This window comes from Hordeum vulgare, chromosome 4H (genome assembly GCF_904849725.1).
Source record: "Hordeum vulgare subsp. vulgare chromosome 4H, MorexV3_pseudomolecules_assembly, whole genome shotgun sequence".
NCBI lineage: Eukaryota > Viridiplantae > Streptophyta > Magnoliopsida > Poales > Poaceae > Hordeum > Hordeum vulgare.
Window position 1 is genome coordinate 549593358 of NC_058521.1, and position 72089 is coordinate 549665446.

Here is a 72089-nt window from a genome sequence, read left to right on the forward strand (position 1 = left end):
ACTTGGATGACTAGAGGGATGTCGATTTGAGTGGGAGTTCATTAAATAATTTGATTAGATGAACTTAATTATCATGAACATAGTTAAAAGGTCTTTGCAAATTATGTTATAACTTACGGTATAGCTCCATGGGTTTTTGATATGTTCTTAGAGAAAACTTAGTTGAAAAATAGTAGTAGCAATTGTGCGGACTGGGTCCGTTAACTCAGGATTGTCCTCATTGCTAAGCAGAAGGCTTATGTCCTTAATGCACCGCTCAGTGTACTGAACCCCAAGCGTGGTCTGTAGATGTTGCGAACATCTGACATACACGTCTTTGATAACTACATGATAGTTCAATGCATATTGCTTAAACGGCTTAGAATTGAGGCGCTAAAGACGTTTCGAACGTCGTGGGACATACACGATGTTCCAAGAGATGAAATTGGGATTTCATGCTCGTGCCCTTGTTGAGAGGTATGAGACCTCCGACAAGACTCTTTGTCTATGAAGTAAAGGAGAAAAGCTCAATCGTTGAGCATGTGCTCAGATTGTCTGAGTACTACAAGTCACTTGAATCAAGTGGGAGTTAGTCTTCCAGATGAGATAGTGATGGTTCTCCAAAGTCACTGCCACCAAGCTACTAGAGCTTTGTGATGAACTATAACATATCAGGGATGGATATGATAATCCTTGAGCTATTCGCGATGTTTGACACCGCGAAAGTAGAAATTAAAAAGGAGCATCAATTGTTAATGGTTTGTAAAACCGCTAGTTTCAAGAAGGGAAAGGGCATGAAGGGATACTTCATTAAACAGAAAACCAGTTGCTGCTCTATGAAGAGATCCAAGGATGAACCCAAACCCGAGAATAAGTGCTTTAGTAATAAGGGGAACAGTCACTGAAGAGGAACTACCCTAGATAAAGATGAGAAGGCTGGCAAAGTCGACAAAAGTACATTGGATATACATGATATTGATGTGTACTTTACTAGTACTCCTAGTAGCACCAGGGTATTAGATACCGGTTCAGTTGCTATGTGTTAGTAACTCGAAATGAAAGCTACGGAATAAACGGAGACTAGCTAAAGGTGAGGTGACGATGTGTGTTGGAAGTGTTTCCAAGGTTGATATGATCAAACATCGCACACTCCCTCTACCATCGAGATTAGTGTTAAACCTAAATAATTTTTATTTGGTGTTTGCGTTGAGCATAGACATGATTGGATCATGTTAATGGCAATACGATTATTCATCTAAAGAGAATAGTGGTTATTCTATTTACTTGAATGATACCTTCAATGGTCCTGCACCTATAATGAATGGTTTATTGAATCTCGATCGTAGCGATACACATGTTCATAATATTGTTGTCAAAAGATACAAAGTAGTAATGATAGTACCACTTACTTGTGGCGCTGCTGCTTGAGTCATATTGGTATAAAATGCATGAAGAAGCTCCATGCTGATGAATCTTTGTACTCACTCATTTTTGAAACGTTTGAGACATGCAAACCATGCATGTTGGTATAAACGCATGAAGAAACTCCATGTGGATGGATCGTTTGGACTCACTTGATTTTTGAATCACTCGAGAGATGCAAATCATACTACGTGGGCAAGATGGCTGAAGACCTCGTTTTCCTGTGAGATGGAACAAGAAGGTAACTTGTTGGAAGTAATACATTTTGATGTATACAGTCCAATGAGTATCGAGGCACGCAGTGGTTATCATTATGTTCTCACTTCACATATGATTTGAGTAGATACTAGTGTATTTACTTGATGATACACAAATCTGAATTATTGAAAGGTTCAAGTAATTTCAGAGTGAAATTGAAGATCATCGTGACAAGAGGATAATATGTCTACTATATAATCGTGGAGGTAAACATATGTATCTGAGTTACGAGTTTGGTAAACATTTAAGACAATGTGAAAATTGTTTCATGTGAAAAATGTTTCACAACTCATGCTGCCTGGAACACCATAGTCTGATGGTGTGTTCGTATGTCATAGTTGTGCCATATTAGATATAGTGCATACTATGATATTTCTTTTCAAATTACCACTATCATTTATGGTTAGGCATTAGAGACAACCGCATTCACTTTAAATAGGGCACCATGTAATTCCGTTGATATGACTCCGTATGAACTATGGTTTAGAGAAACCTAAGCTGTCATTTCTTAAAAGTTTGGGGCTGCGATGCATATGTGAAAGAGTTTCAACCTGATAAGCTCGAACCCAAAGCGGATAAATGCATCTTCATAGGACACCAAAAACAGTTGGGTATACCTCCTATCTCAGATCCAGAAGCAAATGTGTTTGTTTCTAGAAACGGGTCCTTTCTCGAGGAAAAGTTTCGCTCGAAAGAATTGAGTGGGAGTTTTGGTGGAAACTTGATGAGGTTATGTGAACCATCACTTCAACAAGTGTGTGTGTAGCAGGGCACAGGAAGTTGTTCCTGTGGTGCCTACACCAATTGAAGTGGAAGCTTATGATAGTGACCATGAAGTTTTGGATCAAGTCACTGCCAAAACCTCGTAGGTGGACAAGGAGGCATACTACTACAGAGTGGTACGGTAATCCTGTCTTAGAGGTCATGTTGTTGGACAACAATGAACCTACGAGATATGAAGAAGCGATGGTGGGCCCGGATTCAGACAAATGGTCGGACGCCATGAAATCCGAGAGAGGATCCATGTATGAAAACAAAGTATAGACTTTGGAAGAACCACTTGATGGTCATAAGGCTATTAACTGTGAATGGATCTTTAAAAGGAAGACACACGATGATGGTGAAAAGTCACCATTAATAAAGCTCGACTTGTCGCAAAGGTGTTTCCGACAAAGTTCAAAGAGTTGACTATGATGAGACTTTCTCAATCATAGTGATGCTGAAAGTCTGTTGGAATTATATTATCAGTTGTTGCATCACTTATGAAATCTTGCAGATAGGATGTCAAAATATTGTTTCCTCGACGGTTTCCTCGAGGAAAGGTTGTATGTGATACAACCAAAAGATTTTGTCAATCCTAAAGGGTGCTAACAAGTATGCAAAGCTCCAGCGATCCCTCTATGGACTGGAGCAAGCATCTCGGAGTTGAAATATACACTTTGATGAGATGATCAAAGTTTTTGGTTTTACACAAAGTTTATGAGAAACTTGTATTTCCAAAGAAGTGAGTGGGAGCACTATAGAATTTCCGATGAATATGTGTGGTTGACATATTGTTGATCAGAAATAATGTAGAAATTTTGGAAAGCATAAAGGGTTGTTTGAAAGGAGTTTTTTAAAGGAAAACTTGGATGAGCTACTTGAACATTGAGCATCAAGATCTATGGAGATAGATCAAAGTTCTTAATAGAACTTCCAACAAAATGCATACCTTGACAAGTTTTTGAAAGTGTTCAAAATAGATCGGCAAAAGAAGGAGTTCTTGGCTGTGTTATAAGGTGTGAATTTGGAGTAAGGCTCAAAAGCCTGGCCACGGCAGACGAAAGAGAAAGGACGAATGTCGTCCCCTATGCATCAGCCGTAGGCTCTATAAGTATGCTATGGTGTATATCGCACCTAAAATGTGCCTTGACATGAGTCAGTCAAGGGGTACAAGAGTGATCCAGGAATGGATCACTGGACATTGGTCAATGTTATCCTTAGTAACTAATGGATTAAGGATTTTTTCTCGATTATGGAGGTGATTAAAGAGTTCGTATTAAAGGGGTTACGTTGATGCTAGCTTTGTCACTAATCCGGATGGCTATGAGTAGTAAACCGTATTCGGATAGTGGAGCAGTCATTTGGAATAGTTCCAAATGGTGCATGGTAGCAGTATCTATATGAAGACATAGAGATTTGTAAAGCGCACACGGATCTGAAAGGTTTAGACCCGTTGACTAATAAACCTCTCTCACAAACAAGACATGATCAAACCCCAAAACTGTATGGGTGTTGGATTCATTGCAATCACATAGTGATGTGAACTAGATTATTGACTCTAGTGCAAGTGGGAGACTGTTGAAAATATGCCCTAGAGGCAATAATAAATTAGTTATTATTATATTTCATAGTTCATGATAATTGTCTATTATTCATGCTAAAATTGTATTAACCAGAAACCGTAATACATGTGTGAATATATAGATCACAATGTGTCCCTAGTAAGCCTCTAGTTGGCTAGCTCGTTGACCAATAGATGATCATGGTTTCTTGATCATGGACATTGGATGTCATTGATAACGGGATCACATCATTGGGGAATGATGTGATGGACAAGACCCAATCCTGAGCATATCACTAGATTGTGTTGTTCGTGTGCTAAAGGTTTTCTAATGTCAAGTATCATTTCCTTAGACCGTAACTGGGTGATTATAAAGGTGCACTATGGGTATCTCCGAAAGTGTTTGTTGAGTTGTACGAATCGAGACCGGGATTTGTCACTCCGTGTGACGGAGAGGTATCTCTGGGCCCACTAGGTAACCCATCATCATATTGAGCTCAGTGTGACTAAGGGGTTTGCCACGGGATGATGTGTTACGAAACGAGTAAAGAGACTTGTCGGTAACCAGATTGAACAAGGTATAGGGATACCGACGATCGAATCTCGGGCAAGTATCATACCGATGGACAAAGGGAATTGCATACGGGATTGATTGAATCCTTGACATCGTGGTTCATCCGATGAGATCATCGTGGAACGTGTGGGAACCAACATGGATATCTAGACCCCGCTGTTGGTTATTGGCTGGAGAGATGTCTTAGTCATGTCTGCACGTCTCCCGAACCTGTAGGGTCTACACACTTAAGGTTTGATGACGCTAGGGTTATAGGGAAATAGTGTACATGGTTACGAAAGGTTGTTCGGAGTCCCATATGAGATCACGGACGTCACGAGGAGCTCCGAAATGGTCCAGAGGTAAAAATTTATATATGAGAAGTGAGATTTTGGACACCGGAAATGTTTCGGGCATCACCGGTAACGTACCGGGACCACCGAAAGGGTTCCGGGGGTCCACCGGGAGGGACCACCAGCCTCGGGAGGCTACATGGGCCAAGTGTGGGAGCAAACCAGCCACTTGGTGGGCTGGTGCGCCTCCCACCTAGCCCAAGGTGTGGCAAAGGGAGGAAGGGGGGCAACCCTAGCACAGGAGGGGGCCCAGGCCCACCTGACGCGCCACCCCTCCCCTTCCTGCCCTGGCCGCCACTTCGTGGCGCCAAATGGGGCTGCCGCCACCCCTAGGGTGGGAACCATAGAGGTGGCGCACCCTCCTCCCTCTCCTCCTATATATACCCATGAGTTGGGGCTGTTTTGAGACGAAGAACTCTCTCTCTCTTGGTGCAGCCCTACCTCTCTTCTTCCTCGTCCTTCGCGGTGCTCGGCAAGCCCTGTCGGAGTCCCATGTAGCTCCACCGCCACCACGTCGTCGTGCTGCCGGAGCTCTCCCGGAACCTCTCCTTCCTCCTTGCTGGTTCAAGGGGTTGGAGACGTCATCGGGCTGCACGTGTGTTGAACGCGAAGGTGTCGTGATTCGGCACGTAGATTGGAATCACACCGTGATGTGAATCGCTGCGAGTACGACTGCATCAACCTCATTCTAGTAATGCTTCCGCTTATCGATCTTCAAAGGTATGAAGATGCTCTTCTCTCTTGCTCGTTGCTGGTCTCTGCATGGTTAGATCCTTGTATGGCGTAGGAAAATTTTGAATTTACTACGTTCCCCAACAATTACCACATGAAATATCATCACTTCTTTTAACATAACGGTAATGTTTCCTTCATCACAACAACCACACACAACAATAATATATTCAAGTTCAGAATTCTTGCCTTCCATGTGTAGAGATGTAGGGTGCAATCCAAAACTTTTGAAAGTTTTTTACTTCTCTCTCCATTTCCTATTTACGAAAATATTCTAAGTAACACATAATTTAAAAAACAGTACAAAAAGTTGTCTTAGAAGATTTTGATATCTATCCCTACTAATAAAGCACATAGTGCTTCTGTCGTCCGTCGTGGCAATTTTGCGAAAAATCCCCCACGGTCTTGGATATTCAACCCGCACTCCTCGCTGAGGGAGAAAGAAAATGATTCAAGATATTTTTGTGGTTGCAGATCGAGCGGCGGCGCTCGCGATCTGATCGGGAGCAGGACGAGGCGGTAGGGCTCCAGACGCGGGGATGTAAGGAAGAGACGGAGGTTCGCGCGACACGGATCAGGCTGGGATCCAGCGTGGCGCTGCGTAGTGGAGGTCGGCGGCAAAGCAGAACGGCGGCAACAGGGCTCCGGGAGGCAGGGAACAGTAGAGGTCAGCGCGACGCGGATTAGGTTGGGATCCAGTCGCGGCGGTGCGTAGTGGAGGTCGGCACCCGACAAGCTCCTCATAGAAAAAGCCCGATTTGTGGTCTCTCTTGGTCCTCTATCAATCTATTGGCAGGACGTCTTCTTCCTCCCCAATTCAAGCAGACCCTGGTGTTTCTCATGTTTTTGCAGTTCTGCTGGCTCAGGCTACTCTCTACGATGCTGCCTCAGTTCTAATATTGGAGAAACTCAGGCTAACCTTTGCTCCAACATCAAGGTTTGCTTATTTTCTTTCTTCAAATTGCATTTATAGATAGTTGGATGATTCATCTGCAGGATTGATTGATTTTTTATGTTACTCGTGAATAAGCTCAGCAATGGAACTAGCCAAGGCATTGTATTTCCAGATTGGGATTAGAACGTGTAAGTGTATGAATGTATATAACCTATGATGAGTACCTTCTGTGATGTACTTTTGCCTCTCTCATAGCACAGTAGACCAATTATTGTCTGCACACGCTACCAAAGATTGTGACTTAGTAGAGCCAAATTGATTAATATATATATATATATATATATATATATATATATATATATATATATATATATATATATATATAAAAATAGAAAAATAACCAAAAAGGCTACTTCTCCATATCTCTAGAATCTAAGTTGCATTTACCCTTTTATAGTCCTAAACTTATAAATTCAGCGCTCCATGGCCATGGTGACTTGGTCCTCTGGGAAGAAGAGATGAGGGAGGGAGACGAGATGAGATGGAGAGAAGAGAAGGGGAGTAGGGACTGCATGTCTACCTGCTGCTGGTCCAACGACAGCTCTGGTCATCGGATCGAGGTCTGTGTCTGGATTCCTCTCCTCCCTGCTGCACAATGGGGGTTTGTCCTCGCCGTATGCCACAACATTGCTAACCGCTAGAGATGCACTTCATCAGTTCATGTACATTTTACAGACTGAGCTCATTGGACTGAAAGGTAGAATTGACAAGAAAAGAGTGTATTTGAAGGAAGTGTGCCTGTTATGTTTTTTTTGTAGATTAGCATTGCTATAAATGCTTTCTATGTGGTGGATATGAATTACGATGCGACTTTTTGGCATATCGGTATATTATGTTACTGGCATCACTCAATAGTTTTGTTGTTGGTGCAGATGTCATACATGGGTCGAGAACAATGATCTTTTGGGGAAGTCTGTTAACATTTTGGAGCTACCAGGTAAATTTTGGTATGAACTTGTGTTAGTACTACTTCTCCATGATGTTTAATTGCTCGGTTCTTGAGGGTATGGAAGCGGAGATGGATTTTGGACTACTCTATTTTTGATACCAGTAACGCGGATCTGCAAATGAGAATAAAAGAGTGTGTGTGGTGTTTTTTCTTATATAATATGTCCTATTCTTTTCTGCTTTAGGTTTAGAACTATTTGGTGTGCTACATAATCCATGTTTTCAACTGCAAAATTTTAGTTTTATTACTATCGTATTTACTATTCCTACTGGTATTAATTAGTCAATATTGTTGTCTTAAGAACATCAGTTTTAGGCTCACGTACAGTATGGACAGTGTAAAAAATGAAAAGTTGTAAGCAGGCTTTCTATGTTCACCATTGTTGACATCTGTTCCTATTTGCTGGCTTTTCCTACGGCAGTTTGGAGTAATTGATTGGCCTAAAATCTAATTAATACTCAGGCTTGTTGGGAATTGTTTTACCAGGAGATAAGTAGATAACCATTAAACTCACATAAAAGATAATGTAAATTATCATGACCGAACTGAGCATAAGCTGACTTAGTGCTTCAACCTTTCATGTTTATGATTCACTAATTCTGGTCCTTCCATTACTGTAGAACTAAATTCAAAGGTGTTGCTATGTCAACGTGGTTGCGTGCTTGCCATGGTTTTTGTCCCTATTTTGTGCCCTGTTGATTAGCTAATTGGCATGATGAAGAAACATTATGTATGTACATGTATTCTTATATCTCTGAAGTCATAAAATTGCAGTGAGATGTAGTGCCCAAGAAATTGTCATGTTTAAATATAAAATTATTTACTTTTAACGATAGATGAGACCTTTTTTGCTTAGCTGACATGTTTCAAACGGACTCACAATGCTTTGTGTTTTTGGGCCTAGAGTTATACGTGAGCGTTCATTTTGCATCCAGCAATAGATAGCATTGTTAGATCGAAACAGACTTTCTAAACAGAGCAGCTATGGTCCGTCAAAGATCTCCTTATTTGTTTCTAAATTCAGTTTGTCGTTCAGCATTGCACATATAAGTTATTTTCTAATATGGTTATCCTTTCTAGCTTTGATAATATATTAAATAACTAAATAAGCTTGAAAGATTTTTCTACTATTTCAGAAAAAATAACGATTTAGTTGGCGTGTAGGTGCACCGAAGATTTTTTGTAATTTGCTACACCTCATTATTCATACTTTGACTTTAAATGTTATCATTTTTAGTGTTAATTTTTCTTACTTTAAGAAACAACAAGGTCCCTACTTGATTATACAAAATGAACAAATAGGGTAATATTACATGGCCACACTTAACCTTGTTTCTGGCAATATTGTGTCTTTTGGCAAGGACAAAATTATGGTTTGGAGGAGAAAAGAGTGATGAAACCCCACGTTGATGCATATGCAAAATACATTTCCTAGATGACCATATATTGCTCTTATAAATCACTGTGAACTTTTTTTGCTTACCCTGTTTGCAACGAGCATCAACCTTCATTGTTGCTAATGTCCATTTTTGAGATAAATAATGTGTAAATGTCTGAGGAGAAAGACTCCTTGGGGATTATGCGTATTGGTGTGATGCTTCTTTTGTTTGGAAGGGATTGGCCTTTATTATGGATCTTTCACGGCAGTGTCATACATGAACAGCTTGCCATATCTTATTTGCATGAATAAATACATGTTTTGGTAAGCTGTATATGTTGTTCTTACTCATGCATCCATACAGATTTTTGGTCTTTAAGTTAACATAGATATGCAAATTTTGGTTCTGTACATGGATGCTATTATTTTGGTTTCATTCAGATTCAGCATCTTGCACTAATATTGTTGTTTACAAATTTTGTGTCTTTGTTTCAGCTTGCTACAACTTTCCATTACGCGTCATGTTTACCTGAATTATATAGTTATTATAGTTAGAAGATTGCATTCTGCTTGTCTTCCATGTTTTTTTCTTTTTCATACAACATTATTTGGTACAAAGATCCTGATGAGAGTGATGCTTTCAGTTATTTGGAAGATATACTCAAAACTGGCCATATATCACCATGATGTGTTCCAGAAAAAACTTACATAATGCAGCAAACAGACAACTTTGACAACTCTTAAGGTTGAGAAGAAGAACTAGAGGAAGTACTTCACAGGGAGGATAGCTTTTGGCAACTCTTAATGTTGAGAAGGAAGAACTAGAGGAAGTACTTCGTACGGAAGACAAAAACTATTACATCTTAAAGAAGGCAAAACTGAAGTAGAGGGAAGAAATGTTGAGCCGACAAAGATGTGTCTTCTTTGCTATATTCCTGTTGCTTGCCCCTAAAGATTTGTAGTTTTCGGTGTACTTCTATCATGCATAGTATTTTAATCTGACTGTTACTTTTGAATAACATCCTATAGTAAGTTGTGGTTTCAATTCAAAGGCAACGGAAGTCTTGCCAGTTTAGACATCGTGAGATAGTTTTTTTGTTTCTCCCGTTGCAACGCACGGGCCATTTTTGCTAGTAAATCCTAAAATAAACTAGGTGAAATTTGAAAAAGGTAGGAAAAATAATCAAATCATTTGGAGTCTTATTTTAGAAATTATAGCGAGTCAAAGTTCTGTTTTAAAAAAAATCAGAAAAGAAAACATTTTGGAAGGGGATACACATCCCAACGGAGGAAACGTACTCTGGGCTTTACGCTTCCACTTAAATGTTTCGCCGGGACCTGGGGGTCGCTGACGGTGGGCCTGTGGGTCCACCAACCAGGTATGACTGGTTCTCCCGTGTCTCCTTCCTCCTATGACCGAGCGGAGGCGAGGCTTCGGCAATCCTCACCGTTGGACGACTGCTCCCACGGGGTCTCCGAGGGCAGGAATGGGTTCATGGCGAGCCGGTGGTCCTCCCGGTGGTCACCACCACCGGAGAGGAGTGCAGGGCCGTCGGCGGCGAGCTTCGACGCAGACGGCGGTTGTGGGAGCAATGGGGATTCGGCCTTCGGCTGGCTTTTGAGTCCTACGAGGGGAGGGAAGGGATTTGCAGGAGCTATGCAAGGCCGACGGCGTTGCGAGCCAGGGTAGCTAGGCCGGGGCTCTGAAATTTTTTGCTCAACGGCAGCTAAACACGCCTAAGACGAAGAAAGGGCTACCTCCGACTAAATTCGGTGCTCTAGAGGTTCCACGGGAGTGAAGTGGTTAGTCCAGGCAGCAAGGGATCGAGGTGGAGGGGGTTGTATAGGCTGGCTAGGTCGGTTCCATGGTGACCCTGGATAATACCGGTGAACTGTAGCTAGTGTGCAAGTGGCGGCAGTTGGCGGGGCCAGGTACTAGCGGACGAGCTAGCGGATGAGCTCGAGGTGTTCCAGGGGACATCTAGCATGCGGGGGTGGCTTGGACGACGCTGCCATGGCCAGGGCCGGCTGCAGCCATCGGCTATTCCCATGGCAGCCCCAACAGTGGCACTGCGGGGCTCCAGGGGACGACTTAGCGGCTCTGGCGAGAGGGAAGAGAGAGGGGCGTGTCCCTATGAGCGAGCAAGGGCCGGGGTGCGGGGTAGGTGGGATGCGGTGGTTCGGGTGTGCGACTGCAATAAGCGTCCTCCCGGCGCACTCTGGGCAGGCACGACATGCCTTTGACAGAATGCCAACGCATTCCACACGGCTAGGATGAAGCTGGAAATTCACATGGCCCTTCGTGTGGTTGCCAGGGGTCTAATGGACATGGTTGTTTGGCAAGTGAAATAAGTCTACAATGCAATCTCATGTTCATGCCAATTCTGGCCAGGCACACAAGGTGCTCGATAGAATGTCAAGGGCATCTAGCTGGCTTTGCTGGTCACCAAAATTTCTAATACATGGTCTCCTTGGATGCTAAGAATTATGGCAAGGTTAGTTTTTGAAAAGCAGAAACTTGTTAGTGCATTTTTTTAATGAAAAGTCAATTCTGGGTAGAAACTAAGTAGGGTTATTGCATGGGCACAAACTATGTCATTAGAGTTAATCTATTGGACTTAAGAGTTTGGTAGGGCCTACTACAAGGTGTAAAAATCTCAATGGGGGCAAAATAAAATATGGTTGCAGTTCAAAACACCAAACTGGACCAGAATAGGAAAGTGGATGGTATGCTCGAATTTTTCAAAGGATCAAAGTGGATTTTTGCATAAAAGTGATCTACAAGCATCCCCTGATATCTTCCAATTTTTGTAGAATTTATGAATGAGTAGATCGAGTGGTTGTAGTTCAAAACATCAACTCGACCATAATAGAAAAGGAGTTGTTTTTTTTCAAAACACATAGTTGGTTTTTTCAAAAACAAATGATCCAGGGGCCTCACGTGACATCTACAATTTTTTGTGGAATTTTAGAAAGAGTAATTCAAATGGCTGTAGTGCAAATGAGGTCCTTAAAAGAGTTATAAAGCAATTTTCAAAGGAGGTAAACTTGGCAAAACTTATAGAAATGCCCCCCTTGAATTTGTCAATTGAAACAAAATATTTTGGAACCAAGCACTCAGTTCCCACAGTATTTTCCAAAAACTTCTACTTGGAGGCATTTTTTTAAGGAATAGAGGTTAGGATAGGTTCTGAAATCAACAAAACAATCCAGAAGTTAAAAAATAAACAAACAGGGAAAAAATAATTCATAAAAACCAGATTAAATATATTTTGGGTGTTACAAACTCTACCCCCCTAAAAAAATCTCTTCATCGAGATTCGCTATGGACGTTGCAAAATATTTGCTCCTACCACATTAGGATATTAGCACGAAAATAAATACTCTTTATATGCGATATGACGAGGTTAGAGTGAAACAACGATAATTGGTGCAACCGTGGTGTGGTACTAGTGTTACTAATAAAAATCTATGGTTGGGCAAACGAGATGTTGCTACTTATGGCTATGACAATTTTAGGAAAAGGAAAGATTTCAAATTCCTAATTGTGCTTGTCGTACCCTAGTGCAGAGTGCTTTCTCTGGCTGACAGGTGGACCCAGGGCCCACTGTCAGTCTCTTCTTCTTCCTCCGTCTGTCTTCTTCCTTCTCCTACCATGCTCTCTTCGCGTTTTCTCCACTTGTGGTGTTTAGCGCGTAGGCGTTTAGGGCCGTACCATGGTAGTGCGCGGCATGCTAGCTACCGACGCATCGTGCACTCACCTCGCGGGCCAGTGTCTTGTCGGCACTGCTCACGGATTTGCCTCCGAACACCGGCGATCGAGCAACGAGCGGTATTGGTGGACCTCACCCATCGTACACCGAACTCGAGCTATAAAAACGATCGCGTCACTCCTCTCTTCTACCTCACACCTGGCCTCACTCCTCCTTCTTGCTCCTTCTTCATTTATGTTAGCAGGAGCTCGAGGCGAGGCTCTAATGGCGGATGAGCTTTCGGGTGGCTTACGATCCTGCTGGCTGGGGGGATGGTAGCATTGATCGGGCTCTCAGTGCTCCTATGCACGATGATCCAAGATGATCGTCGCGATGCTGCTGCTCGAGTGGTGGCTCTCCGTGGCGGTGGCGAACACGAGGACTAGGCGTGTGCAATGCGCATGAGTGGGTGCTAGTGTGTTGACAGCAACTTTGCGAAAATAAAATATCCACAAATGTTTCCTCTTGGGGAAAACTGTGGTGTACTTGCGAGGCAGTCAGCTAAGTGCTAAATATGTGTGTGAGTCTGCCCTTGTTGCATGTGGCACAGTGAGTGTGGTTGTGAGCCGGTTGGCATGCAAATAAAATTCATGGTGGAAAAGTTTTGCCGTAGTGGTGTATTTAGAAAAATCCCCTCAAGGATTGTAGTAGGAAAACAATTTATTTATAAATCACAGCAAGAAAAACAACTGAAATCACAACATAAGCATACAATAAAAATTATAGAACAAGGCACAACTATCACATCAGACAAGCAAACACTAGGCTAGCGGATACAAACATGGCGCTCACGCAAAATTATAGGTCATGAGGAAATATTTCCGATAGTGGAATATATCCTTCATCCTTAGGGGCGAGTGGTTGGAGGACTCGTAGAATGTGTCTCGCTGTGTCTAGCCTCAGTGGTTCGGCGATGGCGATCTGAGGGTTTTGGACGGCGAGGGTCTGGAGAGAATCCATCACTTGCTGGGTCAAATGCTCTTGAGCGATGACATACTGCACGAGCCTGATCAACACGGGGTCTTTCTCGGCGCGGGTGCATGGAAAAGACGTTGCTTCTCCGAGTGCTGCACAGCTTAGAAAATAACAATACCCCCTTTCACTAGCATATGGTACTGCAAATCAATGACGAGTGATTGCTTCATAGGAAGCAACCTCTATGGCCATTTTCAGGGCAGTCATAGATTTCGCACTGAAACAGACTTTTGTGGGATCTTGATTAGGGTTTACTCAGAAATTGTGCACGACTGCCCAATATTTTGAGGTGGTGGAAGTGATCCTTGATTTGAACAGCTCATACTTGGGTGGGTGGGGAGAACCCATGGTACTACGGGTAAAATCCCACAATATCCTAATAAAACTTCCCTGAATTGCATACGGGGTTCTCAGGTAACTAGTTTGGTTGGCATGGCAAAAGGCTAAGAAGGCTGTGCACAAGGCGAGGAATACTGGAAAAAAGTCAGTGAGTGACTCTTATATAGGACTGGGTTAGGGCACATGCTTTGGGTTGGGTTGGTCATGGTGGTTGGCTTTGCTCTAACGTGGTTCGGTTGAGGCCACATATAAAGTCCACGAAATGCGACATATTAGTGTAGTGTTCGGTTGGGACTAGGTCCCTACGGTTATGCTCAATTATAAACTACGTGGAAATGGCACACACATATGTCCACGAGAGGTATTATTAAAATAATGGCACACAAACGGTTTGTCCATTTATTCCTCATAATACCAGCTCATACTATTACAAGGCATATGAATACTAAGGCGGGGTTTTGGCTTAGTCTACTTCGCTTACATCCAGGTGGGCGGGTCTCACCGACATCGAGGCTGTTGGAACCATGGCGTCGGCGTTGCTCGGGGAAGAAAGCGGGGCTACAAGACTGGGGTAGCGGTGGTGTTTATTGCGGGGTGCTGTGGCTACCATTCCGTTGGAGGAAATCCCCAAGATGCGGTGAAGCTCCTCAGGGGAGATAGCCGCATGATTAGGGTCGGCAGCAGGGTTAGACCTCAGGGGCTCGATTGGTCTCTGAAACAACACTATTGGGTTGCTAGCGTCGGGCTCTGCTTCTCTCCTCCTTGGTTCAAGACGAGCTAGCTCTCCACGAGCTGCAATCAGGTCGAGGGTAACCTGCTCGTACAGTGCCTCATGTGCCCTTATGTAGTTTACAAGATGCAACAGAGCAAGGTCGGTCTCATGGTCTCCGTTGGCGACTTGGAGCAGCCTACCATAACCTTCATGGCTAGGGTAGTAGTAGAACGAGCGACTATTAACCCTTGGCGACAGGTGTCGTAGTTGAACTGTTGCCTCTCGAGCTGCTAGCTGGATGGCTTGTGGCTCATAGGAAGTTGACCTTCGAGTGAACCGATAGGGGCGCTCTTGGGTGATACTCCTACCGTAGATGTGTATTGTGGCCCATAAGTGATGAATGGCATCACTCGTGTGCTCTTGGTACACAACATACTCCGGAGGCTCTTCCATAGCAAAGGCACGGCGGGTGAGGTTGGCAAGGATGGCTGCAAAACTTCGTTGTTCAGCAGGAGTGGTCTCATTGTGAACAACGGGGCCTAGCATCTTGATGGCTTGGCTCTTGTGGACGGTTGTGGATGTGATGTGCTAGGTTAGGGCTATCGTTACCTTTATAGAAAACGAAACAGAGTCTTCCCTCACACGCTTGTGAATGGGACAACTCACGCGGCCACGGGCGGGTGACCACACGGCTAGTCTGATAGGTTGGGCATCGACTGCCGAAAGGTGTCGGTTAACACTATTCATGCTATTGGTCAGGACATGCTTGGTTGTGGTTATGGCACTGGCTGGCTTGGGTGGTTACCTAGGGTTTATTGACCCAACTAAGATAGGATTAGCCAATGGTGAGCCTGGCTCTCATACCAAGGTTCTGAGGGTCGGTGTTTCCGGGATTTTAATTTCTCATCAAAATGACCCTTATGCATACCAGCCCGAGGAATACCATTAGATGGTGCATAATTCCTTGATAGAAATATCCAAGCAAAATACAAAATTTGAAGTACAAGACCAAGATGGCATATGGAGTACAACAAAAGGGGTTTCTAGAGGTTGATGGCGGAAGCGGTTTGGGTATCTCCAGCGTCTATGGGACTCCATTTCCCACAGGAACAACTGACCTAGATAATTCCTATCTCATGCGGCTGCTGTCATTGGTGCCTAGGTTCAGGGGCTATCATCAGGATGCTCCTCTCCAAACACGCAATCTGGCCAAGAAAAAAGCGCCGGACAAGCTAGTGAATACTTTGAATGTACTCGCAAACATCAAGAAATCAAACATAGTTTAGTAGGTGGTAAATATGCACTTGAAATAATTCAACGATATTCCATCAGTCATAATCCAGCTTCTTGAGCGCAAGCAAACATATATTTTAACCAGTGTGAGAATTTAATAAGCAAACAATGAAAGAAAGGTTAATTGGAACATCGGGAGGTAATCCTGCCGAATATTTCCAAGAACAGGAAAATAGTCCGATCGGGTGACTCGAGCGATGCCTCGAAAGGATAAGGTATAAAACATGCCTCAGTCGGGCGTCTCATCGACACGTCAAAAAGGACTTATAAGAAATAACGACGTACATGCCACAGTTGGGCATCTGAGCGGCACCACATAAAGGGCTTATATCAATTAATAACATGCATGCCACAGTCGGGCGTCTGAGCGACACCACATAAAGGGCTTATATGAATTAATAACATGCATGCCAAAGTGGCGCGTCTGGGCAACACCACATAAAGGGTTTCTATCAAATAATAACATGCATGCCACAACCAGGGGTCGGAGCGACAACACAGAAAGGGCTTATATGAAATAATAACAATGAATATCCAGAAGGTAGAACCGACACAAGGATATTCAACACTCATGTATCATAAGGGTTAGGCCATGAAAAAATATATGATCATTCACAATATTTCACGATTTTTCTCATGGTTAAGTTAACTTCCTCCGAAAACCGACACTCAGACCGACACTTGACCTATTCCAAACTGTAGTCCTTAACCGCGGACATGCCTATTCAAATACATATAAAACTCTTCAGACGGTGTAATCTTTATCCACGAGTAACAAATTTCTTTAGTCAACTAGGAATGCCGAGTAATTCCGATTACGGTGTTTGAGTTGAAAACACACCTAATTTGCACACACCAGTTCCTACTTCCGGATGCCTCAGATCACCCACAACACTCGTTAAGTAAAACTCTGAGAGGGGGAAGATTCCAAATCTCCACTAGCAATGGGATCACAACATTTATATCGCGCGCACATGGGGGAGCTAATCCCTTTGGTCCCAGACCGAAACGCATATGCCCCTAGACCAAGTGACATGCCTACGAGGGGCGACTAGCATCTTTCACTATGGCCTCTCCTTTACGGTGTGTGCCAAGAAAGGGGTTAACGACTTACTCAACTGTACCCTGCCTTCGGCATGCACACGCGGTAGTACGAAACAAGTAAGGGAGGTTACTGGACCAAGACTCGATCTACGCTCGGCTCAGGATGCTTATATTATTCTCTGCATGATTAGCACAACAAAGATGCTTCACAATCCCAGACAAAGTCACTACCTTACATACCCCATCATGCCTCACTGACCATCCTCGTCCAACGAGATGTCAGTCCCCAAAGTCGTATCTTTCCGAGACACTCACTTCTTGGATCCCATCCGATAGACATGTGTGGCAAAAGGGTGTGACTACTATCACATGCATCGCAATATGCAATAGAAATAATTTCTCACGATGTACTCATGTGCATGATCATAGCACCACATGAAATATCATCACTTATTCCAACATAATGGTAATGTTTCCTTCATCACAACAATCACACACAACAATAATATATCCAAGTTCAGAGTGCTTGCCTTCCATGTGTAGAGAGGTAGGGTGCACTCCAAAACTTTTGGAAGTTTTTACTTCTCTCTCCATTTCCTTTCTTGAAAATATTCTAATTAACACATAATTTAAAAATAGTACAAAACGTTGTCTTAGAAGATTTTGCAATAAATTCAAAAATAAACTAGGCAAAATTTGAGAAAGGCAGGAAAAATAATCAAATCTTTTAGAGTCTTATTTTAGAAATTATAGCCAGTCAAATATTGGTCAAAGTTCTGTTTGTGAAAAACCAGAAAAGAAAACGTTTCGGAAGGGAATACGCATCCTAACAGATAAAACATACTCTGGGCTTTACGCTTCCACTTAAGCGCTTCATTGGGCCCATGGGGTCACTAACGGTCTGCTTGTGGGTCCACTAGTCAGGTTTGCCTGGTCCTCCCCAGTCTCCTTCCTCGTGTGATCGAGTGGAGGTGGGGCTCCCGCGATCCTCGCCGGTCGATGGCTGCTCCCACAGGGTCTCCGAGGGCGGAATGGGTCCATGGTGAGCCGGTGGTCCTCCCGATGGTTTCCAGGGCCGAAGAGGAGATCAGGATCGATGGCGACGAGCTTTGAGGCGGACAACGGTTGCGGGAGCAATGGGGATTCGGCCTTTGGCCGGCTTTGAAGTCCTACCAGGGGAGGGAAGTGTTTCGCAGGAGCTATGCAAGGGTGACGGCGTTGCAAGCAAGGGCAGCAAGGCCGGGGCTCGGGTGAATTTATCAGCACCGGCGGCGGCGACAAAACTCGCCTGAGACGAAGAAAAAGCTACCTCCGACTAAATTCGTTGCTCTAGAGGTTCCAGGGTTGTGCAGTGGTTAGTCCTGGAGGCAAGGAATCGCAGTGGCGGGGGTTTTATAGGATGGCGAGGTCGGTTCCGCGGTGTCTGTGGATAAGTCTGGCGAACTGTAGCTAGCACGCGACATGGCGGCGGTTGGCGGGGCTAGGTACCAGCGGATGAGCTAGCGGATGATCTCGAGCTGTTCCAGGGGACAGCTGGCGCACGGGGGTATCTTGGATGGTGCTGCCATGGCCGGGGCTGGCTGCAGTCATTGTCTAGCTGCCAAGGCAGCCGTGACGGCGGCGCTGCGGGGCTTCAGGAGACGGCTTAACGAATCTGGCGAGAGGGAAGAGACGGGGCGTGTCCCTATGAGCGAGCAAGGGCCGGGGTGCGGGGTAGGTGGGTTGCGATGGCTTGGGCATGCGGCTGCAATAATCGTGCTCTGGGTATGCACAACATGCTTTTGACTGATTGTGAGCGCATGCCACATGGCTAGGATGAGGCTGGAAATTCACACATCCCTTGGTGTGGTTGCCACGGGTCTAATGGACAATGTTGTTTGGCAAGTGAAATAAGTCCACAATGCAATCTCATATTCATGCCAATGCTGGCCAGGCACACAAGGTGCTCGACAGAATGTGAAGGGCATCTAGATGGCTTTGCTGGTCACCAAAATTTCCACAACATGGTCTCCTTGGATGCTAAGAATGATGGCAAGGTTAGTTTTTGAAAATCAGAAACTTGTTAGTGCAATTTTTATAAAAGTCAGCTGTGGGTAGAAATTAAGTGGGGATATTGCATGGGCACAAACTATGTCACTGAAGTTGATCTCTTGGCCTTAAGAGTTTGGTAGGGCCTACTACAAGGTCTAAAAATCTCAATGGGATTGGGGAAAACAAAATTTGGTTGCAGTTCAAAACACCAAACTGGACCAGAATAGAAAATAGGATGGTATGCTAATTTTTTTCAAAGGATCAAAGTGGATTTTTGCATAAAAGTGATCTACAAGCATCCCCTAACATCTCCCAATTTTTGTAGAATTTATAAATGAGTATATCTAGTGGTTGTAGTTCAAAACATCAACTGGACCAGAATAGAAAATGGGTTGTTTTGCTTAATGTTTTTTAAAACACATGGTTCGGTTTCGAAAAAAAAGAATGATCCACGGACCTCACAGGACATCTACTAATTTTTGTGGAATTTTAGAAACAGTAATTCAAATGGATGTAGTGCAAATGAGGTCCTTCAAAGAATTATAAAGCCATTTCCAAAGGAGGGAAACTTGGCAAAACTTATAGAAATGTTCCCACTTAATTTGTCAATTAAAAGGAAATATTTTGAAAGCAAGCACTGAAGTCCCACAATATTTTCCAAAAACTTTTACTTGGAGGGAAAAATTTAAGGAATAGAGGTTAGGACAGGTTCTGAAATCAACAAAAAATTAAAAAATTAATTGTTTTAAATGAGGGCAAAATTTAATTAATAAAAACCTGATTAAATTTTTGGGGTGCTACAGGTAATGATGGTAAAAGTGATGGTGATACGACGCGGGGGCACCTCCCCCAATCTTGGAAAAATCCAGGGGTGGTGCCCATGCCCGTGTACTCAAGTTTCCTTGTTGGATGATGATGGTGATGAAGTTTTAGGTTTATTTTTCACTATAGCAAGTAGGGCATCCTTCAGGATCCGCATATCCTGTAGTAACTGCTGAATCATGGATGTGTTCTTTTGCACTTCTATCATGAGGTGTTTGCTCTCCGCCACCAAGAGTTCTTTCCTACATCACTTTCACTTCGATGAGAGATGTCCCAATTGGACGGTATATGTGTGCGGGAAGTATTCTCAATCCCATTGTTATGAACTTAATTATGAAATTGTTCCCATGTAACCTGTTGGTAAATCTCATTGTATTTGACTCACCTTGCAAATCTTGGACTAGTTGGCTTCTTCTTCCCATAGGTGGGAAAAGATTTGGAGAGGTGAAGATGTTGCCAAGCATGCCTCGCTCTGAGGTGGGGGGTTAAACCTCCATGGAGTCGAAACATCCTTCTCCCAAGATGACTTCCTCGGTTCACTGTCTTTCGAGCTCCATATGCAACAACCATGCATCATCCCCAACGTTGTTGGAGGAGGAAGATGACATAGCTTGCGGAGCTAGGTATCCTGAGAGAAAATAGCTCGAAAAAAGGCACAGGGAAACTTTGATGCGGTAGTCAAAACATTAAGTATATATAATGATTTTCCCCATGCAGGACAAGTATATGAGAAGAAAATGGAGTCGGGAAAGTCCACCATGGGCCACAAGATCAATGGGCACGCCCCAGGCTTGTGGCCTCCTCGTGCACTTCCCTGGCTGTTTATTATTTTTGTAATTTTTTAAATATTCCAAAACGGACAAAAAAAATCCTTTAAACAAGTTTTGGAGTCGGTTTCCTTACGGTACCACATACCTACCCTTTTTCAGGGTTCTAGAGTGTTCCGGAAGGTCTCTTTTATGTGCTCTTCTAGTGACATCATTTTGATAACACTGGTTTCCTTATTAATGGGTGTACCTGAAATATAATGTTTAATTCTTTGCCCATTAACCACCTTAAGTTAGTTCCCTCGGTGTTATTGATCTTGATGGCTCCAGAGCAGTAAACCTCCTTGATAACATAGGGTCCTTCCCATTTGGAGAGGTGTTTTCCTGCAAGAAATCTAAAACGGGAGTTGTACAATAGAATTTGATCACCAACATTAAATTCTCATTTTGGTATTCTTTTGTCATGCCATCTTTTAACTTTCTCTTTAAGCAACTTGGGATTTTTGTAGGCTTGTGTTCTCCATTCATCTCGATAACTCATGTCAAATGACCTCTTCTCGTCGGCAAGTTTAAAATCATAATTAAGTTCTTTAGTTTCCCAATAAGCTTTTTGTCCCAATTCTATAGGTAAGAGACAAGAATTTCAATAAACCATTCTATAGGGGGAAATACCCATAGGATTCTTATAACACTTCTGCAGACGTGTCCTCTACAAATGGTTTTTACCCCCTTTCCATGATGGAGATTTAAACCGTCGCCTTGCTGTGTGTGAAGGGGGGGGGTACATCCCATAGGACCCAGAAAATATCGGCGATAGGTCCTCTGGTCAAACGCGTTGAGAAAAAAGAGCGTGTGTGCGATCGAGTGAGCCGTCACAAACAATTAAATGAGACAAACTATGCAAGTTGTTCTTAGCATCTCACACAGTTCCTTGAAGAAAGTGCATGGCATAGGTTGTCCATCACATATCGTTTGTATGCCAAAACATTTGTGCAAGGTGGTCGAATGCAAACATTTGGCGTGTGGAAGATGTGTGTAATTGTTGATTTGTCCAACACTCCTACTTTTTATAAATTGTGTGGGTTGTTTGAGATCATAGCCCATGATGGTGTCCGAGAAACCGTGTGCATTAGAAAACCCCAATAAGCAGGCTAATTGGCCTATTATTGATAATCCATTCAGTAATCAAATTGACATTTCAAATCAAACAAACAATATATTTCATATTCATATTATAGCAACCAGGATTTCAGAACTGAATTACATGAGAGTTCAACATCAGATAGCTTTGGTACTCAGTTACATCATATATGGATATACTCCCTTCATTCCTAAATATAAGCCTTTTTAGATATTCCACTATGAACTACGTTTGGAGCAAAAATGAGTGAATCCACACTCTAAACTATGTCTATATGCATTTATATGTAGTCCATAGTGGAATATCTAAAAATACTTTTATTTAGGAACGGAGGCAGTACCTAGCTACGACATTACGGAACAACACCAAGCTTCACATGCAACATCTAAAACCTTTGTAAAGTAGCATCGTATTCAATATTGTACCTTGGGTGTTGAATGAATCCCTTCTTCGTCTCTTGATAATGCAGGTGGTTTGAGAGGTAAAAGTCGGTAAACTGCTTTCTAAAAGATTGCAAAAAAATATATGCATAAATATCCGTTCTGCATTTTGAAATAGCACAAAGGAAAAAAAAACTAGGTAAAATAGTTAGTACCATCCTATAGTTGACTGATATCTTCTTCATTGTACACACATAAATCTTAATTTTATTCATCGCTAGTTTCTTTATCCTAACAATCTTTTTGAGTTTGTTGACATGAATGATATTCATGGACATGTCATTTCCCCATATGCAAAATGGATCGAACAATGGGACTAAACCTCTAACTCCAGGTCTTACATATGCAAGACCAAAAATTTAAAAACATAGATATTAGAATGGTTGCTGCAATTGCAGAATAATGTGCTATTAGCCAAAGGACCATCATGTGCAAACCTCGATGCTAAACCTTGGTGTGTCCCATTGTTTCCCCGTAACACATGTAATGTAGGTATTGATCAGTTTACATGAGAGTCAGTGCACTTTAAGTAAAAAATGATGACAAATAAACACGTTGCAGATCTAGCAGATTAATTCGATCCATATGGAAAAGACAGTTATCGAAGGCAAGCATGCTTAAAACTAGGAAATGTAGCAACTGTATATGTTTCTCATGTACTTAGTATAGCCAGATTCGATATATATCTCACTACATAACAATACAAAATTGAACCCACAATAATTGAACATCACATTTCAGAATTGAACCAAATAGTTAACTGAAAATCACAACGAATGAACCAAACATTTAACTAAGCACCACAATGCACATTATATATGACATATATACTAGAAGATCAGATAGAATATTGACATCACAAGAATGCATCGACGGTGGCCTCAAGAAAACACCACGAATTGTTCTTTAAAGCAGCCAAGTGTGTGGCGGCCTCCGTGCATGAGGCATCGACAGTGGACTCTATGGCGAGGTGCTCCTCCAAGGTGTGGTGGTTGGAATGTATGGCAACCCTTGTGACCTCATCCGCGCCTGGGGCTGCGAGTTTCTTCTCCGCCGCCAGATGCTCCTTGAGCTCCTAGCTATACTGTGTGCACCATGTCTTAGGGCATCACTTATTTGGAGGATGGGACGACGATTTGGTTGGAAGGTGTCGCATCGGCTGTTGGGGCATGTGGGTGAAGAAGCAGAAGGAGGAGAAGGATGTGCGTGGGGTGTGGATTACCAAGCAAGATCGACGAGGCCGCGCAACAAGAAGGAGCGTCGCTGAGTAGAAGACGACACTGCAAGCAAGCAATGCATGTCTAAACTTGGAAAACACGAAGGAAACAATGGAGATGTGAATTTTAGTAGTGGCGAGGCAAATATTTCCGCGGTTGCCAATATTTTTGCTCGAGGCGGTGAAAAAGTGACGTGCAAGTATGTTTTACGCGCGGGTGGTGGACTATAGATGACTAAGCTTCCGGAGTAAGTGAGGCCCTTAGATATTTTATACTACATCGCACACGATTCTTGCCAATGAACTGTTGGAGGTGTACTTGATTATTCATTTTGAATTGAAATACAAAATGGGGTTACAAAATATAAAAGGACTATATTTGAATTGCTAGAACATTTTTCATCGATGAACATGCAACTATAGGAGTGGCGTGTTAAATTTTGGAATTATACAGGGTTCGTTTGGATATTTTTATACATTAACCGAGTTTTATAGGCATTTAGTGTCCATGTTTCAAATTTGAAATCCAGGCACATTCTCAAGTGCACCAAATTGGGTTGAAAAATCATATATGTGCCCTGGGGGTGCAGGTGTTAGTTCCCATGCAAGAAAAGGGAAAGAATTTCAAACAGCTGAGCGTCGTGGGTCGGCCACAAACATTGAGAAGCTTGATTTTTTTAATTCCTATAAATCTAAAACTTGTATGAAATTCATGAAACTTGACATGGTGTCTTGAAATGGCGCTAAAATGTTGTGGTAATTTTAATAAAAAAAATTGGGAATTTTTTCGCAACCAGAGCTTCTCACTAGAAGCCTCGTGGTTCCTATAGAAAACATGCCATCTTTGTGGACGAACCAACATTCGTTGCCTCTTCTCCCCTTGATTTGTTTTCCACGGGCAACATCGATTATTAGGAGTGGCCCGTTAAAATTTGGAATTATCCTGGATTTGTTTGGACATTTTTATAAAATAACCGAGTTACTAGGTATTTAGTGTGCATATTTCAAACCTGAACTGCACTCACATTCTTGAGTACACCAAATTGGGTTGAAAAATCATATGTGTGTCCCGGAGTGCATGTTTAGTTCCCATGAAAGAAATGAGAATGTATTTCAAACACATTGGTGTCGTGGATTGACCGCAAACGTCGAGAAGCTTGGTTTTTAGATTCCTATAAATCCAAAAATCGTTTGCAATTCAAGAGACTTGGCATGGTGTCATGAAATGGCACCAACATGTTGTGGGTAAAAAATTATCCAATTCGGGGAAAGTTTTGGCATAAGCTTCCTACATAACGAGGGCTTCTCACTAGAAGCCCCGTGGTTCCGATTGGAAATATATCACCTTTGCGGACAAAACAACATTCGTTGCCTCTTCTCCCCTTGGGTTTCTTCCCAAGGCAACATGGATATTAGGAGTGTCTTGTTAAAATTGACAAATTTTCAGGGTTCGTTTGGACATTTTTAAACATTAACTAGGTTTTCTAGGCATTTAGTGTGCATATTTCAAATTCAAACTAAAGGCACATGCTCCAATGCACCAAATTGGATTGAAAAATCATATGTGTGTCTCGGGGCTGCATGTTTAGTTCCCATGCAAGAAATGAGAATGAATTGCAAACACCTTGGCATCGTGAATTGGTCACAAAAATTTAGAATCTTGGTTTTTAAATTCCCACAAATCCAAAACTTGTCTGAAATTCATGAAACTTGGCAAGCTGTCATGAAACGACACCAACATGCTGTGGTTAAAAAATTGCGTGATTTCAAAAAAGTTTTGGCATAAGCTTCTTACAAACCAGAGCTCCTCGTCGTTCTGATAGGGAATGTGTCAGCTTTGTGGAAGAAACGACATTCATTACCTCTTATCCCCTAGATTTTTTTCTTGAGGCAACATGGATTATTAGGAGTGTCATGTTAAAATTTTGAAATATCCGTGGTTCGTTTGGACATTTTTATATATTAATTGAGTTTTCTAGGCAATTAGTGTGCATATTTAAAATTTGAACTAAAGGCACACGCTGCCACGCGTCCCCATAATTTTATTGGCTAGAAAGTGTGTGTGTGGGGGGGTGTAGGTTTGACTAGACGGGACGCATGCGAGTAGTCCACCGTGCAGGCTTAGCGAGACTTGTGCGAGTAGTCCGTTACCCATGAGTCGCACGACAAGGCCGGTGGCCTTCTTAGCCGAGGGATCGCTAATCTCGAACAACTTCACCAATCTATCGACCAACACCTCCTGCCAAATTAGGCCAGCGAGACTAGCGTCGTTGATGGCCAAGGGTTTTCGCACCGCCATTTCTTCGTGTTCGCTCACGCGATGAGTGCGCTTGCGAGAGCCCACGCCTGCTGGTGAGAGCTCGTTCGAGGGCTCCGTGGCGCGCTAGGACAGCTTTGTTGCGTCTGTCGCATAGCGGGGAGACCTCTCTAGTGCTTCCATGACTTTGGTCTTTGCTCCCTGGTTATATGTCTACCCGAAACTCCTCCTACCGGTCATGGGTGATGAGGAAAGGAAATGAGAAGTAATTTTCGAGTGGGTAGTTTTTATAGCGTGGTGCTAAGTGTGAACAAGTTTAGGTTTGGTCGGTGTGAACAAATCTGCAATTATTTATTGCGTGGTAATCTGGAATGTGACGAGAAACAAGATGAAAATTTATTGATGCTTCTGGACTCGAAGACCGAAATACACCTTTATATGGCTATGTTCAACTGCTATAAGCAATAATTATACATGTGCTTGCTCGCCGTTCAGGCGGCCGCATCGTGCTCTTCTCGCGTCCATTCGTGCGCTCCGCTCCCCGATTAGGCGCCAAGGCGCACTCAGGTCGCATCCCTCCATGCGCACTCTGCAAGCGGTTGGGGCCGGCACACAACTCATCTTGTTAAGTTGAACCATTTCTCTTGTGTTCCCTAATCAAAGACAGTTCATCTGAGTGAACCGAATGACGCTCTGCCAACGGTTCGGGCCTGCCCATGATTATGTTCGGGGCTCCATATGCATGCGGTTGCGCCACGAGCGTCGCCCCATGCAGTTATGTGCTATGTGATTGAATCACGCGCTGCAAAAACTACCATCTTGACGTGCTGGTTTTCGAGGACGTCGGCCTCCCAGTTGTACCCACAACCATTAACCATAGTATCTTCACGCTTTCGATCGTGCCCCGTAGCACAAAAGCACACCCTTGATGACGCATACTGAGAGGATATCCAGCGGCGCTGCAATGGAATTCAGCATGCATCCTATGGAGACCCACATGAGGAAGATGGACTTCACACTGGCGTACACCAATGACCCGGTCATGGTGGAGGACTCCATCAACACTATGGAGTGGTTGCTTGCTGAGGATGACAAGTACAAAGTGGTCGGCCTCGACCTCGCTTACACCAGCGTTCGTGTCGGGCATGATCACAAGGTTGTCATCACCCAGTTGTGTGTGCACCATCATGTTCTCCTCTACAACTACTGCCTGGCCACAGTGCCTTGCGAGCGTTTCACCAGGTTTGTCAACAGCTCCGACTACAAGTTCCCTACGATTGACAACACTAATCACTACTGGAATCGGGGAATTTTCCATCAGCCGGTTCTTTGTCGTCTGCTGGCTGATGGCAAAGGGCCTCTTTGCTGTCAGCTGCCACACAACAGACGACAAAGGAATGGTTGTTGGCAAATTCCCTATTTGCCATCAGCCAACACTTTGCCGTCCACCAGCGGACGACAGAGAAGGTGCAGGCAGACGGCAAAGGACCAAGGCCCCTAAACCCTAACGGCTAGCCCCAACCCCACCCACCCCACTCTTTGTCGTCTCCCTCCAACCCTTTGTCGTCCGTCTGCAGACGGCAAAGGGGGTGTCCCCATAACGGTCAACGCGCCCACACCACCAGCCCCACTCTCTCTCCACCTCTCTCGCACTCTCTCGCCTCTTCCCACCCCAAGCGCCACCGCCGCACCACCACAGCCGCGCCCGCCACCCACTCCTCCCTGCACCGACCCCCGACCCCGCAACCGGCCACCCCTCACCGGGCCTCCTGCCTGCACCGCTCCCCCACCCCGCAACTGACCACCCCTCCTCCCTCGCGTCGGCGCCCTTGCCACGCCCGCCCCTGCCGCCGCTCGACGCCCCCACCCCACCCCGGCCCCCACTGCCCCCGACAGCCCACTGCGCTGCGCAAGGTCATGTTTTTCCTTTTTTGCTGTAGTTTAGTTGATTAGTTTAGTTTAGTTTCCTGTAGTTAGTTGATTAGTTTAATTTAGTTGGTACTTTAGTTTGGTGGTAGTTTAGTTTAGTTGGTCCTTTTTTGTTCTTTTTTCATTGTTTTCCTTTTTTAGTTTACTTTAGTTTAGTGGTACATAGTTTAATTTAGTTGGTAGTTTAGTTTAGTTTAGAAGGAGGAGAAGAAGAAGAAGAAGACGAGGAGGAGGAGGAGGAGGAGAAGAATAAGAAGAGGAGAAGAGGAGAAGAAAGAGGAAACATAATAAGAAGAAAGAAGAAGAAGAAGAAGAAGAAGAAGAAGAAGAAGAAGAAGAAGAAGATGAAGAAGATGAAGAAGAAGAAAAAAGAAGAAGAAAAGAAGAAGAGCAGAAGAAAAGAAGATGAGGAGAAGGAAAGAAGAAGAAGAAGGAGAAGAAGAATGAGAAGGAGGAGGAGGAGAAGAAGAAGAAGGAGAAGAATAATAATAAGAATAAGAAGAAGAAAAGGAAGAAAAGGAAGAGGAGGAAGAAGAAGAAAAGGAAGAATAGGAGGAAGAAGAAGAAAACGACACCCTGACACCCCGACACGATGCCCCCACACCTCATCACGATGCCCCGGCACCCCGACACGACATCCCGACACCGCGACAAGAAACTCCGCGCAACTATTAATAAGCCGCACCTGACGCCACTGACCCCCAACCCTCGACCCCGATGATACGTCTCAAACGTATCTATAATTTTTGATGGTTTCACGCTGCTATCTTGTCTTCTTTGGTTGTTTTATGTACCTTTTATATCTTTTTTGGGACTAACTTATTAATTCAGTGCCAAGTGTCAGTTCCTGTTTTTTCCGTGTTTTTCACTCTTTTCAAATCTGATTTTGGAACGGAGTCCCAACGGAAGAAAAACCCCGAAATGATTTTTTCCCGAACGGAAGAAGACCAGGGGGCTTTTGGGCCAAGCCAGGTGGGCTCCAGGAAGCAAACAAGCCCCCACTCCGCCACCAGGGGGAGGCGATGATGGGCAGGCTTGTGGCCTCCCTGGCCACCCCCCGACCTAGGTCTTTGGCCTATAAATTCCCAAATATTCCGTGAAAAATCAGGGGAGTCTCGAAAATACTTTTCTGCCGCCGCAAGCTTCCGTTTCCGCGAGATCTCATCTGGAGACCCTTCCCGGCACCCTGTCGGAGGGGACTTTGGAGTTGGAGGGCTTCTTCATCATCATCATCGCCCCTCCAATGACTCGTGAGTAGTTCACTTCAGACCTACGGTTCCGTAGTTAGTAGCTAGATGGCTTCTTCTCTCTCTTGGATCTTCAATACAAAGTTCTCCATGATCTTCATGGAGATCTATCCGATGTAATCTTCTTTGGCGGTGTGTTTGTCGAGACCCAACGAATTGTCGAGTTGTGATCGAATTATCTATGATATATATTCGAGTCTTTGTTGATTTCTTATATGCATGATTTTATATCCTTGTAAGTCTCTCCGAGTCTTGGGTTTTGTTTGGCCAACTAGATCTATGATTCTTGCAATGGGAGAAGTGCTTGGTTATGGGTTCTACCATGTGGTGAACTTTCCTAGTGACAGTAGGTGCAGCAAGGGGCACATCAAGTAGTTGCCATCAAGGGTAAAAAGATGGGGTTTTTATCATTGGTTTGAGATCATCCCTCTACATCATGTCATCTTGCTTAAGGCATTACTCTGTTCTTATGGACTTAATACACTAGATGCATGCTGGATAGCGGTCGACGTGTGGAGTAATAGTAGTAGATGCAGAAAGTATCGGTCTACTTGTTTCGGACGTGATGCCTATAGAAACAATCATTGCATAGATATCGTCACGACTTTGCGCGGTTCTATCAATTGCTCGACAGTAATTTGTTCACCCACCATCTACTTGCTTTCATGAGAGCAGCCACTAGTAAACACTACGGCCCCCGGGTCTATTCACATCCATCGTTTACACCTCTGCTTTTACTTTGCTTTGTTACTTTGTTGCTTTCAGTTCTCACTTGGAAAACAATCTATAAGCGACTGACAACCCCTTCATACCGTTGGGAGCAAGTTTTTGTGTTTGTGCAGGATCTTGAGATACTCCTCCACTGGATTGATACCTTGGTTCCCAAACTGAGGGAAGTACTTACCACCGCTACCCTACATCACCCTTTCCGCTTCGAGGGAACAGCAACGCAAGGCTCCAAGGCCCTGGGGGAAATCCTTTGCATAATTGCCTAGGAAGTCCCTTAAGGCGTAGCCGCAGCTGAAGGATTCCTGGTGCCGTTGCTGAGGAGTATCAAGCAACACTCCTATTTCTGGCGCCGTTGGAAGGTCTTTTGTTGCTGTAGCACCCGACACCCCTTCGGCCTCCTGTTGACAGAAAAGGCGCTCTTCGGCCTTCCAGAGGCCGCCGGCCGCGGACCTCACCAGGAGAATGCTCGGAGAGGAGAGGAGGGGCAGAGAAGAGACGTCTCTAGAACCGGAAGAGATGGCGTGCTAACCCTTCGACCGTGCATCGCCACACCCGAGGCCGCCGGGGACGAGCGAGTTAGGGGGTTCCTCGGCATTGATAGAACCCTAAATGACATCTATATAGGTTAGGGGTGCCTCGACGTTGATGGAACCCTGAATGACATATATTTCGGGTAGGGGTGCCTCCGTGTGGACGAAACGAGTAGTGCGAGTTGTTTTTTTACAACTTGACGGTGACATCCTGTTGTAAATATTTAGTTAGGTTGACGGAAAAAACAATAATGCTATGTTACTCATCTTTGGATTTAAATGTGCAGTTGTTTTCGCCGCTCCGAAGGTCTTGTGTTCGACGAGCTCCACCCCTGCGTTTGACTAGGAAAGATGAGTGATCGTGCGTGGATGTACACCGGTCACCCTAATCAGAAAGAGATGACCAAAGAATGGTTTCTAAAAACCAAGGAGTTTGTGAAAGTCGCACTTGCAAATGTCTAGGAAACAAACTGGTGCCCCTATCCTGGTCGCGACACCTATAAAAAGAGGACGCAGGCTGAAATGGTTAAACACCTCCAAAGGAGGGGTTTTAAGCCTAATTATACAGTGTGGACATTTCATGGTGAGTGATAACCCACAAGTATAGGGGATCAATTGTAGCCTTTCTCGATAAGTAAGAGTGTCGAACCCAACGAGGAGCTAAAGATAGGACAAATAATCCCTCAAGTTCAATCAACCACCGATACAACTCTACGCACACTTTACGTTCGCTTTACCTAGAACAAGTATGAAACTAGAAGTAATTTGTAGGTGTGATAGGATAGGTTTTCAAGACAATAAAGAACACTCAAATAAAAACTAGGGTCTACTTAGATAAATAAACAATTACGTTAGTTTAACGAGTGTGGAAAAGTGGTGGTAGGAGTTGCGGAATTGTCTTTAAGCAATTGACTACGTTACTAGACCGATAGCAAGTTTTATGTGGGCGAGGCCACTGCTAGAATGTCATCCCTTACTTGGAATTCTATGCACTTATGATTGGAACTATTAGCAAGCATCCGCAACTACTAACGTTCATTAAGGTAAAACCCAACCATAGCAATAAGATATATTGGTCCCCCTTCAATCCCGTATGCATCAATTTCTATGCTAGGCTGAAGCTTCTGCCACCCTTGCCCTCCAATACATAGTCGTATCAACATACTACTAACCCTATGGTGTGATCCACGCGCGCGCTCATATGATGGGAACGAAAGGACAACAACATAACCCCAAGCAAATTAAACCAATCATAGCAATTCATCAATCACCGATAGGACAACGAAAATCTACTCAGACATCATAGGATGGCAACACATCATTGGATAATAATATGAAGCATAAAGCACCATGTTCAAGTAGAGGGTACAACGGGTTGCGGGAGAGTGGACCGCTGAATATAGATGGGAGAAGGTGATGGAGGTGTTGGTGAAGATGACGAAGGTGTTGGTGTAGATCGCCGTCACACGATGATGTCCCGGGCAGCGTTCCGGCGCCGCCGGGAGAGAGGGGGAGAAAGCCCCCCTTATTCTTCTTCTTCCTTGACCTCCTCCCTAGATGGGAGAAGGCTTTCCCCTCTGGTCCATGGTCTCCATGGCGGCGGAGGGGCGAGAGCCCCTCCGAGATTGGATCTCTCTCTCTATGTCCTTTTGTTTCTGCGCTCCCAGATTCTGGCCTTTCACCGTTTCTTGAATTCCCGGAGATCTGTAACTATGATTGAGGTGTCCGTTTAGCACAATTTGTTTCCGGATATTAGCTTTCTTGCGGTGAAAGAGCGGCCCCAACCGCCTTAGGGGTTAGTCACGAGCCTGCTAGGCGCGCCTCGTGGGTAGGGCGCGCCTCCTGGGCTCATGACCCCCTCGGACATCGTTTCACGTTGATTCTTCTTCCCAAAAATCATAAATATTCCAAAAAAACCCCGTAGGTTTTTTTATTGCGTTTGGACTTCGTTTGGTATGGATATTCTGCAAAACAAAAAACATGCAACAAACAGGAACTCACACTGGGCACTGGATCAATATGTTAGTCCCAAAAATAGTATAAAAAGTTCCCAAAAGTATATGAGAGTTGTAGAATATTGGCATGAAACAATCAGAAATTATAAATACGACGGAGACGTATCAGCATCCCCAAGCTTAATTCCTGCTCGTCCTCGAGTAGGTAAATGATAAAAAGATAATTTTTGATGTGGAATGCTACCTAGCATAATCTTGATCATATAATCTAATCATGGCATGAATACTAAAACACGAGTGATTCGAAGCAATAGTCTATCATTTGACATAAAGACAATAATATTTCAAGCATACTAACAAAGCAATCATGTCTTCTCAAAATATCATGGCCAAAGAAAGTTATCCCTACAAAATCATATAGTCTGGCTATGCTCCATCTTCCCCACACAACGTATTTAAATCATGCACAACCCCGGTTTTAGGTAAGCTATTGTTTCATACTTTAGTGTTCTCAAACTTTTTCAACTTTCACGCACTACATGAGCGTGAGCCATGGACATAACACTATAGGTGGAATTGAATATGTTGGTTCTGGAGAAGACAAAAAGGAGGAGATAGTCTCACATCAACTAGGCGTATCAACGGGCTATGGAGATGCCCATGAATAGATATGAATGTGAGTGAGTAGGGATTGCCATGCAACAGATGCACAAGAGCTATAAGTGTATGAAAGTTCAAAAAGAAACTAGTGGGTGTGCATCCAACTCGCTTGCTCACGAAGACCTAGGGCAATTTGAGGAATCCCATCATTGGAATATACAAGCCAAGTTCTATAATGAAAATTTCCCACTAGTATATGAAAGTGAAAACATAGGAGACTCTCTATCATGAAGATCATGGTGCTACTTTGAAGCACAAGTGTGGTAAAGGATAGTAGCATTGTCCCTTTTCTCTTTTCTCTCATTTTTCCCTTTTTTGGTGGGCTTCTTTGGCCTCTTTTTTTATTTGGGCTTCATTGGCTTCTTTTATTACTTCCTCACATGGGACAATGCTCTAATAATGATGATCATCACACTTTTATTTACTTACAACTCGTTATTTAGAACAAAATATGACTCTATATGAATGCCTCCGGTGGTGTACCGGGATGTGCAATGATCTAGCATATCAATGACATCAAAAAAGGACAAGCCATGAAAACATCATGCTAGCTATCTTACGATCATGCAAAGCAATATGACAATGATGGTGTGTGTCATAATAAACGGAATGGTGGAAGTTGCATGGCAATATATCTCGGAATGGCTATGGAAATGCCATAATAGGTAGGTATGGTGGCTGTTTTGAGGAAGGGTATATGGTGGGTGTAATGCATCGGCGAAAGTTGCGCGGTACTAGAGAGGCTAGCAATGGTGGAAGGGTGAGAGTGCGTATAATCCATGGATTCAACATTAGTCATAAAGAACTCACATACTTATTGCAGAAGTCTATTAGTCATCGAAACAAGGTACTACACGCATGCTCCTAGGGGAAGGGTTGGTAGGAGTTAACCATCGGGCGATCCCGACCTCCACACAAAGGATGACAATCAATAAATAAATCATGCTCCGACTTCGTCACATAACGGTTCACCATACGTGCATGCTACGGGAATCACAAACCTTAACACAAGTATTTCTACGAATACACAACTACTCACTAGCATGACTCTAATATCACATCTTCATGTCGCAAAACTATTGCAAGGAATCAAACATATCATATTCAGTGATCTACAAGTTTTATGTAGGATTTTATGACTAACCATGTGAATGACCAACTCCTATTAACTCTCTAAATAGGTATAAGTGAAGCATGAGAGTTTAATTCTTTCTACAAAATATATGCCCCGCTCTAACAAATATAAGTGAAGCAAAAGAGCATTCTACAAATGGCGGTTTTCTATGTGTAGGGAAACAGGCAATCCAAACTTCAAATGATATAAGTGAAGCGCATGAAGCATTCTATAAAGCCATACTCAAAAGATATAACTGAAGTGCAAAGAGCATTCTATAAATCAATCAAAGGACTATCTCATACCAGCATCGTGCATAAAATAAAAAGGAAAAATAAACACAAAAGACGCTCCAAGCATTTGCACATATCATGTGACGAATAAAAATATAGCTCCAAGTAAAATTACCGATAGATTGTAGACGAAAGAGGGGATGCCTTCCGGGGCATCCCCAAGCTTAGACGCTTGAGTCTTCCTTGAATATTACCTCGGGGTGCCTCGGGCATCCCGAAGCTTAGGCTCTTGCCTCTCCTTATTCCTTCATCCATCGTGGTCTCACCCAAAACTTGAAAACTTCAATCACACAAAACTCAACAAAACCTTCGTGAGATCCGTTAGTATAATAAAGTAAATCACCACTTTAAGTACTATTGTGAACTCATTCCAAATTCATATTAGCATTATATCTACTGTAATCCAACTTCACCATGGTTCATACCCCCCGATACTACCCATAGATTCATCAAAATAAGAGAACAATGCATAGAAAACAGAATCTGTCAAAAACAGAACAGTCTGTAGTAATCTGAATATTTACCATACTTCTGATACTCCAAAAATTCTGAAACAATTATGAAAATTAAGGCAATTTGTATATCAATCAGCAGGAAAAAGAATCAACTCAATAGCGCTCTCTGTATAGAAATAAGAAATGATTTCGTGAGTGCAAAGTTTCTGTCTTTTTCAGCATGATCAAACAACTATCACCCAAACTAATCATAAAGGCTTTACTTGGCACATTATTTTTATAATACAATGGAATTGTACAAGGGGGTAATTATTTTTGCGAGAAACTTCCATGAAAAATTATACATTTTTTCCATGAGCATGAACACAAGTGTTCAAGGTCGACCCTCACTTCCGCAATGCATCACCTTTCACTCGCTTCTCTTTTCAAAAAAGTTTTAAGTTCCCCTATGTATTTTTTTGTTTTTAAACTATATAAAGCACTCAAGAGAAATAAATGACTCTCTAAAACTTCCGGGTTGTCTCCCAGGCAGCGCTTTCTTTAAATCCATTAAGCTAGGCATAAAGTGCTCAAGTAATGGATCCACCCGGATCCCAAGGTATATCAAAGCCAATTTTAATTAACAATGATTTGTAATTTAGTAGTGAGCAAAAGGTAACATATATCATGCAATGACGAAGTCTAACTCTCTTCTGATGCATTGGCATGTCATAAAGAACAATTCATGCACATCAAATAATGGCCAATACATAGCATAAGCAGTTTCTTGCAATTTTATAGTATTGGAAACATAGAGAGGTGGAGATGTAGTTCCTCTCTCACATTAATTGCAAGTAGGAGTAGCAAGCACATGCATATCATATTCATCAAAATCATCATGTGTAATAGTAGAAGGCAACCCATCTATGTAATCCCTAATAAGAGCAAACTTCTCCGATATAGTGTAGTTGGGAGAGTTTAAAAAGATAATAGGACTATCATAAGTGGGTGTGATAGCAACAATTTCATGTTTAACATAAGGAACTATAGCAAGTTCATCTTCATCAGCATCATTCATATTGGCATCATGGCCACAAGCATAGCAAGCATCAAGGTCATTAAAAGGGATATTTCAAACGAACCCAAGGGATCATAGCAATCAACATAGCATCCATCCTTCGGTAAGAACGAAGGGAAATTAAACAATGTATGAGTTAAAGAGTTACTCTCATTAGAAGGTGGGCATGGGTAGCTAGTTTACTCTTCCTCCTTTTGTTCTTCGCTCTCCTCGTCATCTTTTTCATCTAATGAGCTCAAAGTTTCATCATTTTCTTCTTCCATAGTTTCCTGCAAAATATTAGTCTCTTCTTGGGAAGAGGATAATTTCTCCATAAATTGATAAATATGGGCATTATATTCGTAATTAGTATAACAATAACGAAGCATAACCAAATTTTCAGATCAGTAAACAACATCATCATTATCGTCACACTTTTTAAACAGAGCTTCAATTTCATAAGCACCCATAAAAGCAACTAACTCTTCTATTTGTTCCACATCATAGTAATCATATATACCATTAGCATAAGAAGTCAAGGTTTCATTAGCATTAAATTTACAAGAAAAGGGAAGATGTTTAGCCTTCATCCTAGAGCAACAAGTAATATCATATCTCAAGCATAGATCCCAAGCATACCATTTCAACATATGAATTTGATCCCATAATAGTTTCCCTTTTTGAGTCAAGCGATAATTCCTAAAGTATTCACGTTGATCCAACATGTATCCTATTATATAATTGAATGGGGTTTTCTCAGGATTATTAAAGAAGTGCATAATATTTTCCACATAGCGAGCATCGAGGGTTTTAGGAGGTTCCCCATCTCCATGAGTAGTCGATATGTCTCCAACGTATCTATAATTTATGATGGTTCCATGCTATTATCTTGTGAACTTTGGATGTTTTGTATGCATGAATATGCTATTTTATATATTTTTTGGGACTAACCTGTTGACTCAGTGCCAAGTGCGAGTTTGTGTTTTTCCGTGTTTTTGACCTTTTTCAGAGGAGAATATTAAACAGTGTCCAAACGGAATAAAACCTGCGGAATGATTTTTTCCATAACAGAAGACACGCAGGAAACTTGAGAACCAAGGCACGGGACCTCGGAGGAGGTCACAAGCCACCCAGGCCCGACCTAGGGGGGGCCAGGCCTAGCAGACTTGTGGGCCCCCTGTGGCTCCCCTGCCCTACTTCTTCCGCCTATAAATTCCCTAAATATCTGAAACAACGGAAGGGAGCCACGAAAATACTTTTCCGCCGCCGCAAGTTTCTGTCTCCGCAAGGTCCCATCTGGGGCACGTTCTGGTGCCCTGCCGGAGGGGGATTCAGACACGAAGGGCTTCTCCATCAACACCATTGCCTCTCCGATGATGCGTGAGTAGTTCACCACAAACCTTTGGGTCCATAGCTAGTAGCTAGATGGCTTCTTCTCTCTCTTGGATCTTCAATACAAAGTTCTCCATGATCTTCATGGAGATCTATCCGATGTAATCTTCTTTTGCAGTGTGTTTGTCGAGATCCGATGAGTTATGGATTCATGATCAGATGATCTACGAATGTTATTTGAGTTTCCTCTGATCTCTTATATGCATGATTTCGTATCCTTGTAATTCTCTTCAAGTTGTGGGTTTCGTTTGGCCAACTTGATATATAATTCTTGCGATGGGAGAAGTGCTTGGTTTTGGGTTCATCCCGTGCGGTGTCCTCAACCAGTGGCAGAAGGGGGTAGCGAGGCGCGCATCGTGTTGTTGCCATCAAGGGTAAAAATATGGGGTTTATATCTATTGCATGAATTTATCCCTCTACATCATGTCATCTTGCTTAAGGTGTTACCCCATTTGTTATGAACTTAATACACTAGATGCATGCTGGATAGCGGTCGATGTGTGGAGTAATAGTAGTAGATGCAAAAAGTATCGGTCTACTTGTCTCGGACGTGATGCATATATGTATGATCATTGCCTTAGATATCATCATGACTTTGCGCGGTTCTATCAAGTGCTCGACATTAACTCGTTCACCCACCGTTATACTTGCTATCATGAGAGAAGCCTCTAGTGAACACTATGGCCCCCGGGTCTACTTCACTTCATATTTTCAGCTCTACACTTTCACTTTGTTGCACTTTCCGCCTTCATATCTCACCTTGCAATCAATCGTGAAGGGATTGCCAACCCCTTTGTAGCGTTGGGTGCAAGTTTGTTTGTTTTTGCGCAGGTACTATGGAGACTTGCCTTGATACTCCTACTGGATTGATACCTTGATTCTCAAACTGAGGGAAATACTTACTGCTACTGTGCTGCATCACCCTTTCCTCTTCAAGGGAAAAACCAACGCAAGCTCAAGAGGTAGCAGTAGCAAGTACACTTCATTTTTTGGTATTTCGTGTTCCATATCCATAACTAAAGATAGGGAACAACTTAGAACAACAAATAAATCTACTTAGTGGTAAAGCAAACAAGCACACACGAGAATATTCACCCCACGCTAATGTTCCCCGGCAACTGCGCCAGAAAAAGGTCTTGATAACCCACAAGTATAGGGGATCAATTGTAGCCTTTCTCGATAAGTAAGAGTGTCGAACCCAATGAGGAGCTAAAGGTAGGCAAATATTCCCTCAAGTTCTATTGACCACCGATACAACTCTACGCACACTTTACGTTGGCTTTACCTAGAACAAGTATGAAACTAGAAGTACTTTGTAGGTGTGATAGGATAGGTTTGCAAGATAATAAAGAACACGCAAATAAAAACTAGGGGCTACTTAGATAAAGAAACAATTACGTTAGTTTAACGAGTGTGGAAAATTGGTGGTAGGAGTTGCGGAATGGTCCCTAAGCAATTGACTACGTTACTAGACCGATAGCAAGTTTTATGTGGGAGAGGGCACTCTAGCATGTCATCCCTTACTTGGACTTCTATGCACTTATGACTGGAACTATTAGAAGCATCCGCAACTATTAACATTCATTAAGGTAAAACCCAACCATAGCAATAAGATATATTGGTCCCCCTTCAATCTCGTATGCATCAATTTATATGCTAGGCTGAAGCTTCTGCCACCCTTGCCCTCCAATACGTAGTCCTATCAACATACTACTAACCCTATGGTGTGATCCACGCGCGCGCTCATATGACGGGCACCAAAGGACAACAACATAACCATAAGCAAATTAAACCAATCATAGCAATTCATCAATCACCGATAGGACAACGAAAATCTACTCAGACATCATAGGATGCGAACACATCATTGGATAATAATATGAAGCAGAAAGCACCATGTTCAAGTAGAGGGTACAGCGGGTTGCGGGAGAGTGGACCGCTGAATATAGATGGGGGAAGGTGATGGAGGTGTTGGTGAAAATGACGAAGGTGTTGGTGTAAATCGCCGTCACATGATGATGTCCCGGGCGGTGTTCCGGTGCCGCCAGGAGAGACGGGAGAGAGCCCCTTTCTTCTTCTTCTTCCTTGACCTCCTCCCTAGATGGGAGAAAGGTTTCCCCTCTGGTCCATGCTCTCCATGGCGGCGGAGGGGCGAGAGCCCCTCTGAGATTGGATCTCTCTCTCTGTGTCCTTCTGTTTCTGCGCTCCCAGATTCTGGCCTTTCACCGTTTCTTAAATTCCCGGAGATTCGTAACTCCGATTGAGGTGTTCTTTTAACGCGATTTTCTTCCGGATATTAGCTTTCTTGCGGCAAAAGAACGGTCCCAACTGCCATAGGGGTTTTGCACGAGCCTGCCAGGTGTGCCTCCTGGGCTCGTGACCCCCTCGGGCATCGTTTCGCGTTGATTCTTCTTCCCAAAAATCATAAATATTCCAAAAAATCCCCGTAGGTTTTTTATCTCGTTTGGACTTCATTTGGTATGGATATTCCGCGAAACAAAAAACATGCAACAAACAGGAACTGACACTGGGCACTTGGTCAATATGTTAGTCCCAAAACTAGTATAAAAAGTTGCCAAAAGTATATGAGAGTTGTAGAATATTGGCATGAAACAATCAAAAATTATAAATACGACGGATACGTATCAGTGAGTCTATACAACGCACCAGAGCTGAGGTGGTTTGTCATCGCACCGACAAGCATGGTACTGGGATCGAAGACATGGTGCAAGATTTTGATGATGCTCGGAATTCGGACAATGAGATGGAGGAATATGCAAACTCCTTCTATGAAATGTTGCAGTCTTCAAACCGTCCTCTCCACGAGCACATTGAGCTTTGTCAGCTGGATGCCATTGCACAAGTAATGGCTCTAAAGGCTCAGTTCAACTTGGGAAGAGAATGCTACAACGCGATGATGACACTATTTGGATGCTTTCTACCCAAAGGCCATGTGAGGCCTGCAAACATGTACCAGTCGGACAAAATACTTCGTGTACTTAAGATGACCTATAAGAAGTTACATGCATGTGAGAAAGGATGTGCCTTATTTAGGAAGGAGTATGCACACTTGGACTATTGTTCCGTTTGCAAGTCTTGCTGGTATCTTGTGGTAGACAACGGTATGGGTGAGAACAGGCATACCAAATTCTGAGTTAATGTTCTTGGTGTATGTCAATCATACCAAGGCTTCAACGTATTTTCATGGTCGAAGAGACAGCCAAACAGATGACATGGCACAAATTGGGCAAAAGAACCGAACTAGATGTGGATGGTAATAAGATGGCGGTACACACATCATATGGGGAAGCGTGAAAAGATTTCGATGGATTACATCAGGATAAAGCGGCATATCCAAGGCATCCTCGAGTCTGCATTGCCACGGATGGGTTCAATCCCTTCGGTATGATGGCAACCCAATACAGTTGTTGGCCTGTATTTGTCATTCCACTCAACCCCCCCCCCCCCGGGCAGATTATGCAAAGAAAGAACATATTCCTGACGTTGATAATTCCAGGGCCCAACTATACAGGGAAGAATATGAATGTGTACATGCAGCCGCTTAAGGATGAATTGCAAGAAGCTTGTGATAATGGGGTCAAGACATACGATGCCGCTAGAAAAGAGAACTTCAAAATGCATGTGTGGTACATGTACTCGATGCATGACTTACCTGGCGTATGCGCTATTCTCTCGATGGTGTGTGCATGGAAGATTCCCGTGCCCCACGTGCAAGGAAACTCTTCAGTTTCAATGGTTGCAGGTGGGTGGGAAGTATTCTTGTTTTGACTTGCATAGACACTTCCTGGATCCTCACCATTAGTTTAGAAAAGAGAAGAAGAACTTTACCAAAGGTAAAGTTGTCAAAACCTTGGCACCACCTACGTTGACAGGCCAACAGACCCTGGATCTGTTAAATGCCCTCGAGCCTGATCCAGAGCGTCCACGGTATTTCAAGGGGTATAATTCAGAACATGCCTGGACTCACAAGCCATGCTTGTGGGATCTGCCTTACTTCAAAGACCTCATTCTTCCACACAACATCGACATGATGCACACTGAAAATAATATCAGAGAGGCCATTTTTGGTACATTGTTCAACATAGATGGGAAGTCAAAGGATAATACTGAGGCTAGAGTCTATCAAGAGACACTATGTCATAGACCGTTACAAAACATGCGAGAATCGAAAGGTAAGCAGAACTGGTCGAAGCCAAAGGCCGGGTTCAATCTTGGAAGGCCAGCTATGAGGCAAATTATCTTGTGGGTCAAAATGTACTTGATGTTCCCCGATGGGTATGCAACGAATCTAAAGAGGGGAGCGAGTCTTGAAAAATTAAAAATCTTTGGTCTCAAGAGTCGTGATTGGCACATATGGCTTGAGCGGGTAATGTCGGTGATGTTACGTGGATTTATTCCTAAGGATGAATGGCTAGTACTGGTGGAGCTAAGCTATTAGTTTCGTGTTCTTTGTGCGAAAGAACTGTCGCCTGGCGTGGTAGATGGCATGGAGGAGTTGGCGCCGGAGTTGTTCTGCAAGTTAGAGAAGATCTTTCCGCCGGTCTTCTTTAATCCAATGCAGCATTTGATTTTACATCTACCGACCGAGGCAAGATTGGGCGGGCCCGTGCAAAATCGTCGGTGCTTTGCAACTGAGAGGATGTAGAAGACGCTCGAGCTAAAAGTAAAAATAAATGTATAATTGAAGCATCGATGGCCGATGCATTCATTACTAAGGAGGTGGCTAACTTTGTGACATCACACTACGAAGCAAAAAAATCGTCATTTGCATAATCCGAAGCCTCGGTACAATAATGTCGGCCCTAAAAAGGTGGATCAAACCTCGGCCTATTCAAAGGGAAGCTCGCACCAGCCGGTGCTTCGAAACCAATAACGTTGGATTTCGAAGAATGGCGGAACATTTCGTTTTATATCTTCAACAACCTAACAGAAGTGCGGCTGTACATCGAGTAAGTTCTTGGTACATTTTTCTACAACTTCTAATTCCTTTGAACTGCTCTTATCCCCAGATATTTGAGACAGTCGATACATCACCAAATTATCGGATGGAGCGGTGATCCAAAATGATTCCGTCGAAGAGTATGAGCTCCTGGCAAAGCATGGAGGCGGTTATCTCGGTTTCATCTCTTGGTTCAAACAAACGATAATTATCAATAATGGACCATTTAATTTCTTGGTCTAACTTGCGGCAAATGCAGCAATCATTTCATATTAAACTTGTATGCTAATTCAGAGTCTTTGGATGCCGAATTGAGACAAGCCGCTAATGGTTTTGACTATAAGGTCCGTTCATTTGAGAAATACAACATCAGCAGGTATCACTTTCGTACCTTTGGCAAAGAGCTATCTATGCCCGACCGGAAATCTACAAATTGTTGTGTCTCTGCTATCAGCGAAGGTGGTATCGAGTATTATGGAAGAGTTGAAGCAATTTATGAACTTCAATTCTATGATGAAAACCCACCGAACGCCGTAGTCTTCAAAAGTTATTGGTTCCAGTCGAAGGAGACTAGAAGGACTCATGAACATATAGGCCTAGTCGAAATCAATCCAAGCACCCATTTAGATGTTCCCGATGTCTATATTACGGCTCAACATGCGACCCAAGTTTTCTATCTACCATGGGCATGCCAAACTGATAAGAATCTGAATGGTTGTCATGTTGTTTATGAAGTGCCGCCACATGTTAGACCACGTCCCTGAGATGAAGAGGATTATGAACCTCACATTAACCCAGACACATATGACGGAAAATTCTTCCAAGAAACACGTCTTTCCAAGAAACGTTTCAAGAACCGCTGTGCTTCACCACAGACACATGGAAGTAGACAACGACAGTGAATCCGACTTCACTGCAGAGCCGGAACTAGAAGAGTTTACTGTTGCGGATGACCTGTCAATGCTTGACCGATTACAGAAAGGCCTTCCACAAGTTGATGTCGTTGAACCCGATGAGCACGTCATTCATGAAGAAACGCGTGATAGTGATGATGATGATGCATTTATTGATCCAGACTATTATTAGTTTGTATGCATCCTGATAACCCACAAGTATAGGGGATAAATTGTATCCTTTCTCGATAAGTAAGTGTGTCGAACCCAACGAGGAGTTAAAGGCAGAACAAATATTCCCTCAAATTCTATCGACCATCGATACAACTCTACGCACGCTTGACGTTTGCTTTACCTAAAACAAGTATGAAACTATTTTGCAAGAATAAAACTACGAGTACTTTGTGAGAATAAAATTACGAATAAATGGCAAGGTAATAAAAGTGGATAGCTTTTGTCAACAAGAAAGTCATTTGTCCCCAGGCAATCGATAGCAAGTACCGATAATCATTCTTGCAATTTTATATGAGGGAGAGGCATGAGATAACATACTTTCTCTGGTTGTATCATATGCACTTATGATTGGAACTCTAGCAAGCATCCGCCACTACTAAAGATCATTAAGGTCGTGAAACCCAACCATAGCATTAAGTATGAAGTCCTCTTTCCTCCCATACGCCATAACCCACTTATCCACGTTTAGGCTGCTGTCACCCCCGCAACACCGACAATAAGCAAAGCATGAACATATTGCAACACCCTACAGCAGGGGGCCCCTAACGTTTTCGCGATACAGAGGGCACCGTAGGACATCACCATAAGTAAAATATACAATCATACCAACCAAGATCACGATTAACCCATAGGACAAAATGGATCTACTCAAACATCATAGGATAGCCAAATATCATTGGGAAATAATATATAGAGTTGAGCACCATGTTTAAGTAGAGATTAGAGCGGGGAGAAGGGGTGTTACACCACTGCATAGAAGGGGAGAAAGTTGGTGTTGACGGTATCAAGGTTGTTGATGTAGATCGCCGCCACGATCGTAGCCCCGGCGGCACTCCGGCGCCACCGGGAGAGAGGGGCGAGAGCCCCCCTACTTATTCTCCTTCCTTGGCCTCGCCCCTAGTTTGGAGGAGAGTTCCCCCTCTAGACCATGGCCTCCATGGCGATGGAGGGGCGGGAGCCCCTCCGAGATTGGATCTCCCTCTCTGTTATCTTCTGTTTTGCTTTTTTCTCCGTCCCAGATTCTGGCGTTTCACCTTTTCTTATATTCCCGGAAATCCGTAACTCTGATTGGGCTAAAAATTTAATACGATTTTTATCCGGAAATTAGCTTCCTTGTGGCGAAAGGAGGGCTCCAACCAACGTTCGAGAAGGGCACAAGACACCAGGGCACGCCTGGGGCCTCGGGCGCACCCTGGTGGGTTGTGGGCTCTGTGGGCCCCCGTTTGCGTTGATTCCACCTCCCAAAAATCACATAAATTCCAAAATAATTCTCCGTAAATTTTTATCACATTTGGACTTCGTTTGATATGGATTTTCCGCGACACAAAAAACATGCAAAAAAACACGAACTCGCACTGGACACTAGATCAATAGTTTAGTCGCATAAATCATATAAAAAGTTTCTAAAAGTATGTGAAATTTGTAGAATATTGGCATGAAACAATCAAAAATTATAGATATGACGGAGACGAATCAACATCCCCAAGCTTAATTCATGCTCGTCCTCAATTAGGTAAATGATAAAAAATAATAATTTTTGATATGGAATGCTACCTAGCATAAACTTGATCATATATCTAATCATGGCATGAATGTTAAGACATAAGTGATTCAAAGCAATAGTCTATAATTTGACATAAAGACATCAATACTCAGGCATCCCAATAAACAATCATCTCTTTCAAAATATCAACACTAAAGAATGCTACCCCTACAAAGTCATATAATCTTGTCATGCTCTGTCTTCTTAACACAAAGTATAAATCATGTACTATACCGGTGCCAGCCAAGCAATTGGTTCATACTTTTTAACGCGCTTCAGCTTTTTTAACCCTCACGCAATACATGAGCGCAAGCCATGGATATAGCACTACGGGTGGAATAGAGTATGATGATAGGTGTAAATATAGAGAAGACAAAAAAGTAAGAAAGTCTCACATCGACGGGGCTAACCAACGGGCTATGGAGATGCCCATCAATTGATATCAATGAGAGGAGTAGGGATTGCCATGCAACGAATGCATTAAGAGCTATAAGTGTATGAAAGCTCCATATGAAAACTAAGTGGGTGTGCATCTAATCCTATAATGAAAAATTCCCACCGATATATGAAAGTGACAACATAGGAGACTCTACATATGAAAAACATGGTGCTACTTTGAAGCACAAGTGTGGAACTAGCATGCCCCTTCTCTCTTTTTCTTTTTTTCTGTTTTTCTTTCTTTTCTATTTTTTCCTTTTTTTATATTTCTCTCCCTCATTGTTCGGAGTCTCATCCCGACTTGTGGGGAAATCATAGTCTCCATCATCCTTTCCTCACTAGGACATGCTCTAATAATGAATAATGATGATCATCACAATTCTATTTACTTATAACTCAAAAGAAATAAAAATTACAACTCGATACCTAGAACAAAATATGACTCTACATGAATGCCTCTCGAAGTGTACCAGGGTGTGCAATGATCCAGTGTAACATGTATAAAAAATGATGCACGATGGCTGAGCCACAACTACTATGTTAGTTATATGATCATGCAAAGCAATACGACAATGAATGCTCAAGTCAAACGGAGGCGGTGGAAATTATATGGCGATATATCTCGGAATGGCTATGGAAAGGCCATAATAGGTAGGTACGGTGGCTGTATTGGGGAAGATATAATAAGGCTTATGTGTGATAGAGTGTATCATATCACGGGGTTTGGATGCACCGACGAGGTTTGCACCACGTCTCGAGGTGAGAAAGGGCAATGCATGGTACCGTAGAGGCTAGCCAATTGCAGAAAGGTAAGAGTGCATACAATCCATGGAATCACATTAGTCATAAAGAACACATATACTTATTGCAAAAGTTTATTAGCCCTCGAAGAAAAGTACTACTACGCATGCCCCTAGGGGGGAGGTTGGTAGGAGTTAACCATCGCGCGCCCCTGACCTACACACAAAGATAGACAATCAAGGATAAATTGTGCTCCAACTTCCCGGCATAAGGAGAGACTATACATGCATGCTTCGGGAATCACAAACCTTAACACCAATATTCTTACTAACCACAACTATTTACCAGTACCTCCCGCATATTCCATCTCTATATCGCAAAACTATTGCAAGGAATCAAACATATCATATTCAGTGATCCATAAGTTTTATGTAGGATTTTATGACTAACCATGCAAATGACCAATTCGTGTTGACTCTCTAAATAGATATAAGTAAAGCATGAGAGTTTAATTATTTCTACAAAAGATCATGCTCTAATAAGTATAAGTGAAGCAATAGAGCATTCTACAAACAACGGCTTTCTATGTGAATAGAAACAGGCAATCCAAACTTCAAATGATATAAGTGAGGCACATGAAGCATTCTATAAAGCCATACTCAAAAGATATAAGTGAAGTGAAATGAGCATTCTATAAATCAACCATGGACTATCTCATACCAGAATGGTGCATAAAAGAAAAAAATGAAAACTAAATGCAAAATACGCTCCAAGATTTGCACATAACACATGAACAAAGCAAAGACGAAAACATACCGATACTTGTTAAAGAAAGATGGAATGCCTTCCGGTGCATCCCCAAGCTTAGACGCTTGAGTATCCTTGAATATTTACTTGGGGTGCCTTGGTCATCCCCATGCTTTAGCTCTTGCCTCTCCTCCTTCTCCTCATATCGAGACTTCCTCCATCTTTGATCACTTCATCCACACAAAACTCAACAAAAAGCTGGGTATGATCCGTTAGTATAATAAAGAAAATCACTACTCTAATTACTATTGCAAACCAATTCATTTTTTTTGAGTTTTATCTACTATAATATAACTTTTCTATGGCTCATACCATAGATAAAAATCGATAGTTTCATCAAAACAAGCAAAACAATGCATCAAAAACAGAATATGTCTTAAACAGGATAGTCTGTAGCAATCTTTACATCTACCATACTTGTGGTACTCCAAAAATTCTGAAACATTAGGAAGAAATAAAAAATTTGTATAGAAACACTATGGAAAAAATCATGACCATTTTACGTTCCAGTAAAAAATGAAAATTTACGCGCTACACCCAAAGTTTCTGTTTCTTCACCGCGCATACCAACAAGAAATCTACCCATCCTAAAGGCAAATATTGGCACATTATTTTTATAATACAATGTATTTGTATAAGGGGATAATTATTTTTTTGAGAATCTTCATAAAAAATTCTACATTGTTTCCATGAGCATGAACACAAGTGTTCAGGGTCGACCCTCACTTCACCAATGCATCCCCTTTCAATCGCTTCTATTTTTGTGAAGTTTTAAGTTCCCCTCTATATTTTTTTTGTATTTAAACTTTATAAAAGCACTCAACAGAATTAAATGACTCTCTAAAACTTCCGGGTTGTCTCCCTCGCAGCGCTTCCTTTAAAGCCATTAAGCTAGGCATAAAGTGCTCAAGTAATGGATCCACCCGGATCCCAAGGTATATCAAAGCCAATTTTAATTAGAAATGATTTGACATTTAGTAGTGAGCACAAAGCAACATATATCAAGCAATGACGAAGTATAACTCTATTCCTATGCATCAGCATGTCATACAAGAACAATTCATGCACATCAAGTAAAGGCCAATACATACCATAAGCAGTTTCTTGCAATTTTATCGTGTTGGAAACAAAGAGAGGCGGAGATGTAGTTCCTCTCTCATAATAACTACAAGTAGGAGAATCAAGCACATGCATATTATATTCATCAAAATCATCATGTGTAGTGGTAAAAGGCAACCCATCAATATAATCCTTAACAAGTGCAAACTTCTCCGATATAGTGTAGTCTGGAGAATTCAAAAAGATAATATGACTATCATGTGTGGGTGCAATAGCAACAATTTCATTCTTAATATAAGGAACAATAGCAAGTTCATCTCCATTAGCATAATTCATATTTGCATCTTGGCCACAAACATAGCAAGCATCATCAAAAAGGGATATTTCAAACGAATCAACGGGATCATAGCAATTATCATAGCATTCATCCTTCGGTAAGAACGAAGGGACGTTAAACAATGTATGAGTTGAAGAGTTACTCTCAATAGAAGGTGGGAACGGGTGATCAATCCTCTCTTCCTCCTTTTGTTCTTCGCTCTCCTAATCATCTTTTCATCCAATTAGCTCACAGTTTCATCAATTCCTTCTTCCATAGACTCCTGCAAAATATTAATCTCTTCTTGAATAGCGGAGACTTTCTCAATAGATGCATCAATATTGTAATTGTATTTATAATTATCATAGAAATATTTGAGGATATCAAATTTTTCATGTTTATAAACTGAATCATCAAAATCTTCAAACTTTTCAAACAAAGATTCAATTTCATAAGCACCCTTCAAAGCAACAAGTTCTTCTATTCGTTCCACATCATAGTAATCATATATACCATTAGCATAAGAAGCCAATGTTTCATTATCAATAAATTTGCATGAAAACGGAAGGTGTGGAGCATTAATCCTAGAGCAACAAGTAAAATCATATCTCTGGCATAAATTCCAAGCATACCAATGCAACATATCAGTTTGATCCCATAACAATTTCCCTTTTTGTGTCAAGCGATAATCCCTAAAGTATTCACGTTGATCCAACGTGTCTCCCATTATCATGTTGTATGGGGTTTTCTCAAGATTATCAAAGTAGTGCATAATATTTTTCACATAACGAGCATCGAGGGTTTTAGGAGGTTCCCCATCTCCATGAGTAGCAAGTACCACAAATCTCTTTGGTGTTTAATGTTCCATATCCATAATTAAAGATAGAGAACAACTTTGAACGGGAAATAAAAACTACTTAGTGATAAAGCAAACAAGCACACACGAGAATATTCACCCCACGCTATTACTCCCCGACAACGGCGCTAGAAAAAGGTCTTGATAATCCACAAGTATAGGGGATCAATTGTAGGCTTTATCGATAAGTAAGAGTGTCGAACCAACCGAGGAGCTAAAGGCAGAACAAATATTCCCTCAAGTTCTATCGACTGTCTATACAGCTCTACGCACGCTTCACGTTTGCTTTACCTAAAACAAGTATGAAACTATTTTGCAAGAATAAAACTATGAGTACTTTGCGAGAATAAAACTCCGAATAAATTGCAAGGTAAAAAAAGTGGATAGCTTTTGTCAACAATAAAGTCATTTGTCCCTTGGCAATCGCTAACAAATACCGGTAATCATTCTTGCAATTCTATATGAGGGAGAGGCATGAGCTAACATACTTTCTCTGCTTGGATCATATGCACTTATGATTGGAACTCTAGCAAGCATCCGCAACTACTAAAGATCATTAAGGTCATGAAACCCAACCATAGCATTAAGTATCAAGTCCTCTTTACTCCCATACGCCATAACCCACCCCTCCTCCTCCTCCTCCTCTTTCTTCTCCTCTTTCTTCTTCTCCTTAGCTTATTTTCCCCAAGAAAAACATACGTAGCTAATTATACTCCAAAATGACATAATTATCTAATTTAGTTCATTTATGACATAATTAGCTTAGTTATGTAAAAAAATATCACAAGAACCTTGTTTAGCTCGTAACTTAGCGTATCTTCCACCTAAATGACATAATAAGCTCAAAATAACAAAAGTATTGTAATCATTCTCTTCCTATTCCTCTTATTCTTCTTCTTCTTCTTCCCATCCTCCTCCTCCTCCTTCTCCTCCTTGTTCTTATTCTCCTCCTTCTCCTCCTTCTTATTCTTCTCCTCCCTCTTCTTCTTCTTCTTCTTCTTCTCCTTCTTCTTCTCCTCTTTCTTCTTCTCTTTCTTCTTCTCCTTAGCTTATTTTCCCCAAGAAACACATACTCTCTCCGTTCCTAAATATAAGGTGTACCAGTGTCTATGTTTGATCTACATTATAACAAAAAATATAAATATTTACAATACCTAATATATATAATATAAAAATATATTTCAGGGTAAATCTAGTGATAATGATTTCATGATCTAGATATTGATATTTTTTGTCAATAAACTTTGTCAAAGTTTGAGAAGTTTGTCTTTTTGAAAAAATAATACACCTTAGATTTAGAAACGGAGGGAGTACTTAGCTAATAATCCTCCGAAATGACATAATTAGATAATTTAGTTCATTTATGACATAATTAGCTTAGTTGGGTAAAAAACATCATAGGAACCTTGTTTAGCTCATAACTTAGCGTATCTTCATCCTAAATGACATAATAAGCTCAAAATAAGAAAAGTATTGTAATCATCCTCTTCCTCTTCCTCTCCTTCCTCTCCTTCTTGTTCTCCTCTTCCTTCTTCTCCTTCTTCTTCTTCTTCTTCTTCTTCTTCTCCTCCTCCTCCTCCCTCTTCTTCTTCTCCTCCTCCTCCTCCCTCTTCTTCTTCTCCTTCTCCTTTTGCTCCTTCTTCTCCTCTTTCTTCTTCATCTTAGCTTATTTTCCCCAAGAAAGACATACTTAGCTAATTATCCTCCAAAATGACATAATTAGCTAATTTAGTTCATTTATGACATAACTAGCTTAGTTAGGTAAAAAACATCACAAGAACCTTGTTTAGCTCATAACTTAGCGCATCTTCTTACTAAATGACATAATAAGCTCAAAATAAGAAAAGTATTGTAATCATCCTCTTCCTCTTCCTCTCCTTCTTCTTATTCTCCGTCTCCTCCTTCTTCTTCTTCTCCTTCTTCTTCTTCTCTTCTACTCATCCTCCTTCTTCTTGTTTTTCTCCTTATGCTCCTTCTTCTCATGTTTCTTATCCTCTTTCTTCTTCTTCTTAGCTTATTTTCCCCAAGAAAGACATACTTAGCTAATTATCCTCCAAAATGACGTAATTAGCTAATTTAGTTCATTTATGACATAATTAGCTTAGTTAGGTAAAAAAAACATCACATGAACCATGGTTAGCTTATAACTTAGCGTATCTTCCTCCTAAATGACATAATAAGCTCAAATAAGAAAAGTATTGTAATAATCCTCTTCCTCTTCCTCTCCTTATTATTCTTCTTCATATCCTCCTCCTTCTTCTCCTTCTTCACCTCCTCCTCCTCCTTCTTCTCCTCCTCCTCCTCCTCCTGCTTCTTCTTCTTCTTCTCCTTCTCTTCCTTCTTCTTCTTCTCCTTCTTCTCATTGTTCTTCTTCTTCTCCTCCTCATCCTTCTTCTTCTTCTTCTTCTTCTTATTCTTCTTCTTCTCCTTCTTCTTCTTCTTCTTCTTCTTCTTCTTCTTCTTCTTATTCTTCTTCTTCTTCTTGTTGTTGTTGTTGTTGTTGTTGTTGTTGTTGTTCTTCTTCTTCTTCTTCTTCTTATCCTCTTCATCCTCCTCCTCCTCCTCCTCCTCCTCCTCCTTCTTCTTCTTCTTCTTCTTCTTCTTCTTCTTCTTCTTCTTCTTGTTCTTCTTCTTCTTCTTCTCCTCCTCCTCCTCCTTCTTCTTCTTCTTCTTCTTCTTCTTCTTCTTCTTCTTCTTTTCCTCCTCCTCCTCCTCCTCCTCCTCCTTCTTCTTCTCCTCTTTATTCTCCTTCTTCTAGTCTTCTTCTTGTTGGTCTTCTTAGCTAATTATCCTCCAAAATGACCCAAGTTTCTTATGTAGTTCATTTATGACATAATTTGCTTAGTTAGGTCAAAAATGGCATAAGAATCTTGGTTATCTCATAAATGTTATATACTTAGCTCGTTTTTCGCTAAAATGACATAATAGCTTAGTTAGGTCAAGAATGGCATAATAACCTTGGTTACCTCATAAATGTCAAAGACTTATCTTATTTTCATCAAAAATGACATAATTAGCTTAGTTAGGTCCAAAATGGCATAATAACCTTGGGTAGCTAAAAAAGGTCATATACTTAGCTTATTTTCCTCCAAAATGACATTATAAGCTCAAAATGTCATATATTGTTGTTCTTCTTCTAAATTTCTTATTCCCATTTTGCAGATTAGATTTACTACATGGAAGCTGGCATTGATGGAGTGCTTTAGTTTTTTTTGCTTTGATTTGTGTTGATGAACAATGTAGAACTATATGTATGTATATATGGATTAACAATGTAAAACTTTGTATGTTGGTTCTTTCGATCTATGTGATGTGATTGATGAACAACTCGCATTGATGAACTTTATATGTATATCATATATGTGCTGTGAACTATATATATGTGTTGTGAACTATATATATGTGATGTGAACTATATATCATATAAGCGTAGAACTTTAGAGGGAAATAACATAAAATAAAGAAAATAGTGACAATATGGGCACTTTGCCGTGTGCCACCTAATGGCAAAGGCCTTTGCCATTTGCTAGCCGACGGCACAGGTGCCACATGGCAGCCAACTCTGCAACCTCGGGCAACCAGCAACTGACTCATATGGTCACTTTGCCGTCTATTGCCCTCGTCGGGCAGACGACAAAGAGCCGCCACCTGGCGGCAGCAGGTGGCTGCCCATGTTGACGGCCAGCAGACGGCAAAGTCACACCAAAAGGAGACAACAAAGGATTATCACAGAAGGGAGACGACAAATACTCTGTTAGCCACCTAACGAAGTAGTTGCTTGTCGGCTATCGTCTAAAGGGCTTTGTCGTCTGCTTGCCACAGTTGGCTGACGACAAAGGCCTTTGTCGTCTTCTTTCGACATGCACAAGGAAAAGAAGGGCCTTTACCGATGAAATTAGTCGTAGAAGTTTTGCCGACAAGAGGCTGACGGCAAAGGCCTTTGCCGTCCGTGAACTGCCCCTTTGCCGTCTGCTGTGAGAGACGACAAAGAAGCTGATTCCTGTAGTGAATGATCAAAAGGTGCTCAAGACATCAGGCTTGGCCTGCTAGAATCTTGTCGACATCTGTTGCCAATACAAGATCTGGGGCAGCAAGAAGTACATGGACTCCCATGTTGATCTGGTCGAGGCCATCATCCACCCCTACTACGGAGGCATGAAGGCGGAGTGCGACAAGAACAACCATGTCTCGCACATGGCCTTGGTGCACAGAGTGGATCAACAACACCTCCAGACCACGGCCTAGGAAGTTTACACATGCTACGAGATGTTTAGGCGGATCATTGACTTGAGGAACTGCGTCTTGCATGAATACATCGAGGGATCGAGCCACAAGCAGAGCGGTGTCAGCAAGCATCATAGAAAGTAGATGATGTGTTGATCGTTTCCCATACTCACCCCGTGCCAAAATATTTATACTTTTAGTATGCTAAGTTTATTATGCATGTCATCCTGTATTGAGGTGTGTGCCATTGTTATGTGTGTAGTCACTTATGTATTTGTATGCTTAATTAGGTTATGCAATCATGTTGTTATTTGGATGCTTAAATAATTTGCATTTTGCAAAGTTTTTTCTGCATACCGAATCACACACAAATTAACGGTAGTAACCGTGTGTGTTATATTTTCTCATCGCAAACTTTTCATCCGAGTGGGGTTTTTTGCCGCATATCACACACATCTTGTTTATATGACTCGTCTCTGTTCTTTTGGCTCACCGCAAACAGTTCATCTATGTGAACTGTATGCCACATATGACACACATCTTGCTAAACCGAACCATTTATGTACGCAACTCTAATCTAAATTGTGTTCTATTTTTCCGCCATCGCAAACATTTTGCTTCTTTTTTGACGGTTTTTTACGTCAACGATTGTGATTCACGCATTGCAGACAGTTTCGTCGAAGGGTCTGTGATTGTATTGTCGCATTAGCAGCATTCTGCAGAAGTGCATACATCTTTGAAAGGTAGGAGGTGCATCCCATAAACAAAAAGGCATGCGTCTATAAGCATAAGTTCCAAAAGAACAAGTAAAGGTTGTTTTATCTTTATCTCTTCTTAGTACAAGTATTTGTGAAAAACAGAATATCCATCGAGGAATAAAAAATGTGTACTCTTAGAGAGTCTTTCTAACATTTTATCAATGAAGACAAGGGGTAATAATCTTTAATAGTAGCTTTATTTAGTTTTATGAAGTCAATTACCATACTATAACCAGTTACAGTTCTTTGAGGGATAAGTTCATTTTATCATCAGGAATAATAGTAATGTCTCCTTTCTGTAGAATACAATGAACGAGACTTACCCATCTACTAGCAGCAATAGGATAAATTATACATGCTTCCAAAAGCTTTAGTATCTCAATTCTTACCACATCCTTCATCTTAGGCCTCAAACGAGGTTGATGATCAACCACAAGTTTAGCATCTGGTTACATATTAATCTTATGCTGACATAGAGTGGGACTAATTCCCTTAAGATCATCGAGAGTATATCCAATGGCAACACGATGCTTCTTCAGAAATTTAAGTTATCTTCTTTCTTCGTGCTCTGAAAGGTTAGCACTGTTAATAACATGACATATCTTCTTTTCATCTAGATACGCATATTTCAATGTATCACGTAGCTTCTCTAAGTAAAATACAGTGTCACTCTCACGAGGGAGCGGGTCTCCTAAGGTCTCAAGATGCAAGTTATTTTTAGGGACACACGTTGGATTGAACAGTATATCATCTATTTCCTTTCTTTCTTTCATATGCATATCATTTTCACGGTCTAGTAAATATTGCTCTAATTGATTTGCAGAGCAAAAAACAATAGAAGCAATATCAATAATTTCATCTCTACTAGTTAATTCCTTATCATGTGGCTGTCTACTAAACTTGGAGAAATTAAATTCATGAGACACATCACCAAAGTTAATGCTAATTGTTTCCCTATTGCAATCTATTTTGGCATTAACAGTATGCAAGAAAGGTCTACCAAAAATAACGGGACAAAAAATATCTTGTGATGATCCAAGAACTAGAAAATCAATAGGGTATTTGATCTTACCACACAATACTTCAACATCTCTAACAATACCAAGAAATGAAATAGTCTCTCTATTTGCAAGCTTAACAGTAGCATCAATATCTTCTAACTCGACAACAGCAATATCATGCACAATTTCTTCATAAAGAGTAAAGGTAAAGGAACTAACACTAGCACCCACATCACATAAGCCATGATAACAATGGTCTTTGCTATTGCAACAAAAGACCTTCCAACGGCGCGAGAAATAGGCGTGTTGATGGGAGACTATTCTTGTCTTGATACTCCTCGTCAACGGCACCAGGAATCCTTCTGCTACGGCTACGCCTTAAGGGACTTCCTTGGCAAATATGCAAAGGATTCCCCCGTGGCCTTGGAGCCATGCGTTGGTGTTCCCTCGAAGCGGAAAGGGTGATGTAGCACAGCGGCGGTAAGTATTTCCCTTAGTTTTGAGAACCAAGGTATCGATCCAGTGGGAGGATCGCGTCAAGTCACAAGTACCTGCACAAACACAAAGAGCTTGCACCCAACGCTGTGAAGGGGTTGTCAATCCCTTATAGATTGTTTGCAAAGTGAGAACGGAAAGAAAAAAGTAAACAAAGCAAAGTAAAAGTGAAAGTGGAGACGATAGTTGTGAATAGACCCGGGGGCCGTAGTGTTCACTAGTGGCTTCTCTCATGAAAGCAAGTAGACAGTGGGTGAACGAATTACTGTCGAGCAACTGATAGAGCCGCGCAAAGTCGTGACGTTATCTATGGCAATGATTATATCTATAGGCATCACGTCCAAAACAAGTAGACCGATACTTTCTGCATCTACTACTATTACTCCACACGTCGACCGCTATCCAGCATGCATCTCGTGTATTAAGTTCATAAGAACAGAGTAACGCCTTAAGCAAGATGACATGATGTAGATGGACAATCTCATATCTACGATAAAAGCCCATCTTGTTATCCTTGATGGCAACAACACGATGCGTGCCTTGCTGCCCCTTTTGTCACTGGGAAAGGTCACCACACGGTATGAACCCAAAACCAAGCACTTCTCCCATTGCTAGAAGCATAGATCTAGTTTATCAAACAAAACCCAAGACTCGGAGAGACTTACAAGGATATCAAATCATGCATATAAGAAATCAGCAAAGACTCAAATATAATTCATAGATAATTTGATCACAAATCCACAATTCATCAGATCTTGACAAACACACCGCCAAAGAGGATTACATCGGATAGATCTCCATGAAGATCATGGAGAACTTTGTATTGAAGATCCAAGAGAGAGAAGAAGCCATCTAGCTACTAACTACGGACCCGTAGGTGTGAAGTGAACTACTCATGAGTCATTGGAGAGGCGATGATGTTGATGTAGAAGCCCTCCAACTCCAAAGTCCCCTCCGACAGGGCACCGGGAAGGGTCTCCAGATGAGATCTCGCGGAAACGGAAGCTTGCGGCAGCAGAAAAGTATTTTCGCGGATGCCCTGATTTTTTCTGGGATTTTAGGGAATATATAGGCGAAAGAGTTAGGGCAGGGGAGCTCCAGGGGGCCACAAGCCTCGTAGCCCTCGGCCCCCTGGTGGCGGCTACAGGGCTTGCGGGCCCCCTGTGGTGCTCCTGCCTTGGCCCTAAAGTCCCCCGATCTTCTTCTGTTCTGGAAAAATTTATTTTGGGGATTTTATTCCGTTTGGAGTCCGTTCCAAAATCAGATCCGAAAAGAGTCAAAAACACAGAAAAATAGGAACTGGCACTTGGCACTGAATTAATAAGTTAGTCCCAAAAAAGATATAAAAGGTATATAAAACATCCAAAGTTGACAAGATAACAGCATGAAACCATCAAAAATTATAGATACGTTTGAGACGTATCAGTCTCCAATCTAAATATAAACAACACACATGCCAACAACATATTTATGTTTATCTTTATGATCCTGTTTAGTAATATGAGATTCTTGGTCGCATAAGTATATAACATAACCATCTATGTTATCAACCTTAAGTCTTCAATCATTGCAACTCTAGGTTCTACCTTTATTTGTTTAGATGGTTTATGTGTTTTGGTATTACTTTTATTAACTACAGTTGCAACTTTAGCATGTTCGTTAATCCTAACAGGGACTGGTTTCTCAATATAAGTAGGCACAACTGGATCAACATTATAGATAATTATTTCTTCTTTAGATATAATAGGTTCCCCACAAGTTTCTTAAATAGGGGGATGAAATATAAAACCACTTTTCCTTAGGGAGATCAACATGAGTAGCAAATGATTCACGGAAAGTAGCTACTATCTCAGAGTCAAGTCCATATTTTGCACTAAAGTTATGAAAAATTCCAGTTTCAATAAAAGATTTAACACAATCAGATTCAAGATTTATACTTGACTACTTACCTTTGTCAATTCCCCAATCTTCAGAGTTGCGTTTAATTATTTCTGGAAGATCCTATTTGAATTCAATAGTCCTCTTCATAAGGAACCGGTAGAAGAAGTATCGAGCATCTATTAATCATCATGAGAAACCCGAGCATAAAAGTTTTGTATAATTATTCCTCTCAAGAGATCATGATTAGAGCATGTGTGCATCATAGACTGAAGCCTCCCCCAAGCTCGAGCGATGTTTTCTCCTTCATATGGCCAATTATTTTTTATATAACTCCAATCACGATGAACTAGATGCATATGATAAAACTTTTGGTGGAATTCCAGCTTCACTCGATTCCAATCCTATGTTCTGACATCATCCAATAGCCTATTCCTTATTAATGTCTTTCCCTCCAAAGATAAGGGGAATATATTCTTCTTAACTCTGTCCTCGGATAAACTGGCAACCTTAAATAATTCACAAATTTCATCTATATATATCAAGTGCAAATCAAGATGAATTGTTCCATCTAGTGCATAAGGATTAGTTAGCAGGTTCTCTAACATACCTGAAGGAATTTCATAGTAAATATTTTCAGCAGGTTCAGTAGGTTGAGGGGTAGATTTTTCCACTTCCGATTGAAGTGAAGATATCCCTCACAAACCCTTCAAAGGAAAATCTTCCATAGTAACAAGGAACAATAATTTTTAGCACATAGCAAAAATGTTTCCTTACCAAATTCCGCTTGCCAAAGGCGTTTCCCGCCCTGCAATGACACCGGAAAAGATTCTTTATGTCCCAAAATTATAGGGGATCAATCGTAGACCCTTTCGATAAGTAAGTGTGTCGAACTCATCGAGGAGCAGAAGAAAATGACAAGTGGTTTTCAGCAAAGTAATTCATGCAAGCACTCAGAGTACGAGTAACAGATAGTTATATTGTAATGTAATTCATAACAAGTGACAAGTAACAATTGTAACTATGTTGAAGAAAGGTGGTCCAATCCTTTTTGTAGAAAAGGACAAGCCTGAAATTTCTCTTATATGGAGTAAAGCGCTCTCGATGACACATGAGAATTGTTGTCTAGTCAAGTTCATCATGTTTAATCGATTCACGTCCTTTACTTTGGTAATTCTATATGTGGGCGAACCAGTGCTAGGGTAATGTTCTTACTTGAACAAACAATCCTATTATGATTACCCCCTCTCGCAAGCATCCGCAACTGCAAAAGAAGAATTAAGATAAACCTAACCATATCATGAAACATATGGATCCAAATCAGCCCCTTACGTAATAAGACGTAAACTAGTGTTAAGCTTTTTTCACTCTCACAACCCATAATCTACTTATTACTCACGAATGCTTTCCCTCGGGCACAAGTATGGTGAAGTGTCATGTAGTATATGTTCACATGACACCACTAAGGAAAGAGCAATATACACATCATCAAAATAACGAACGAATACCAAGTTCACATGATTACTTATAACAAGAGTCATACCACGTCCTCAAGAATGAAAGTAACTTCTAACACATCATAATCATGTTCAAGATCAGAGGTGTAATGAATATGCTTAAGGATCTGAACATATAATCTTCTACCAAGTAAACAAATTAGCATCAACTACAAGGTGTAATCAACACTACTAGCAACCCACATGTACCAATCTGAGGTTTTGAGACAAAGATTGGATACAAGAAATGAACTAGGGTTTGAGATGAGATGGTGCCGGTTAAGATGTTGATGAATATTGGTCCTCCATGAAAGACGAAGCATTTGTGTTGACGATGGCTTCGATCTCCCCTTCACGGAGGGAACTTTCCCCGGCGGAATCGCTTCACCGGGGAGCAAAAGTGCTCCTGCCTAGGTTCCGCCTCAAGACGGCGGTGATTCGCCCCTAAAGTAATCTTATGATTTTTCTAGCGTAAATGACACTTAATAGGAGAAGAGGGGCACGAGAGGCCTACCAAGGGGCCCACTAGCTTGGTGGGCATGCCCTAAGGGTCGGGCGTGCCCACCAGACTTGTGGCCACCTGGTGGGTCCCCCTCTGTTGATTCTTTTGCAAATAATTTTAATATATTTCAAAATACATCTTCGTAAATTTTAAGGCCATTTGGAGTTATAGAAAATATACAACTCTTCTGTAACCCTTTTCGGTCCAACGTTCGAGCTGCAGATAATTTCTCTCCTTGTATATATCTTGTGAAATGAGAGAGAAAAGAAATTAGGATTGCATCATAATGAGAAATAATGACTAAAATCATAAACAATATCAATAGCAAAACATGATGCAAAATGGACATATCATTTGCCAGCGCCGGGGGGAGGTGGGCGGGTTCGGGGGAGCTAGAGTTTGTCGGCGGGGTGACCAAGGATCTCGGATGGTCGGCGCTTCTGCCAAGCCCACAGTGGCGCTTCGCAATAACAGTTTCTCAGATCGTTATGGGTGCTCCTTCCTGTTCCTCACAACCGCACTTAACTACCTACCCTTCCCGATGACAATGCTCAACTACGCTCTTCACGGAAAAGCATGTGAGAGCAAGGGACGCTCACGCCAATCCTTCCTTTTCCTCGCCACGATTCTGTGTTAATGGGTCACTGGGATTAAGTGTGGACCTTTTTTTTTTCTTTTTCTCACCATTGTCCTTTGGATATTCTTTGAATAACATATGAGATGGGGGACAGTTACACCGGTTCTCAGTCAAAGCAAGACCTCCTCATTAATCCTAGCGACAATGACCCCACCCATGTCGGCATAACAGAAAGTAGGGTATGATGACCCACAAATATAGTGGATCAATCGTAGTCCTTTCAATAAGAGTGTCGAACCCAATGAGGAGCAAAAGGAAATGACAAGCATTTTTCAGCAAGGTATTCTCTGCAAGTGATGTAAGTATCAGGGACGAGGGCTTGGCATTTAGAGGGATCCTAACCCACCAAATACCATAGAAACATGAGGAAACACGACCCGACGAGAGCTTAGCATAAGCAGACTTAACATAAATCTGTCCATATGAAGACCAAGGCCATTAGATCGAGTACACTATTTCCGAGAGCACATGGAAGAAGACAGTGGGGCGGTACCACTCCTCCAACTCTTCAAGAGACAACGGCGTCCTAAAACCAAAGTGCCACCCATTAGCCGCAAGCTCAACGATGGATATCGACAACAGCGAACAATAAGAAAAAAGGTACGGAAGACAGAGGAGCGAGGGCCCTCCTCAATCCACCAATAAAGCCAAAAACGGACCAAACGGCCATTGCTAACCGAAAATTTAAACATGGACCTAAACTAATCCTTAACAAAGAGCAGTTGGCGCCAGGACTGAGAATGTGTAGACCTAGATGAGCATAGGGGGTTGAGATCAGGAAAATATTTCGCCTAAGGATTCTAAGACGCAACACCCAGGGTCAGAAGTGAGCACTTTCCACCACCATTTGAGGATCAAGCATTTGTGGAGAAGAGCGGTGTTAATGATACCTAAGCTACCAAGCTTCTTAGACCGACACATGATCTTCCACTTCACCAACCTATATTTTTTCTTGTTATCCAGAATATTCCAATAGAACCCACTCTCATGCTTATCAAACCCTAGGTGCGTGCCCTTCGAGAGGCGGTAAAAACCCATCAACAAGGTTGGGAGGGAGGATAAACAAGCAATCAGACAAACACTGTCAGCCGATGAGTCGTACGGACCTACCTCTCTATGGCAGGGCCCTATTCCCCACCTTAAGGACAGAAAACGTGAAATCCTTGGACATGGGCTTGTGTGTGTGGGGGGGGGGGGGGGGGGGAGGCCCAAGTACTTCAACGAAAAGGCGCTCAAGTTGCAGTTTAACACACGAGCGGCATCTAGAGCCTCCTGATCCGAGGTGCGAGTACAGAGAACCTCACTTTTAGAGAAGTTAATCTTAAGATCCGAAAGAGCTTCGTAGGTAAGGAGCAAAAACTTGAGGTTAGCAAGGCAATGCAAATTATTCTGTACCAAAATGATCGTATTGTCTGCGTACTGAATATGGAAGACCTCCGAGGGAATGAGATTTGACAACATGGGTTCAATGAGGCCAGTAGCCATAGCGTTGTTCAGAATATAGGAGAAGGCATCACACACATAATTGAACAAGAGGGGGGAGATTGGATCACCCTCACGCAAACCTTTGCCATTAGGAAAGTACGGGCCGACAGCCCCATTCACTGAAACATGCCTAAACATATACTTAAATATAGCAAACATACATCATAATATACCAAACTTTGACATGAGAAATGCATTGGTGTGTCTTGAGTGTAGAAAATAAATTAATCTCACACGATGAAGCAGCGATCGTTTCACCTTCAAACCTGATCCACTCCCTCTTGAAGCCACGATTCCTCTTGAGAGATGGTCCAGTTTATAGGAAGTGTACGTGAAAACTTTTAAGAAACCTTCTCAATCTTTAACATAACTTATTGATTCCATATGAGGGCACCATGCGTAATTTCATATTATTTAGACTTCATTTGCATTTGTTTGAATTAAAAACCAAATAGATTCAATGTCCGGGGTCGAGCCTTCACACCTCGAGGTTTGGAATAATTTTCTTTTCTTGAATTATACCTAAATATATAATTAAGGACACACATAAAAAAATTCAACCAAATTAAAAAAAAATCATGCACTTGCAGTTCAACTTTTACTTATATCCGCTAAATGCCTAGAAAATAGACTAATGACTTACATATAGCATACGGACCCCGAAATATTAAAATATTAAAGGCCAACCGATAAAGTAGCGGTAACATCACCTTATAACCTGATCCATTCCATCTCAAAACCACGTTCTAAATGATTGTCCAGTTTCTAAGCAATGTACGTCACAAATTTTTTGAACTACATATTGATGCGATATAAGGCCAAGTTTCATATTTTCAAACTTTGTTAGCATTATTTGAAATAAAAAACCAATAAATTTAGTGTTCGTGGTCAAGTCTTGGCACCCTTGATCGGATTTCGTTTCTTTCTCTTGGACCAGGCCTAAACATTGGCTCAAGAATACAAATAGGATTTTTTGGAACCAATTTTATGCAATTCGGTTCACAATTGAATTGTATCACTAAATGCCTAGAAATTGCACTAAAAGACCTAAATATAACAAATAGGCACAAAAAAATCCCAAATTTTTATATGAAACATGTGATGGTGTATGGCGAGTGTAGAAAAAATTACAAGGCTACTGGCTGAAGGAGTGGTCGCTTTGCCTTCAAACTGACCCGTTCTCTCTTGAAACCTAGATTCTTCCTTGAAGTAGGTCTGGTTTGTAAGTAGTGTAAGCGACTTTTTTTTTTTGCAAAAGATTCACAATCTTTGCCACAAAATGTTAGTACCATATGGGGACACCATGTCAAGTTTCATGTTTTACAGATTTCGGTTGCAAATTTTGAAATTAAAAAGTTAATAAACTCCATGTTCGGGTTCAAGTCTAGGCACCCAAATGTTTGGAATTGCTTTCCTTATATTGGATAAGGCTTATACATAAAGACAAGAACACAATGATTTTTTAATCCAGTTTTTCCTTTTTTTTTCCATGCAATTGCAGTTTGAACTTGAATTATATGGACTAAATGCGTAAAAATGAAAAATATTAATGTATAAAGAATAAAAAGAAACACAAAATATGTACACAAACAGAGCATAAAATGCACATAAATACATGGCAGGAACTCGTCAAAACATGTGTTTGCGAGTTCCATTGCCGAGTGTCATACTCATCCTTTCACCTGGTGTTTACTTCGTGAAACTCAACGAAGATCATGTGTGTTTTTAAATCAAAGAAGCCCTTAGTATCTGGCAAAATTTCAGATTCCTGCAGTCAGTGGAAGCACCCGCTTATTCGCTGCGACAAACCCCAAAATGTGTTGATTGACCAGTACTAGCTAAATGTAACCCTATTCCACGAACGAGAGAATGTGGTAACCGGTGAACACTAGAAAAGGGCGAAGAGGAGGCCAAGGTTGATCCAGAATTCCGTGGCTCCGTGCACGCACAACGAAACAAAAGGCGTTGATATGCACGCACATCGTGGCAACCGTCCGTGACGTGCGCACAGCAGCACATAGCATGGCAACAAGAAGCCACGATAAGAAGTTTGTGTTGTCTTCCCATACGTGGCCGCACGAGATGTAAACACGATAAGATCGGCAACTGCAGACGCCAGTGCACGCATGCATGCTCCGTCGTCGCGTGCATGGCACTCCCACGGTCTCCACCAGCCGCCAGTGGCGGCGACGCGCGAACTCGTGCTCTGCATGGTGCCCTGCGTGGCAAGCCAGGCGATGATCGAGCACGTGCGTTGCACCGGCGGCAACGTCGCCAACAGTCGTCAGCCGCGAAACCGATCGGCTCGTTTACCCCGCACTGTTGCGCGTCGGTTCCATTCAGTTTCCGCAGGGAAAGGGGGAAGAACTCGACAGGGACAAGAGCGAGATGGCGATTCACATCAGCTGTGGCAGAGTCCAGATTCAAGCTCCTTCTTCCACCATATCCGGATGCCCGATTTAAAGCACGCATGGAAGCTGGGCGACCGCGACTAGGGTGACGGTCTTTGTGGTTCGTCTGAGAGCGAGTGAAGTCGATCGCACATCCGATAACAACAGACATATCAGCATGGTGAACAATTCAAGGCACGTACGTACGTACTCCACGGCACGCTTGATCGAACGGTGTAGTACATGGCAGCAGGTGATGTCGATCGATCGATCTAGTTGCCATTCCAGTTCGAGGGCCGGTTTGCGATTGAAAGGGCCCGTTAGTTCGAGATGTTGAAGTCGTAGAACTGCACAGGACAGGGACGGAATGGAAGGATCAAATTCAAAACAGGACCACCGGTGGCTGATCGATCGAGCGATCGACATGAATGCCCACCGCACAATGCCACTCGCTCGCTCGACAGCGGGCCGTCGTAATAGCGCGGGGCGGCGCAGCAGCAGCTGCTGCTGCTTCAAACACCGGCCAATGGCCGCTGCTCATCAGGCTGCATTGATTGATTGATGGCAGGATACGGCCTGCAACTTGGGTCCTGTGGAGTGCAGCAACCGTGCGCCCTCCAGCATTTTCAGGCATGGTTGGTTGGGTTCGGCAAGCCGACGTACGACGCATTTCTTTCGTGTACATAAGGCCTCTTTCAACGTGAAAGTGTTTATATGAGGTAGTATTAAATACATTAAAAAGTTTAGCAGCTAATGTTTTTCCAATGCATTGATGTTTAATTTGTTGTTGCTAAGTAGTAATTTTTATTTAATGATTTTATAATTAAAGTTGTTCAATGAACTTCTTTCATTTAGTGTTTTGTCTAGATTCACGTGTTTAACATTGTTTCTTTTCGAAATTATCATACTCATCACTCTTCTATTACTCCTTAACATCTGTATAAGATGGAGTACTGGGAGGGGCGGATTACACGATCCAGAACTGAGGTAAGCGTGTGTGATCAAGAGAGCAAGCGTCCTTTTCGCAGAGTGATTAGCGCCAGACAGAGGAGAGGGTGTTGACGATAAGTGTCATTATGAATGTGACAAAGCAAGTAGACTAGTACTAGAGTCAAGTTGCCCGCTTATTCTGCATTTCCCGTTTGGATGCCGTGCTAGTCTCGCAGACAAGACGAGCACCGCCGAGTGAGTGGATAAGTGAGGAATTTCCGTTTTCTATGTGAAGAGGAGAGAAGAGGATAACTAACTGCCTCGTGTCCGTTTTGAAAAGGAAAATAACTGCCTTGTGCATCCAAAACGCTTCTGTTTACAGCTTACGTACCACAAGCGGCCATTCCGTGGGAGCAATTGCTTGATATGACGATCTTGACATTTCATGAGGGAGCAATAATCTGGCACGATTTGTTGCTTGATTGTTTGGCATGAATCACCAGCGGGATACATGAGATACATGATGGTCAAGGGATGAATCCAGGTGGGAGCAACTAGTCAGATGGTATCTCTGAGGGTCAAGAGGCACAGAGCGTCGCTACCGTTTGACCCAACCACTGAAGTTAGATCATGGATTTTCACCTCAGAAAGAAGGCTCGGTAAATTTAAAGGGATTCCTTCACAGGAGAATCCACATGAACGACGTTACAGCTAGGTGCATTTTACTGTTAAAGTTCCATTTATGTTGTTAATTTTTAACATGCTCCTTTAAAAGTGCTCCATCTGGCACAGTCGAATCATACTCCGACTGGTGCTACAAAATTAGAGGATCAAAATGTCGTTTGTAATGTTTGAAGGTATATGATGCATCCTAGTTTATTCATCACTCTTTTTTTTGCAGGGGCATTCATCACTCCATAATGTCGCGACCTGAACCAAGCATACGAAAAAAAAGCACTACATTACTATGCCTAAAAGGCAAAATAAGAAGTCATCGCTATATTTTTTTTTCAAAGTTCTGGCCTTCACTAGTGGGGACGGGGCCTTTAGCCCCGGCCCGTAAGGGTCTTTAGTCCCGGTTCACCAACCGGGACTAAAGGGGCGGGACTAAAGGCCTAACCTTTAGACCCGGCCCTGTTACAAGCCGGGAGTAAAGGTGCTCCACGTGGGCGCCTCGTAGCGTCTCAGGGGCAGGACCTTTAGTCCCGGTTCGTTATACGGGCCGGGACTAAAGAGTTTTAGATTTTGCTTATTTTTGGGTTTTTTTTGAATGAAATTATTTTTGGGTTTTAGGGTTTAGGTGTTCGGAGATTAACGTGATGCCTCGTTTGGTGTTCGGGAATTAGTTTTCATATAATTTAAATAGAAATAATTATGCATATATATATATATAAGGTTAACTTATCTTACAAGCGAGCATATATATACAATTATATGGAGATCTGAATTATCAGGACTAGAGCCCGTCTATTCGATTACATGGACGAACATTAGTAATGGCCCCTAGCTACACTAAATCGTCCTTTGTCATCTATAGCTTCCGTCCTTAGAAAGGTCGCAAGCTCCTCTACAACAGCAATCGCGCGTTGCTCTGGTAGGACCTTCGTCGTCATGGCCGTGTGCTATATAAGAAGAGGAGATGAATATGAATATCAATCATGATAACAAAGAATGACGAGTAAAAATAGAGGTGTAAATGTTCATTGCTTACGTCGAATCTGTGATCCTTGTGCTCAGAGGTAAACGTGCGAATGGTCTCGCAAACATAGTATCCGCATAGATGCGTCCCCCGTGGCTGCTGGTCGCACTTTACGAGAATAGAATATATATAATCAAAATAATAATCTAGGGTCATAAATGTATTGAAAATAGAAGTATATCATACTACTATTTACCTGAGCCGCTCTAAAGGTCAGCTTCTCAGGCTCGATACCGGGAGTCACGCACTTGAACCGCTTCCAAACCCTGCCCGACAAGGATAATGATTTGCTAAGTTTTTCATTAATTGATATATGAGAAAATCATCGAAAGAGACCGATAGAGCGCAAGAATGATTGAAATTACCCTTGGAGCATGTCTTGCAGGCTTTGAAACTGTTCCAAGGGTCTCGATAATGGGTCGAATGCATCAACTCTTCCCTTATCAATTTGAATATATATATATATATATATATATATATATATATATGTGTGTGTGTGTGTGTGTGTGTGTGTGTGTGTGTGTGTGTGTGTGTGTGTCAGTAACTTATCAATTACACTTATAAGTGAATGGACACAACAGAGTAAAGACCCTCACCTGAAGTTGTATGGAAACAGTATGTGGTCACAGAAATTTTGATCTGTTAGAAACCTTAGAAGGTTTTCCTCTGTCTCCTTGGGATAATCAGTTAGCGTCGCTATATGTATTTTATCTGGGTCAATAAACCCAATATTTAGGATGTTCTTACTTTTACAATCCAGAATCTTCATTCTGCATAATAGAGTACAAGTTATATATAGACAATGAATTGAAATAACTAAACAAGTTATATGTAGACAACGAATTGAAAAACTTACAGACAATAGCAACTCATAAGCGATTTGTCGAGGGCGTCGCCATTGTACATCTGGAAGAGTTCATCAAAGTCGATATGGATTTCTTCGGGGCGGCCGTAGTACTCCCGTGGGACACTCAGCACGATCATCGTTCTCCCATTCTTTGATTCACATAAGTACCATTGATGCAAGTAACACATATTTGTTGGGAGATCATCTTTGCTAACCAAAGGCTCACCCATGACAAACTGTGGCTTAGGGGCTACCACAGCCTTGGGTATCCTGTCGTCTTGGGACGCCAGCAAATCTTCAACCGAGACACCACATTCAGCCGCCAACTCCTTTGCTATTTCAAAAGCTAGCCCCTGCACCGGAGGGGGAACATTCTCGGTTAACACCTTGAGGGGTGGGATCGATTGTTTGGCCTGTTGTCCAAGCTGAGGAACGTCTGATTTTTTCTTTCTTGTAGTTGAACTTGATTTGCTCGCACTTGCACTTGCACGTGATCTGCTCTTTTTCACTTCCTTCTGCAATGTGCGTGTATAGTCATCAGGCTTATGGTGTAAGTCATACTGTGATGGAAGGGTCGTGAAGTATTTTGCAAATGCTATTTGCTTCTCGGTGTATTCCGGGCGGGGCTCGGGTTCCTTCTTTTTCATCTGCGCATCATGATGTTCCTTTGCTATCCTGGCGTTTTCCTCGGGGGTACGATCATAAGGTCTGATAGGAAGGTTAGCATGACGTACCTTAGGGAGGGGCGACCGTTTGCGCTTTGGGGGGCTCTGTGGCTTAGGAATGGTGGGTGGAGCGTTCTTGGTGGCACGCTCCCTCTTAGTATCCAAAACGGGCGGCGGCGGAGACGGACGACCCAAGTCCGGCGGCGGTGATCGAGATGGACTCGTGTTGTGCTGCCGACGTCATGTGGAGGGCTTGGAGGTGATCTGCTCTTTTTCACTTCCTTCTGCAATGTGTGTGTATAGTCATCAGGCTTATGGTGTAAGTCATACTGTGATGGAAGGGTCGTGAAGTATTTTGCAAATGCTATTTGCTTCTCGGTATATTCCGGGCGGGGCTCGGGTTCCTTCTTTTTCATCTGCGCATCATGACGTTCATTTGCTATCCTGGCGTTTTCCTCGGGGGTACGATAATAAGGTCTGATAGGAAGATTAGCATGACGTACCTTTGGGAGGGGCGACCGTTTGCGCTTTGGGGGGCTCCGTGGCTTAGGAATCGTCGGCAGAGCGTTGTTGGTGGCACGCTCCCGCTTAGTATCCGGAACGGGCGGCGGCGGAGACGGACGACCCAAGTCCTGCGGCAGTGATCGAGATGGACTCGTGTTGTGCTGGCCGACGTCATGTGGAGGGCTTGGAGGTGTAGGTGACCTGCAACGACTCGGAGGCGGTGTTGTCCTTGGGGCCGAGCCTGGAAGCTTGATGTATGTGACAGCTCGAGACCGACGTTCCAGAAGATTCCCCCTTCTTTTCCGTTTTTGTCGTGTGATTAGAATTATTCGTTGCATCGTCATGTAGTTGCATCATCGCATCATGCATGGCATCATGTCATCGGTGTTTTGTCGGTGTGGCTTGTTGCTTCGTGTTGTTGGGTGTTAGTGTTTCGTGAGTGGCGTCGTTTGTTGGCGCGATGAGAGAGGGAGCGTGAGAGCCGCCGTTAAACCCCGTTGCACCGCCGACCTAAACCTTCTCCCCTCTTCTCCCCTCCTAAGTTGTTTTGTGGTTTTGCTAAAGATTTCTAACTTTACCCCTCTTCCAAAATATTCGTCTTCTTTAAAAAAATCGTTTTATTAAACGTAGGGGCAACCCTTAGGTTTTATTTTTACCCTCCGTTTGTTTCATTTTTTTTAAAAAAAACCTCTCATTTTATTTTCTCTTTTAAAAGGCTTTTACTTATTCTTTGAACTTATTCTTTGAATAAAGAGGTTTTAATTAATTCTTTCGAAAAGGGGTTATTTTTATCTTCTTGTTAAAAGAGCTTTATTTTAATTCTTTTAAAAGGAGTTTGATTTTAATCTTTTGTAAAAGGGGTTGATTTTATTCTTTAATAAGGAAAGGGTTTCGATTTTTAATTCTTTTAAAAAAAAGGGTGTCATCTTATTTCTTTCGAAAATGCCCAAGCTACTTTAGAGTTGGGGTAAAATTTTCAAAAGGGGTAAAACATTTATTTTTATTCTATTTTTTTGTTTTGTTTTGTTAAAAAGCCTTTTTGTATTTATTTAGTTCTGTTTTTAAAAAAAAGTAAAAAAAGCCTTTTAGAGGAGGACCCCAGGCCCAGCAGGCCACCGGGCCAACCCTAGCGGCAGGGGCCTCCTCCCGTTCCCCCTCGCTTCCGCGTCCTCCGAGCGCCGTCGCCTTCTCCCTCCTAGCGCGCCTCCTCCCTCACCTCCTCTTCCCCGCGTCGCGCCGCCGCCTCCTCCTCCCGCGCAACCGCCGCCATGGCCTCCTGGTCTCCTCCTCCCGCATGCGCACGCCGTCGCCCGCCTGCAGGAGGCCTGCCGCCCGCGCCTCGATCCCGTAGCTCCCTCGCCCGCGCCGGCGTGCTCTATCCCTGCAGCTGCTCGCCGCCGCGCCCGTCTCCCGCGCGAGCCCCTGTCAGCGCCCGCCACCGCGGCCTCCCCGCAAAGGTGCTCGCCGGCCCGAGCCGCCGCAGCTCCGCTGCCGGAGTGTGCTCGCGCCAAGCTCACCTTCCTCGACCTCGTCCGGCTCTCTCTCGCAGCTGCCTTGCTCCGGCCGCCTCCACCTCGTCGAGCCGGCCCCGCCGCCCTCGCCTGCGGACCTGCGCCGCCCCGTGGACGCTCCTCCTCCTCGGGCCTCGCCCCGCGCGCCATGCTGGTCGCTCCTCGACCCGAGCGCGCTGCCGCCGCCGTCTGCCGCGAGGATAGCTCCTCCCCTCGCCCCTGCTTCCCCCAGGCCCGGTCGTCGCCCCGTCGGCCTCGCCCCTGGTCGTCCTCGCTCGTTCCCGGTCGCCTCCCCGTCGAGCTCGCCGGACCGACGTTCCTTTGCCGACGCCGAGGTAGCTTGCCGCTGTGCCTCGGCCTCTCGTTTTGTTGTCGCGCGCGTTGCTTGCTGCCCTGCTTGTCTGCAGCCGCTGATGCTGATTGCTGTTGCTGCTCGCCGGCGCCGCGATAGCTGTTGTTGGCTTGCTGTTACTGTCGCGTGAGGTAGTGTTGCTGCTGTGCCCGCGGTAGTTGTCGTTGCCTGCCCTGCTGTGTAGTCGCTGTAGCTAGCTGCTGCCTGATGCGTGCTGCATCGCTGCTGCTTTGCTAGGTGCCGCCAGCTAGCTGGTGTTGTTGCCGAGATGTTGCTGCCGCCCTTGCCGATAGCTGTCGTAGCCAGTGCTGTTGTGTTGTCCTGTGTCGCTGGAGCTTTGCTTTTGCTGTCATAGCTGCTGTAGCTGCCGGCCGAGGCATGGTGCTGCTGTAGCCGCTTGCGTGCGTGCTTCCTGAAGCTTTGCTAAGTTGTTGTGCGTTTTGCTGCTAGCTAGTCGTGCCATAGCTTGCTGCCGTCGCTGTCGTAGCTCCTGTAGTCGTGTCACCGCTGTCGCTGGTTGCGTCGCTGCGTGCATGATCACCGCCTTCGTGGGTCCTCGACAAGTTCGCCGCGAGTACCACGACGCCCCGACGACCCCGGACATCCACGGATTCGTGAACGACTACCGACGCCGAAGACCGTCTGCCGATGCCGAGAGTACGACTACCGTCGACGAGCCCGTGTACCACTACTTCAACTACCGGCGCGTGAACGTTTACTTCCACGACGACCACGACGTCCGCTTCGACCGAACCCCTCCGACTCGCATGCGTCGAAGGTATATCGATGGGACATATCGTGTACGGTGTGCTAGTGTTGTACGGATGTGTGTGTTGTACAAGTCGAATGCATATATGCACCGTTTTATGCACCGTTTGTTTGCACCGTTTATTTGCCGTGCACGTCGTCTTCCTTTTCGTCGAGCCCTCGACACATGGGAACCCGAGATACGGGAACACCCCATCTTTATTTTCCGTTCCCGCACGCGTTCGTATACGTCGGCACCGGTTTCTCCTCGAGTTATCGGGATAGGAACGTTGCCGTGGCATCGTTTCCGATTTGCCGCCATGGTTTCCTCTCGCTCGCCATGGCGATACCATGCTTAATTCCCTCTTTGTCGTGATGTGTTGAACTCTCATGCATTAAGCATTCATGGCATATGATTTTGTGTTGCTTGTTCTTGTGCCGTAGCTCCGTTCAAAGTCCGACGTGCTGTCGACTAGGTTGTCATGTAGGTTCATCGCTCACCCCTTGCCATGTTAGTAACATTTAATTTTGCCGTGATAATTAACGGGAATTAATTAAATAGTTAAACGTGGAGTTTCGTCGATATGCAACCCGTTGCATATCGAGCTTCATTTAATGTGTAGTGTATGTGTGAGGTGTTTTGCCGTGCCATCCCGTGCATCGATGACCTGTTCATGCACCATATTAGGGTGTGCATCATGTCTTGCTCTGTGGTGGTGAATACTTGTGTTGATGTTTGTTTCTGGTTTGCCCGTCTCGATAGAGTTTCGCAAGCGTGTCGGAATGTGAGGATCCGTTCGACTACGTTGGTTTGCCGACTTCTCCGAGTTGTCCTTCTTCCAAGCGGGATCTCAGGCAAGATGATCATTTCCCCAGATACCATTACTATCATTGCCATGCTAGTTATTTCGTTGCTACCGTTTATGTCTCGTTGCCTACCACCTGTTAAATATCAGCTTCTCAAGAATGCCATGATTACCCTGCACCTGTTCGACCTAGCAAACCACTGATTGGCTATGTTACTGCTTGCTTAACCCTGTTGTTAGCGTTGCTAGTTGCAGGTGCAGTTGCTTCCATGTGAAAACATGGG